This window comes from Pogona vitticeps, chromosome 7 (assembly GCF_051106095.1).
Source record: "Pogona vitticeps strain Pit_001003342236 chromosome 7, PviZW2.1, whole genome shotgun sequence".
Lineage (NCBI taxonomy): Eukaryota > Metazoa > Chordata > Lepidosauria > Squamata > Agamidae > Pogona > Pogona vitticeps.
The window spans coordinates 10,199,809-10,271,897 of NC_135789.1; the positions used below are offsets into that span (position 1 = coordinate 10,199,809).

At 44.5% G+C, this 72,089-nt stretch overlaps 3 long non-coding RNA genes across 3 annotated transcripts in view; all 3 read left to right on the forward strand.

Moving 5' to 3' along the window:
• The window catches only part of LOC144584029 (uncharacterized), a 2,818-nt gene extending 2,510 nt beyond the window's left edge, over positions 1-308 (forward strand). Inside the window, exon 2 of the long non-coding RNA XR_013538024.1 lies at positions 1-308. This exon is cut by the window's left edge and continues 1,346 nt beyond it. This is a non-coding gene — a long non-coding RNA (uncharacterized LOC144584029).
• A 12,791-nt stretch (positions 309-13,099) lies between these two features.
• LOC144584030 (uncharacterized) lies at positions 13,100-52,021 on the forward strand. The gene is made up of 3 exons (XR_013538025.1): positions 13,100-13,203; positions 30,364-30,454; positions 50,805-52,021. It is a non-coding gene; the product is annotated as an uncharacterized LOC144584030 (long non-coding RNA).
• A 5,904-nt stretch (positions 52,022-57,925) lies between these two features.
• On the forward strand, positions 57,926-62,785 carry LOC140701631 (uncharacterized). Its single transcript, XR_012080539.2, has 2 exons — positions 57,926-57,999; positions 62,520-62,785. It is a non-coding gene; the product is annotated as an uncharacterized LOC140701631 (long non-coding RNA).
• Positions 62,786-72,089: the final 9,304 nt, after the last annotated feature.

A 72,089-nucleotide genomic window follows, 5' to 3' on the forward strand; every position in this document is an offset into this window, starting at 1 on the left:
TGGAGCACTCCACATGGGGGTGCTGTGGTTCTGGATTTCCTAAAGGGATGGCATCTGAGGTCTCCTGCTACTCTGATGGTGTGCTCTTCCTGTAGACCTCTTCAAAGGATGACAAGGATCAAGGACGGACAGCGTTATTATTTTACATCTTGGGCATGACCAACAATCCATACATTCTAAAAAGTGTACAAAGTGTATGAACTAGGGATGCAAAGAGCTCTCATCAAATTCCTCATGGTTGTCCATTTTGGTCATCCCAAAAGCATAAGACACTTTGATGAGTAACTTTAATAAAATAGTTCTTTCCCCTACAACAAGGTTTCTGTAAATGTCTGTAGTATCTATTTTGTCCTTTGAGAACCGGCGTGTGTGCTCAGACAGATACACACAAACAGCGAGCAAGCATCCACGGGAAGGGCCGACAGATGGTTAAGAACGATGGGGGCGTCTCCCATGTAGTGCTTTCGAATTCTTAAATAAAGCAGCCTTTGGAGCAATTCTCACAAGGTATGCAGTTCGAGAATTGCTCAGCCTGTGCAAACACAGACATTTGCTTTTGCAAAACATCATTTTCATCCATGTGTAAAAAAGGTCCCTGGTAATCTCTAGCCACTCACGCTGGTCAAAATCAGAACACCGCTCTACTTCACTTCCTGCAAGGATGAGACAAACCAGGGTTTCCATCCTTCATATAAAGACACTGTTGTTGTAATGGGCCATCAAGTCGCCTCCAAAATGTCCCACCCAAAACTGCCCTGCTCAGCTCTTCAGACTCTAGCCTGTGGCTTCCTTTTAGGGAGTCCATCCATCTCGTATTTGGCCTTCCTCTTTTCCTGCTGCCTCCCACCTTTCTCAGTGTGATGGTCTTTTCCTAATAATCCTGCCTTCTCAGGAGGTGCCCAAAGTGGAACAGCTATGCTTCCAACATTTTGATCCCCGGAGACTGTTCAGCCTTGGTTTGAGGTAGGACCCACTTGCTCATCTTTCTTATTTATTTTTATTTATTTATTATTGGATTTTTAACCCGTCCTTCTAGATAGAAGTCTACTCAGGGTGGCTCACAATATATTGTGCACAAGAACAGATTTAAAACAACAATTAAAATCTACAATAATAATATAATATAATCAAGATGGGAAGGTAACAACATAAAACCAAGAAAAATAAAAATCAAGTATTCTGGCCATTCAACGCATCTGTAAAGCTCTCCTCCAGCACCACCTTTCCAATGAATTAATTTTTGTCTTGACATTGTGTAGTCAACACAAAAATTGTACAGAAATGCCTAAAGCATGCATACATTGGTCAAAAATCCTGGTAAATCATAGGAGAGTAGGGCCACTGAATCAATAGGGGTTTAGTGAGTCAATTCCTCAGAAGTTTCATTGTTTCAAATGGGCCTTCTCTAACCATAGCTTACTATGCAAAACTAAGCCACAGTGCATTAGGAGCAATGGAACGTACAGAGGAATTGAATTATTAAATCCCTATTGACCCAATGGACCTACTAGAGTGTGATTTACTGTGCTAAACAACAAGGTTTTGGTCACTAACATTTATGAGGGATGTTTCAACCGTGGATTACCTGAATCAGTAAAAGGATGATCTAGATGGCCTTAGGTATGCCTTCAAACTTGGCAATTCTATGAGTCCATTTTTCCTGCACTAGTAACATCCAAGGTGTTCAATTTTGGTTGGGCAGGAAAGATAAGCTATGTTTACTTTGCCGCCCTTATATACTTTAGAATGTCCTTTACAAAGTAGTCCCTAAGCTTGGGGGTCCAGATGTTCTTGGACTTCGAGTCCCAGAAATCCTGGCCAGCAGAGGTGGTGGGGAAGGCTTCCGGGAGATGTAGTCCAAGAACAGCTGGAGGCCCAAGGTTGGGGACCACTGATCTATAGGGTCCCTTCCAGCTTTGCCATTCTAAGATGATGAAGTAGAACATGGAAGTAACTCAGGGAAGGCGATTATCTCCCAGCTAAAATAGTTTCAAAGCCAGAAGCATGAAAAAGCCGACACACACACACACAAACACGTATCTTGAGTGTGAAGCCATACAATCCTTTCCTATCCGTCTTGGTGACTTTCCTTGATTTCATGGAGAATCCAGGTCCTCCCGTCTGAGATGATGAGAACTGTACACACGATGCCATTAAAATAAAACTGAGGCTCCCAATCCAAGAGAGCAGCCTTCCCACTGCCTCTTCTAATTCTCCTCCCAAGGCCGTTCTTTGCCCCGGCTTTCAGAGGGACACCATCAAGCCCGGGCGCTCGATGGAGAGAAATCGCTGACTCTATTACGGCGGTCAAAGCAAACTGTCGGTCTTCATTGCCTCCCTTATTAATCAAGGAGGTGCTGGCAAGGCTTTGGCGTGTCTCACACCCGCTGCCCGGGCTGATAAACTGATTAAACAGAGACGCTTCGGGGCCAGGGGCTGGCGTGCCCTTCAGAACACTCATCTCATTCAGAAATGAGACGGGGACGATGTGTGTGTGTGGGGGGGAGGGAGGATAAAGGATGGGTTCCATTTAAATTGGCCACCATTAGCTGCTGTGTTTCTCACCTGGGGCCATCCTATTCTGGGCATTCTCTGTCCTTGAGTAGTTACTTCCCGGCGTTCAAAGTCAGCCGCAGCAAACCCTTTGGGCTGTCTAATTTTAGTAAGTGTTAACATTTTAATCACAGCAGAAGGAATGCGAGCACTTACTTAATTACGACAGGTTAATGATGCCTCCTTGCGTCAGGATAACACCAGTCGGAACCCAATGGGTCCCACGCTCTGCCCTTTTGCTGGCATCTGTTTTCTCTCTGTAATGCGCGGGACCTTCAAACGAAAAGGAAATGCAAGCACTGCCTTCCCAGTGGGTCGAGCTGTGACGTGTAGGGACAGAGATAGAAAAATTAACCACAGACAGACAGATATAGATATAGCTGTAGTAAATGCATGCAGTTCAGGATTGTGAGAATTTTTTTTTAATGTGTGTATCTTTCAGATCCTCAGTTGTGAGCCAGATTCTTCCCTCACCGTCATTCCACATCCTTCATGGTATATGGAAGTAAAGGCACATAACTAAAATATGTGCATTAAAAATAGTTTGGTCAATAGGGCAAGTATTGCCCAGAATCCTTCCAACGTTCTACTTCAGAGTGGGCCAAATCCTGTTGTTTCATGGCACTAGAGCAGGTCCATTAAATCAATGGGGATTTGGTGAATTAACTCCGCCACAAGTTCCATAGATTCAGATATGCCTGCTCTAACTGCAACTTACTCGCTGAAGTAAGTCATAAGTAAGTTGTAAGTAAAGTAAGCAAGTAAACCCATTTGAATCAACAAGACTTATGAATTGACTCATCAAATCCCCTTTGATTCAATAGGCATACTCTAGTGTGATTTACTACACCACTGTGACATAAGTGATTTTACTTCTTGTGGAGAAAAAATGCCTAATAGGAAAAATGTGAACACAGTTTTCTGGGCAATCAACCAGCACTGATAAAAGATACTCTTGGCCCCAGCAGATATTTGTGCCTCCATAGGGAGGGCTGGGTCCAAGAGTACATACAGACTGCGAATCCAGTCCTTCAAGGGAAGGGTAACCCCATCAAGACCAAGTAAATGCCCTTCTAACAGTTCAGGTGAACCTCTCAACAGTAGGTTCTCCATCTTATCTGGATTCACTTTCAGTTTGTTGGCCCTCATCCAGTCTGGACCAAAAGGAAGAAGATGTTTCCTGAAATGCAGTGCCCACTTTTTACTAGACAAAGATATTTTCTGGAGGATCTCAACCACAGGGCAAGCAGTTCCTTCAGAACACATGTCGTGGATGTATGTGGTCTATAGTGTGATGATGAGATGAGGATATGAACTGTTCACAGTGCTGCGCAGCAGTCTACTCTTAGAAATGATTAACTCTCACGGTGTACAGAAACCAGGTCTGAAATTCGCACCTCATTTAGCATGTTCTAGAAACGAGGTTGTTCACATGCTTCTAGCTGAGAACTTAATCGGGCTTCTCTCCCACTTCTCTGCTGAGATGGTGGTGGGGAAAGTGAATTATTACTCCCTTTTGCGAATATGTTTCTTCTTTTCTGGCTGGCTCCAGAAGGGTTGGGGAAGGACACAGCTGTGCAGCTCGGTAGCCCTGCCAAGCATTTCACCTTTGGGTCCAGAAAGTGTGGCTGTTTAAAGAACATGCTCCTTCCAGGGTGTACATCACAGCTTGGAAACCCCCTGAGACAGAGAAACGTCAGTGTAAAGTGTTTTTTGTTTTGTTTTTGGCATTATTTATTATTCCCCGCAAAGACCTAAGTCAGAACAGACATTCCTCATTTGAGGAATTTGAAGGACCCAAACACAGGGAGAACCTTCAAGGCACTGGATCTAACTTCTTAGCAATTTGTCTCTCTCTCTCTCTCTCTCTCTCTCTCTCTCTCTCTCTCTCTCTCTCTCTCTCTCTCTCTCTCTCTCTGTGTGTATGTGTGTGTGTGTGTGTGTATGTGTGTGTGTTCCTTGGAGGGAGTGAAGAAGAGAGGGAACTTTTTATATTTTACAAGTTGACTCTGATCCTGTGAGGTTTGCTCACCCCAACTTAAATTCTACTGTCATGTCTTTTTCTGCTTTCAAAAACTAGGAGTGGTACCAATACTACACCAACATCTACAATTATCAACATCCACAGTCATCAGAGCAGTAGATTCTAGGCAGGTCGTCTGTTGAGGGAATCTGGCAAATGTCAACAAATCTACAGCCCTACACCATGATCTAGGCTGGATAAACAGACAATCGAACCAGTGCTGAAAAGTCCCTCCCAGTCAAACTAGCTACAGGCGGCATGCGAGGTTGTAAAAACTCCTACAAAAAAGCTCCCTGCCTGGAGACTGTCTGCTGATCAGAGTTGACCACCATAGCCCTTTATGGCTGATCTCGTCCAAGGTGGTTTCCAAAGTGCCAAGAGTGATCTGATCTCTACTTTTTTTCATCTTCAGCCATTCTGCTCTAGATCATGTACCGCTCTTCCCGCTTATAACTGTTCTCGTATAAACCCTTATCCTCTTAACGCAGTGGGTGGCTTCTTCTATATGCATGGCAGATTTCCAGAGATTTCCTCTGCTTCACTATCTCATAGAGTTTAGTCTATAATAATAACAATTATATATATATATAAAATTTTTGGTAAAAGCTGAAGAAGCAGAGGCAGCTTATTGGCTGTTCTTATCCAAGGTGTTCTGCACAGAAATGCTTTAATGGAGTTTTGGGAAGCCAGCCATGAGATTCGGGAGACTGAGATAATGGGTCTTTATCTCTGAGAGAGAGAGAATCGGACCTCTTAAAGCACTCCTGGCCGACCCTGAAGAGTTTTTGATTCATTAATACACCAGAGATACCTCAAGGATACCAGTCAAGGAGAATGGGTTTCTTCACCTTGCAGTTCTATCCAGAAGACTCTGTCTCCATCTTTCAACACCCACAGCTATTTGGGACTGTGCCCATTCAAATCTTCTCCAACTCTTCCCATTTATCAGAGGACCTTTCCCGTTTCATCTGTACCTGTGAAATGCCATCCGTATTTTGTTCCAGATGATAGTATATCCAGCATACCAATACTGCTGTCATAACAGGGGAAGGAACAAAAAAAATAATAAGGACCTCAGGTGTCTGCTTCATCCTATAGAATTGATATCCGGGTAGTTCTTATTCAGGATCGATCTGGGTTGTCAAAAGTCCTTCTAGAAAATGCATGTCCGTGTGATGTACGTCTTTGACCACTTTGTCCTTATTAAATGTTTGTGTGCCGTCAACTTAATTCTGATTTATGGTGACCTTTTTAAGGGTTTTCCAGGTAGAGAATACTGGGGGCATTTCTGGGACTCTGTAGCTTGCCCAAGGCCACCCAGGCTGGCTCTGCTCGCAAAAGGCACAGTGGGGAATTGAACTTGCAGTCTCTGGCTCCACAGCCAGATATGTAACTCACTGAGCTATCCATTGTCCTTATTGGGAACTGAATCAATGGGAACCACGTCCCCATAAATGTGTTTCTTCCCTGGGTCTCTTTATTTTAAAACACGTTTTCATGCCTATTTCTTCATACTTCATGTCTGCCAGATTCCATTTAACCAGATGGTGATGCCAACCCCATCTTGGGACTCCCCTCTCTGGGTTATTTCTAACCTTCTTGTCTTCGGCTCCATGCATTTCCATTGACCCGAGCCACATGTGAGAAGATCTGCTCCTCTCTAACCAGCATAACCATGGCTAAGGATGATGGGACTCAAGGTTGGGTTTTGAAATGCACTCCATAGGTACAGCCCTCTCCATCCATCATGATTGGCCTGGGATGATGTGACTCAGAGGCCAGGATGTTTGGGTGGTATCACATGGGAGGAAGACAGGGCAAACGAATCAACCCAAGTAGGTCAAGTTGATGTATCCATTTCCATGGGGCGCCCAAGGGGCATCTTGATTTTGGTGGCATCTTGTGTCATATGGCTTATGGAAGAGGCAACAGCCCCCTAGCTGAAACATCAATGTCTTTAACCAGTTGCTTGTACTACCAGATCAGTGTTCTGCAAGTTTCTGGGTTTTTTCTCCCTCCAGAACAAAAGCTATGGGCCTCCATTTCCATTTGGCTCACTGATCCAAGCAACCCCTGCTACTAAAGATGAGCACAGCATCTTTGCTGTTATAACAGGACAGTGAACAGAAAGATAAAGGGAACATCAAGTGTCTACATGCCCCCTACATACCTGATATGGCAGTTCTCATTCCGGAGCAATCTGTGTTCCCAAAGGTCCTTTCAGAAAACCTCTGCAGAACCTCAGGTCGGGAGTTCGATTCCCCCATTGTGCCTCCTGCAAGAGGAGCCAGCCTGTGTAGCCCTGGGCAAGCTGCACCATCCCACATTGCCCCTAGAATAGTGGTCCCCAACCTTGGGCCTCCAGATGTTCTTGGACTTCAACTCCCAGAAATCCTGGCCAGCAGAAGTGATGGTGAAGGCTTCTGGGAGTTGTAGTTCAAGAACATCTGGAGGCCCAAGGTTGGAGACCACTGCCCTAGAAGAAGGGAATGGGGAACCCCTTCATTTTGGTTTCATGTTGTTTCAAGGGTATTCTGTATACTTAGAAGAGGTAGCCATGTAAGTCTGTGCAAACATATCAGGCAAAATCCAAAGATACAGGACAAGGTGAGACAAAATATGTTATACCTTAAAGTCTATCATATTTTAATGTGAGCTTTCATGGATCATGTCTACTTTTTCAGACACTTGGGGGAAAATGAAATGCAGAATGAAATATGGAAATCATTTATTCATTTCTTCGGTGCTCCGCTTTCATATACTGTGAAAGGGGTGGCTAGTTCATGCCCTTCTCCATTCAAATAAATCTTCAGCATTCCTAGTGTTTCTCTCTTTCGGAATGTGATAGAAGAAGCCCCAAAAATGACTGTTTCCGTATTGTTCTCCATTTATCTTAAACTGGAAGCCCCATGTCTACTTCCCACCATAATCTACGGCAATGAATGATGGGGGTTGTAGGCCAGGAACAACTGGAGGGCTGCAGTGGCTGACCCCCTACCCCAGGAAGAGTGGCTACTATCCTGTTCAATATTGATTCCTAGGGAACTCTAATTTCGGAGGTTGCTATAGGGCTCAAATGAGGTACTAAGCTAGTGCCGACTAGCATACAACCCATACATTGTCAATTGGACATGACAGCACCTGCAGCTGAAGCCCTATATGCATGTAATATCTTAAACATCTTATAAGAGGGATGCATTTTAAGCCATGGTACATGGAGGAAGCGCATTTTCCCTAGCAACGAAATCCTATTGCATCAATAGGAACCACATTGACTTCCCTCTCTCCGTTTCCTTCATCGCTCCCCTGCTATGAGTTTTCTTCCCAGTTGGTGCAGCCGCCATTGTTCAACCTCGGCGCTGTCACACATCAGCCACCTTAGAAGCGCAGCTTGATTTATCTCGGGCTTAATGGGAATATGCTTTTAATAAGGACACATGGCTCTCAAGGCAGATTTCCAAGACAACAGGCCAAATTGAATGGAGCCAGCCGCTTCTCTCTCGCTTAACCTGATTTCCTTTTGCTTTTTTGTAATGGCATAATTCATTTTCAGATTCATCTGCTTTATTATTATTATTGGGGGGGGGGAAACACACACAATTGTATTATGCAATCCTTCCTTCAATGAGCCAACATGCCTTGGATCCCTGGATCGCTTACTCTTCAAAGTCCTTGGAGATGCTTTGAATCTTTTTGGTGAGTCTTTAGATTCTAGTAGATTTCTGCTTGCAGGCTTCACTCATCGAGTTCTGTCACCCTCAGCCACTTGTCCCCTTCAATAACGCCACCCTCTATTTCTTCCTCCTCTTCCTTCTGCTTGAAAGATCAGACTTCCAGAACATTTTGCTCTTCCTTCCACATTTTTCCTCATCTGTTATGTCCTAACAACAACCCAGCAAGCAAAGATGAACAAATCTGTCTTGTTTTGACTTCTGTGCAACATTCATATTGCATCAAGCATACATTCTTGCTGTCCTGCTTCCATGTGCGTTTGCAAAAGATTTTAAAAAAAAACCCAAAACTTTGCATGCTTTTTCTGTCCCCATTTCCATAAGTACACAAACCAAAATTGTGTGTGTCATTTCTCCCAAGCTATACAATACGTATTGTGCAAACATATCCTCCGATAACTGGGCTTTTTGTGCACCATTTATTGTAATGTGGGTCCTTGTGCAAAGACAAATATTCTGTGATATGCATGTTTTTTGGCAACATGGTCCAAAATGTTTTCATCAGAAAGTTACGCAGCATGGTTTAAAGAAGAAGAAAAATCAAAAGATAATTAGGCTCCTTCCTGAACCAAATTAATTGCTCCTCTGCACTTAAGGCAGATTAAGCTGAAATAGTGACTGATAAAATGTCGTGACAAAGCAAGAATTCAAATCCAGATCACCCAGGTCTAGTTTCCACCCATGGATCTCAACTGGTAAAAGCATGGCTAGGGGAGACAGGATTTTTTTTTTCATTTCTTGTATTGCAAAGATCCCATTCTGGGAATTCCATACAACAGACCCATACTTACAGACATGTAAATGCGGCTCATCTAGGAGAAAGGCCTAAATTGGCTTAGCTCAGCCTAGCTCCATCTCTCTTCCTGCTCAGAAAGAAATCTCCCAGCTAGCACTGGGGCAGAAACAGGAAGCTTGGGTGGACCTGCTCTTGGCTAAGCTTCAAACCCTTCCAGCCAAGGCTGAGATGAGCTACATTTAGCTGTCAACAGTAACTACAACAGCAGCAACAACAAAACACACCAGATGTAGCGGTAATAGAAGGAAGACATGTCTGGATCACGGACATCGCAATTCCAGGGGATGCCAGAGTTGAAAATAAAGAATGGGAAAAAACTAAGAAAATACAGTGATCTGGCAGTCGAAACATCATGCTTGTGGATGAAACACACTTCAGTCGTCCCCATAGTCATTGGGGCTTTGGGAACAATATCAAGCCATTCCACACAGTGTTATAAGCAGTTGCAGATCTCAGAAATAAGACTATTGTTATCCATGGAATTAATGTTCTTAGTATCCTGGGGAGGGGGAGCAGGAGAGGAGGGAGACCCCAGACCATACACCAGATTTTTGGATTAAACACTATTCATGTAACATTTATTGCTTTCATTCATGTAAGACAAAAGTATCAAGAGGTCTCTTCCATACTTCACAGGCATAGATACTCACACATACAGAACTTTCCCCTGAGGGTTGATCAGTCCCTCAGTAAGAGGAATGGCAGCAATGTTGCAGCGCTGTTCGAAGCCCACCATCCCTTCCTGGGCCATCCTCCCTGTCGGCCTCTTCCTGGTGGGCTGTGCCTACGGGCTGAACCTGGGTGGGCAGAGGCAAGCTGGGGGCAGATCCTGATTTCCTGGGCGGGTACAGCCTCTTGCCATGCAGGAATGCCTCTTCCACGTGGACAGTTTGCAAACTGTCCACATCTGGACAACTGTCTGGATTTCTTGTCTGGACCAATGGTGAGAGCCAGCCTTCCTCCTTTCCCCCCCGATCTGCATGAACAAATCCACATTTAGAATGTTCTTTCTACGCCTGCAGTTTCTTGCTGAGATTGAAACTTTAACTCTTGCGCCTCCTCGCAGATCTGTATAAGGCTCACCATCCCATCTTCTTTTCAGGCCTGGGGGTGCTGGTATTTTTGGAACCCACACATTCTGTAACTCATAACACCATCAGAGCTTCCAAAAAATGACAATATTAGGAACAGCATACATACTGCGTCGATATTTAACAGATACGTAGGTTTTTGGTTAAAACTTGCATCTGTTATATAATTCTAGCCACTGTTTCTATGATTTTGATTGACTGTGCCCAGTATTTTGTTTTTATAATAATAATAATTGTGATCATCATTGTCACCTTACAACTGCACAGCTGGAAAAAGACCCTATGGATCACGATCTAGCCGCTATCAAGGAGTCCCAGTGGGGGAATTGAGCCACTGAGCTATCTAGCAGTTCAAAGATAGCACTTTCTCTAGGAGAGGCCTTTGAATGGAGAATTGTGGGATTCTTAGTACAAGAAATCAAAACTTCCATCACTAATGATTGGCATGGCTCTGATGGAAATCATAATCACTCGGAAAGGTGTCCATCAGTAACGTTTCAGTAGGGGAGGGGAGGTATTCAGCCCCAAGATATTACCTTCTGAATAACCATCGTTCTGATCATTCTTGTAGGCTGACTGTGCTGCACTTTGAGTTTGCTACAGAAATAACCACAATTCTTCCTGGTTCTTTGTGGTCGCTCAGCAGAAAGTCTCTTTAAAAGCTTGTAAATGGGAGGCAATTGAATAAAAGCAACTATTTTATGAAATGCCGAAGATTCCCTGTGAACCCTGTACAGAGCGGTCTGCACTGATAGCAACTATTATGTTTATTCAAAACGCCCTTCCCCGTGCGGATAACCATTTCGTCAGCAGAGGTGCGCACCAGTTAAATGCCTGCTGCAAACGGACAAATCTGGTATAATTAACAATGGTATGCCATCAAGTCAATTCAGACTTAAGGTGACCATTCCCAGGGTTTTCCAGGTGGAGAATACACAGAAGTGGCTTACGTTTCCCTTCCTTCGGATGCATCCTGGGAGTGTGCAGCTTGCCCAAGGCCACACAGGCTGGCTCTTCTTCCTGGAGTCACAGCAGGGAATCAAACTCCCAATCTTTGGCTTCACCCAAACCGTTGAGCTATTCATCGAGCTACAAATCTGGAACCAAATACAAATTCCTGGGCTGACCATATATTTCAGTGCATCTAGTATGCTCCACTCTACCTCTTTCTGCTCTTAACTATTTCTCCTGAGATGTCTTAGAGGAGCGCTGCACTTATTACCTTGAGCTCTTGAGCTGATGAAGCAGATAATTGTTATACTTTCAATCTTCATAGAATGTCTCCTGTTTCTGTTTCTCCAGAGCTTTTTAGTCCTAGAAGGATGTAACAAGCCTTTCCCACTAATTAACTGAGAACTTTAGTATCCAAGAAATGTTACATTCCTACACCAGACCTTTACTTGCACTGATTCTGCTGATTGTAACTGTTGAGGAACACAAATACCAAAACTATTCACATTCAATAGGATGCAAAAGGGAAAAAAAAGAGAAGTGTTTTGGGGAAGCAGTGGTAAGCAGAGAAGAAAGATATATAGGAGTAACAGAGGAGATGCAGAGCGCCGGATAGATGGAGGAAGCTGAGGAGAAGGCAGAAGATCAAAGGAAGGGAAGGCCAGGAGAAAAAGAAGACAAAGCCAGCAGTTGGCAGGGAAGGTGAAGGGCAAGGGCTGACAGACCAAATGCATCAAGCTAGCCAGGACACAAAGGGTGGGATGCTAGAATCATAGATTAATTGAGTTGGAAGGAACCTATAAGGCAAGGGAGTCCAACCACCTGCTCAATGCAGGAATCCAAATCAAAGACGATATAAGGGAAGGAGGTCCAAAAGGCGTCTGAGGAAGGACCTGTCAATCACAGGAAGACCTGTGGTGCCTTTAGCAGAGTCAAGGTGAGATATGCTGCAAAGGAATGTGAAAAGGGGTGTTTACCACATGTGGTTGACCAGTGTCCACCGTCCACACCTGACTCTTCTTCCAAATGAACCCAACTGTTGGGACCACCCAGAAACAACCCCCTAGCTGTTCCTTGGGGGCTCTGCAGCCACCTCTTTGGGGTGAGGACTCCCGAGTGCCCCCATTGTGAATTCTTAGCAGGAGCTAAGAATTCACAAACAGGTATCCACCTCTGGAGTCTGTTATGTTCTTAAATTCAGCTTGGAGGATGAATCACGTTCAACCGAGAAGAGCCACCATGACCTATCCTTTCTTGTCTTTGACCCATTTGAAATCTCATCCAGTTACAGGCCCATCTTCCCCCCCCCCTTGCAATCGGGGAAGTGGGCCAGGTAATGCTTCTCTCAGGCGGGATCAGGGAGGGAATGGCAAGCTCAGCCACTGTAGCGCTGATGCTGAGATCAATCTTTTGCTCCGACTCCTGTTTGACAAAGCCCACCACCTTTGCTTGATGGGGGTGGGGGAAAAAGAGACAACCCCTGCCTAAACAAGTCTTCCAGCTACCATCGCAACTTCGCTTTCATGGACAATTGCATTCCCAACCTGCTAAATCAGGGGAACAAGCCAAGGTTTCGCCAGTTGTGAAAAAGGCAAGAGAATGTCCTTGGGTGAGCTTGTAATCTTTACTCAAGGTTCATTTTATTTCCTCCCCATTGCTCTCCCTCCCAGAAGATCTGCAACATCAAGGGCAGGTGGGAGGGATGGGTGTGTGTGTATGTGTGTGTGTGTGTTTTAGAAAAATCTCTTCAAAAAGTTCTTAGCACATTCAAGGTGAAAGTTAACATTAAAGAACTGGAGGCTTGCAATTTTCTGCTTTCAGCCAGGCCACAAAGAGCCAAAGGCAGAGATTTGGGAGGAAGTGCGAGGGTGTACGCCGCACGTGTGCACGAGGATCCATGCACATCAGACAAGGACGGAAAGAGGGATGACCCATGGCATTGGAATCGTAACTCTTTTTTTTTTATCTCAGCAGGGGAAAGCCACATCCCTCTCCCACTCCTGGGAATGGTGAGGAAGAGGAGATGATCTGATAGTGCTCTACTTGCAGCCAAGAATGGTAAGAAATGTTGTACCACTCTTGACAGAATTCTCACATTATAAAGAATGGACATTTTGCCCCCAAATTAGCTTTTGGGACACAAATTTCCCTCTCGTTTTTGGGCACAACAATCACATCTATAGTGTGATCACATAAACTGCTCCCAAACAAGGATGACTGCAGCTTTGTTTCGGAATCTAAAGCACAGGATGGGTTCTTTGCATCTTTTGTCCTTCAGGGCTTGTTGTTTGCATGCTTTGCTTGTCTAGCAGAAGATACTTGAATGAGTTTGCATGAATCTAAGGTGTCCTGGAGGGAGGGAGAGCCTTTTATTGGACTCTCAGCTAAAGGCAAGGGAAGACACCAGATTCTACAATTCCTTTGTCTCATCTTGCCATGGCAGCCAAAATGGAGGAGAAAAAGGAAGTTAGTGGACCCTCTCTCTTTTTTTTCCATCATTGGGATCCTGTGACCATCCTTTGTGCCCCCTTCACAGTTGGACCCAAGCAACAGAGGAGTAACATTGATGATTCTCGATGTTATTACTTGGGAAAGTGTTGGGACAGTGTTCTGCATGGTGTGGTTTCCAAGACACCTTGCGCAAGGATCAAAGGATTTTGACCGTCTTCGTACTGGATTTCAACATTATCTCCATTCACTTGTAACAGGAAGAGAAAGGCTGTATCCTCACTGGTAGTAAGCGTCCTTAAAGATTCTCTGGGCCCAAGAGGTCTTCTCCGGCCCTGGGCAATAATGGGAGTTGAACCCGAGGCTGCCCATTGCCTTCCCCCCATGAATGACGTGGATTGGCAATTGCTTTTGAATCACAGAAATAATCCCTGAATCTGTAGCTGGGGCCACGAATTAGCATATGCATTTTGATGCCAGCTAGGGTCAGTGTTCATCCTCTTTGTTGTTGATGGCAAGTAAAGATGGGCTCAAACCGAACCACGAATCAGAACAAAAAAACAAATGGGGCGGGTTCAGTTTTTGCAACCCACTTTGGGGATCCAGGTTTGCACAAAACAAAATGAAGCACAAAACGAAGTGCTTCATTTTGCTTTTGGCAAAATGGATGCTTGCCAGTCCCCCTTCCCACCGATGATAGCACAGGCACACACCCAAAGGCAACGGGCCTGGCTCCTGGAAGGTCTCCGATCATGGCAGCCATGGTGGAAGTAGTGGCAAGACCATGTCGGGATGTGATGGAGGCAGTGGGAAGGGTAGGGGCAGGTGAGCTGTGTCCCCCCCCAATCACGAACCCAAAAAATGGACTATGAACTGGTTCACTTTGAGGGGAGTTTGTGATGGTTCATGGGTTGCCGCGAACCAGAAACGATCATGAACCACTGGTTTTCCAGATCCTGCCCATCTGTAATGGTAGGTGACCATTCCATCATGAACCCTTTTAAAAAAGAGAGGACTGCCTTGACACAGCCTGGTGGAGCAGGAGGCAAGTTATGCACAAAGTGGGTTGACGGGCACATAGGTTAAAATGATGGCGTTTTGTGCCCATTTCCGTTCTGTAGATATGTGCGTTTTCTGGATCTAGTATCCAGGCAGGGAAGAGAGCTAAGAACCCAGGCTCTTCCCGAGCTTTCCCCTCTGAGAGTTGGTTCTACTCAAAAGTTGGATGGATGGGCAGACAATCCGGTCTGTTTCAAGGCAACCCGGCAGAGGTGAAAACAAATGAAAACACTTTTTGTGTGTGTTGAAAATTCTGTTTCAGGATGAGTTGACAAGCCCTGTTGCTGTTCTCAGCTCGGCAAGCTGAGAAATTGGAGAAGTATAAAACAGCCAATTGGGTCTGTGTTACTCAGTCATTCTTTATCTTTCGAATACATTATTCAGAGCTGTAGTGGCAGAATAAATCCATGGCACCATTAACAGACACTTTTTGAGCGGGTGAAGAAATATGCCGTGTAGCTGGCGGGCGGGCGGTGGGGGAGGCGGTAGTGGCAAGGATGTGACAGAAAATTGGATTACAAAGGCTGTGCAGAGAAAGTGAGAAGGAAGACATGTATGGGACCTAGAAGGATCTCCAGCCAATGTCTCATTGACTGAAGCAGTTGAGGTTGGAGACTAGAGAACTGGGAAAACAGTGGTTTGTGATGGTTTGTCGCTATTCATGAACTACCAGCTTTCTGATGAAATGCATAGTTTTGTGGGTTTTTTGTGATTTGGGACTTCTGGAAGTGGTAGACTTGCTGTTCCATGAGTTAGAGCTGCTAAACTCACAGCAAGTCTTCTACTGACTCTCCTCCCGACCCTGCCCAGGTTTGGAAACGTTTGGATTCGGGACGTCTAAGTTATAGCACCTGCAAAGCAGATTTGCCATGGAAAGTGCTCTTTAGCAGCTGGCTTGGGAAAAAATTGAACAACTGATTCATGCCATGGGAATTGAGACATCGTGTCAGCTGCTACAAAAAAAATGAAAACACCAGCTGAGCTGCCCAGGGTGTGGCTCCTATAACCAGCTTCTCCCAGAGAGTGGACTAGGTTGGTTGCATGACCAGACATCAGTCTTACACGACGTTTTCTCTACACCCACCTCAGCATTGCCCAGGGAACTGAGTGAGTGGCACCAGGCTGTCTGACTAGGACCGACATGCCCCCAAATGAATTGTACAAATCGCCAATAGACTGAATATCAGAGGAAAAACATCCTCACTGTTAGAGCAGTACAACAATGGAACCGATGATGTTGGGAAGTGCTCCAACACTGGAGGCATTCAAGAGAAATTTAGACAACCCTCCTGTCAGATCTACTTTGATTTGGATTCCTACTTTGAGCAAGGGGTTGGACTTGATAGCCATTGAGGCCCCTTCCAATGCCATTGCTATAGGATCCTATGAATAGTAGTTCGGCATTTGATTTCATTCCGGGCAGGCATGTTTCCCTGAAATGCCCTAAATGAACCAAGAAATGACCCAGTTCCTGGTCTGTATTTATTTATTTTTCCATCATTCATTTCATGACCATCATTCTTGGTGAGTGCTATTGTATATGTAGCAAGTCCACTCCAGGTTTTCCTGTGTACTTTATAGAAGCTCCCTTCAAGGTGTTGAACAAACACATTCAGCACCTTGGAGAGCTCCTGAAACTTTCATTGGGCTGATGGCAAATTGCTGTTTTCAAAAGGGGCTGAACAGTTATCTCCAAAGTCACCAAGGAAGGAGAGATGAATGTCAGTTTGTAAAAAATTCTAAGGGTCACTGCTAAGCATTGTCTTACATCCCAAGAAGGAGGTTGCAGTCTATGGATAATAATAATCATTATGTGCCATCAAGTCCATTCTGACTTATGACGACTCTTTCCAGGATTTTCCAGGAGGAGAGTATTCAGAAGCCGTTCCCCATTCCATTCATTTTGGTACTGTGCAGCTTGCCCAAGGCCGCACAGCCTGACTTATGTCCCAGGTAGCACCAAGAGGAATCAAATTCCCAACCTCTGGGTCCACAGCCAGACACCTAAATCACTGAGCTAAGGCGCTGTCCAAAATAAAACTCTCAGCCTTCAATCACAAGGTTCTTCGTTGCTTTTCATTTCGGAAATATTTCTGTTGCCGTACCTTCTGAGTTATGAATGCTACAGCTATCGCATGAGAGAGATTTCCAAACCGGCTTTCTCCCAATAAAAGAACAAAACCAGGTAGTAGAAGGTGCTCTCTTCCTTACATTGCATCTCTCCCCCTTTTATAGATCTAACATATTTCCTATAAGAAGGCATACCCCCAAAGGCAGGTCGCCAGATGAGAATCTGGGTGGAGGGGGTATAGAGGCTCAACCCTAGTTATAAACTCATATTTTAATTCGCATAAGGAAATTACACATTTCCTGGGATGGTGAATTAGAACGTCTTTGTTCTTTCATTTTTATGAATCATTCATGCTTCCTTATCAGCCCGAAAAGCTGTTGCACAAATGTCAACATTAGGATTCTTTTTTTAAAAAAATGCATCTTCTCTCTCTCTCTCTCTCTCTCTCTCTCTCTCTCTCTCTCGTTCTCCCCATCTCTTTCCCGCCACTCTGCCCCCTCCATCAGCACCATGTAACGCTCCGAGGAGAAGGTAAATATATGTTTAACTTTATCCAGTTTAATTTGTGCTGTATAAATGCTAATTTGGAGGGAACAACATTGCAGGAGAATTCTCACTTCATTTGTAGAAGCTGCTATAATTTGAGGACATGACTCGACTGGGGATGAGATTCAGCAGCTGAGTTGCAAGTTCCCAAAAGCCTGAGAGCCCGTTAGAAGCAGATGGTTCCGCAGGCAGCATTGGAGTTTGGGGCCAAGTCATGGAATCAAAAAATCTTAGAATAAATGAACTGGAAGGTGCCCATAGAGTCCAACCACCTACTCAGTGCAGGAATCCAAGTCAAAGCAGAGCTGGCAGAGAGTTGTCCCATTTTCTCTTGAATGCCTCCAGTGTCAGAGCGCTCACCATCTCTTTAATTCATTAGTTCCATTGTCATACTGCTTTAACAGTTAGGATGTTTTTCCTGATATTCAGCCGAAATCTGGCTTCCTGTAACTTGAACCCCATTGTTGTGTGTCCTGTGCTCAGGGATGATTGAGAACAAATCCTGCCCCTCCTCTGTAGGTCTACCTTTCAATTCTTTGAAAAGGGCTCTCCTCTCTCCCCTCGGTCTTCTTTCCTCAAGGCTAAACAAGCCCAGTTCTTTCAGTCTTTCCTCCTAGGGCTTGGTTCCATGCGGCTCCAGATTTGGCTAGATCCCAATGTAGATAGAAGTTCTGCTTCCTCAATAAACCAATTGGGAGTTTATTGTAATGTCAAGAATAGAGTATAGAACCTTTTTAAAAAACAAAAAACAAAAAAGGAGTCGGTAATCATCTTTTCCCCCTGAAGCTGTCAAAATTTCAAGGTAGATCTGCTTTACCCAAGGGTGTTGACCTGGAATGAGGGGAACCCCATGGCCTGAGGGCATAGGTGAGCATCTATAGTGCCCCAAATTAGATCTGTACACTGGATTCATTCAAATCACCCATTACAAGCCAAATCAGTCTGATTTGGGTTGAGTTTAGATGAACAAAATGGGCAGATTAAATTCTGGGGCAGTTGTTCCCCGCCTTGCATCACCTGGGTGTTCTTCAGCTGTAACTCCCATAACTCCTGACCAGCACAGCTAGTGGTGGAGGCTTCTGGAAGTTGTAGTCCAAGGTTAACCGGGAGGTTCCCAAGATTAGGAACCACTATTCTAAGGTACAGGAAAGGGCCTTTGCAACCCATTCTGTGTCCAGAGCTGGCCTTTCTATTTTGTTTATATATATATATTAAATAGTAGATGTTTGCAACTCTCTGAAACAAGCTCTCGGAAGCTTGGCAGGACGACTCTTCTCTTTAAATCCCTCGCGTCTTTACATTTCAAACACACAAGCCCATGCTTGCTGAAAGGGAAGCTGAAGAATGGACTCGAAACTGGTGCGCACATTTAATCAGGCAAGGCGCAAACTGCTTTATATGGGAAAGGGTTCCATGCTGCAGCCTTAGATCGGTTGGCAAAAATGAATGGAAGGATGTGTGCTCCAGATCTTGCTGGACTAAAACCTTTTTCAGCTGTAGATATTTAAGGCTAGACCTTCCCATATGAGCCTTTGCTGGCTACTCACATCTTCCATGGAGGCCCATCTCTTAGCCTCATTGTCATCATCACGAGCGTGTTTGGTTGGTACGCAAGTCTGAGCCTCTCTTCTGCTTTTAGATACTGTATTTAGATTTTAATTGCTATTATAGGTTTAATTCCTTTTGAAATGTGTGATGTATTGAGCATTTAGTTCAGCTTGTTTTAATTAATTTGTCAGTTACCTTTGAGTCCCTTCTCTGGGAGAAAGGCAGAATAGAAATACTGTACACTATGGCACCCCATACTACACAACACTACCCTAAAATAAATATACAGAAGCTGAAATTTCTCACTTTAATGGTGACATTTGAGAGATGGAGACTTAGCAGGCATTCAGACTGAAGAGTAATGAAAAAAGGAAGAAGCGGGGGGGGGGGCTTTATTTCCCCCCAGGCACATAGTTATTTCAAAGCCTGGTTCCAGCTGGAAATGAAGCTTATGCTTTCCCGTTGATGGCTAATCACAAGACAAGAAATAAGTTAAGGTGAAAAGCTGGGGAAGGAGGTGAACTCCTGCTAGGACAATCCGATGTCTTTTAGCGCTCCAGGAAGCTCTCTGCTTCTAACGATGTGCTCACCATATTATCTAGGTTGGAGCAAAGGCTAGAAGAGTAAGGGGTAGTTGCAGGTTTAAGGGAGCACATACACCAAGGCTGAACCTATACACCTGCTCCTCAGTGAGGATGGAGGGGGGGGGTATAACCATCTCCTTTTTGATGTTAGAAAAAAAACCCTCTACATTTCAGCGGGTTTTTTCCTCTTCCAGTCCAAAGCGGTTGAGTTTGTACATGTGCGAATCACCAGAAAAACAAGTCCAACTTAGACAAATGGGGGTTTCTAGAATATTGATGGTTTTGTGGCTCTCTTGGGAAGGCATAGCACATGGTCTACTGTTTTCATGCTCCATTATGGGGGGAAAGTCCGCTATGGGTGTCTGTTGGAGTCAGGGGAAGGCCCCTCTCTCTTATGCTCTGACGGCTTTGCTTTGTGCCACCACCCGCTGCGCATGGTGCAAAAAGACACTCTGTGAGCCCGCCACTCCATTGGTCCCCGCTTCCAAGAGCTTGAATATTGTAGTTTCCTACATGTCTGGCTTGCCACGGGAAAACTCCAGGGAGGCATTCACACGGATGGATGAAAAGATCTCCATGACAACCAGGGCATCTGGGAATTCCCATAAACTTGGAAGTGGAAGGAAGACTTCCGCTGAAACCTTCATAGTGTCAAGAGAAAGCTGTGGAGGGAAGGCAACATAGACCCGACTCATACACATGTCTTCATTAGCGGGAGAATGCCTTTCAGCCATAACACCTAATAACGTTTGATTAATATTGAGCAATCTGTCACTGCTGAGGTGCGCTTTCATACCTGTCAGTTCCCCTGTTAGTAATTAGTTGGTTTGTACATCTCGTGGCTGCTTTAACAAATCCTGACAAATGTGGAAGCTTTAATGAAGATGCTAACAAAGCAACACAGACAAATCAGGGACAGAAAAATGAACTGGATTCTCTAATAGTAATCCTGGGTGGAACACTAAGTGGGGTGTATCTTTATTATCGCTGGGATCCTTTGTAAGTTGCAATACATTTCTAAGACAATACACAAAGATGGTTAGCACCTTCCTATAGGATGACCAGCTGGCTGGCTAGCTCAGTGAGTTAGCCGCCCAGAGTGGTAAAATATACCAGATGGGCGGGATATAGATAGATAGATAGATAGATAGATAGATAGATAGATAGATAGATAGATAGATAGATAGATAGATAGATAGATAGATAGATAGATAGATAGATAGATAGATAGATAGATAGATAGATAGATAGATAGATAGATAGATAGATAGATAGATAAAGATCTGGCTGTAGAGACAGAGATTAGGAGTTTGTTTCCCTAATGGGCCTCCCAAGGAGAAGAGCCAGCCTGGGTAGCCTTGGGCAAGCTGCACGGACCCAGGGCACCCCAGGAGGAGGCAAGAGGAAATCACTTCTGAGTCTTCTCTACCTGGAAAACCCCAGAAAAGATCATCATAACTCAGAACTGACCTAACAGCACATGATTGTCGTTATTATTATAGGATGATCACATCACAAGTAGAAGCAAGTTCTCTTCCTAACTCAAAGCAGCCAAAAGCATCTGTAACCATCTATTTGCGTGAGGACATGATTCTCCTTCCAAAAAACAAGTAAATTGCCCCAGTGCTTCTTGGGGATTCTTGGGAGTTGTTTATCTTCCTTTTAGGCTCTATAGGGCACCTCCCAATGAACTATCTCACCCAGAAAACAGCTTCCCTTTTTGCTTTCGTGACGCTAGGTCCTTCTCCAGGTGAGTGAAAGGTAGGTGTCTTAGGTATCTCTAGGTGTAGATCTGTGCAGGGAACCTTCCCAAAGCTGGAGTCCAAAAAAAGCAAATTACACATCCCCACTATTTGGAAGGGAGATAGTGGAAAGAGTGACAGACTAGGACTCTGGAGACCAGGGTTCAAATCCCCGCTCAGCCATGGAAACTCACCGGGGGATTAAAACTGGTAAAACCGCCCCTTAAATATCTCACTTGTCTTGAAAGCTCTGTTAGGGTCACTCTAAGTCCAACTTGATGGCATAGAAAAAAAAAAGGAAATATTTGGAGTGTAAATCTCTGTTTTTTTTAAATGTATGATTTCTGTTCTGATGTTGGTTTCATAGAATCACTGAATTGTAAGGGGTCTGTTAGGCCATCCTGTCCAACTTCCTGCTCAAAGCAGGAATCCAAGTCAAAGCAGATCTGACAGACAGCTGTCCCATTGTCTCTTGAAGGCCTCCAGCATTGGAGGGCTCGCCACCTCCCCTTGAGGTCATGAGTTCCAACTCTTCTAACAGTTAAGACATTTTTTTCCTGATTTTCAGCCGAAATCTAGCTTCCTGTAGCTTGAGCCCATTCTTAGGTATCCTGTACCGTGGGATTGCCTCTCCTTTGTTCGACTGCCTTTCAAGCCCTTGAAAAGTGCTATCCATTTCCTCTCAGTCTTCTTTTCCTGAGGCTAAACAGGCTGAGTCATTTCAATCTTTCCTGACCGGGCTTGGTTTCTAGTATGTATGACGGTATTGAACTGAACTGCTACCAACTCAGTTGTTCAATCTCTTAGATCGCTTTATTGCTTCTTATAGAGTGTTAATAAACTTATTTGTTTAAAGGACTGAACAACCCTTTTTTTTCTGCAAAGGATTACGTGGCTTCATCAGGGACTGCACACCACGTCTGAAGCCGGGTGGATAAGGCCAAAGCCAGAATCATTGATGCCAAGCAAAACTCACTTCTCTTCCTTTCTTCTCTCCCTCCCATCCTATATTTGTGACTCCTGTCACAAATATGGGCACAAACTGGTTCATCCCAGTCCATCCCAGTTCATAAAGGCGGCAGCACCAGTGGTGCTGTTCCCCTCCCTCACCCCCTCTGGCTCGACCCACCACTCCCCAGGCCTGGCTTGCTAGCTTCCTGCATCTCCTCAACTGATCTTCCGGTGCTGGGCAATAGCTTAGGTTTCTCTGCCCCGCCCTCTTGGCTGATCTCCCAATCAGAGATAAGGGCTGGGCAGAGAAGCCGGTGCTCTTGCTCCTGACTGGGAGATTAGCCGAGGAGGTGGGAAAAGCAAGCAAGCTGGGCCTGCTGAGTGGCTGGATCAGCTGAGGAGGCAAGTGAGGGGAAGAGCCCACCTGTGCTGTTGTCTGGACAAACTGAGACGAACCGGTTCGTGCCCATCTCGACCCCTGCCACTTTCCCCCTCTTCATCTATGTCTGACCAACTACTTGGGGAAAGTTCAGATTGCTTTTTCAGAGAAGGCTCATTCACAGAGGACTTTTGAAACTAGATGAAGGGCAGCATGGAGTCGGGTGAAGTGCTGGCTGAAAGCTTCACTCCTACAGGCTGTTCACCCTTCTCTAAAGCCGTGCTCAAACAGAATGGAAAGTTGCTTTCAAGGCAGTTGTGTGGAACTCTTTCAGTCAGTTCAATTTAGCCGAGATGTATTACATAGGCTTAACTCTCCCATTCAATAGTCTCCAACATTTCTCTTCATCAAAGGACGAGTGCAAGTTGGCCCGTCATAATGTCGGAGCATCAAACACCTCTTTGTTTTTCTCTCCATAGCAAAGCTAACAATCTCCTCAGTGAGAACTTAATGCATTTTTCCCACTTGCTAGCTATGTACTTTCTTTGCCGTTTGCTGAGTGGGTGTTTAATTTTGCAAGGAAGAGCACATTTACTGCCTGACGATAACCTAAGTGAAGTTTTAGGGGCCTTCCATTATTCCTTACAGCTCTGACAGGCACCAGTTTCTGAAAACCTAGGGAAACCAACCTTTTGATTGGGAGAAGCGCTTAATAATAATAATTATAATTGTGTGCCATAAAGTTAGTTCTGATTTATGGTGTCCCTTTTTAGGGATTTCCAGACAGGGAATACTCAGAAGTGGTCTCCCCTTCCCTTCTTCTGGGGGTGCTCTTGGGACTCTGTAGCTGGCCCAAGGTTACCCAGGCTGGCTCTTTCTCTGGGAAGCCCAAGGTGGGAATCGAACTCCCAACCTCTGGCTCCCAACCCACTGAGCTATCAGCCAGCTGGAATAGAAAGACGGTCTTGATTCTGCAAACAGAAAAGTGAGGATGAATTTAAGCCTAGAAATATTTGTGAAAGAGCCCCAAACCTCCTTAGAACTGAATGGTACCTTTTTAAAGAGAAAATACAGGGTTGGCTCTAGATGTTGAGTGCAATGATATGTAAGTTTACTCTGAAGGAAGTGATACAGGGTTCAATGGGACTTACTCCCAAGTCAGATTTCATTTACCAGCAAACTGTAGATAACTGACCCTGGCAGAAAGGTCTTTGTGATGGTTGAACCCACTCGTTTGGGTTGATTTCAGAGATCAGCTGGCACTGAGATCTTCTAACAGAACCATTCTGCTGGCTAAGATCTGCCAGTTGAAGAACCAAGGAAGGGATGGAGTAAAGAAGGAGCCAAGATATGGCAGATCGAACCCTCCTCCAGCACTGTGTCAGTCCAGAGTCAGCTAAGGCAAGGACCGTCCCAGTGGGGCTCGAACTACACAAGGTCTGGATTCAGCCCTGCATCACCTGGTCTAGTGTCCACTCAGTCAGGCTCTCAATCATTTTGTCGAGCTCAGTCGGTGCTCTGAATGAGTAGAACTTAATTCTTGCCATAAAAAGACATGTTGGTCAGCAATCCTTAGGAACAAGAATGGGTCTTTTTGTGTACAGAGGTGCCTCGCTTGACGACGATAATGCGTTCCGTTAAAATCGCTGTTAAGCGAAATTGTCGTCAAGCGAAATTTAAAAACTCATTGAAATGCAATGAAAACCGTTCAATGCATTCCAATGGGCGAAATACCTCATTGTGCAGTGAAGATCCTCCATAGGGCAGCCATTTTCTGGTGCCTGCATAGCTAGGAATCCGTCCTTAACAAAGTGGGGAGCCATTTTGCACAGCGGGTGGCCATTTTGAAACCCAACAATCAGCTGTTTGGTTCCCGAAGCAGGGAACCAATGGTCGTGAAGCGAATTTTCCCCATAGGAACATTGTTTTGCAATCGCAACTATGACTCCCCCAGTTCCTTCGAGACTGTCTCAGGCAGGATTCTGACAGTTTCAATCCAAAACCACAAATCTGCATATCACAGGATTTTGCCCTCACCATAGCTCACTGGCTTAGGTGTCCACCTGCAGAGCCAGAAGTTGGGAGTTTGATCCCCTACTATGGCTCCTTGACTGGGGCTGGACTTGGTGATCCCTTCCACCTCTTCAGTTCTAAGAGAATGAATTCCTGCAATGAGCCAGGGATTGGACTCGATGGCCTTATAGGCTCCTTCCAACTCAGTGATTCAATGATGCTGTGATAATGATGATGTGTTATTCGGATTTTTAGACTCCAACTTCCAGCGTTCCCTTAAAAAAATTCCAGGCAGAATTCTGGGATTTGATGCTTGCATTTCCACATCTACAGGCACTTACAGACCCATCTACATTTCACTCCCTTAGAGGACAGCCTCATTTGAAGGTTCCATGGCATTGTTCCTGTTAAAAAGGGAAGCTGCCGTGCTGCTACCTAGCATTCATTCATTCATTCATTCATTCATTCATTCATTCATTCATTCATTCATTCATTCATTCATTCATTCATTCATTCATTCATTCATTCATTCATTCATTGCATTTTTATGCCTTCTTTCTCCTGGTGAGGGAATTCAATGCATCTTAAACCCCTGGAAATTGTAGTTCTTTGGGAGACACCCTCTATAGCACCTAATGGGAAGCAAGACTGCATCTCCCAGGACTCTTAGCAAAAATATGCTTCCAGAAATGCTGAAAGTGAGAAGGTTCACTCCCCTCTCCAAACAAGCCCACACCATTCAGATTGCCGCCACTGGCCCTCTCCTTTGTCACTGCTTCTTGATAATTGTTTTTGCTCCCTTGTCCCCCAGGATTAGTCTCATGGGTGCTACTCAAGTCATCAGTGATCACAAAGTAATGAAGCTGGAGTCAGCTCAGTAAGACTCTAACAAATACTCATTCAACACATCAAAACACCTTATAGGAAAAATAGTCAACCATTGTGAATTTTTCTGCCCCTGAATGAGAGCAAACCCTACCCCCAACATGTTTTCAGTAGCAGCATGAGCAAAAAGTATGATCCCCCCCCCAAAAATTGTACTTTTCTTTTTGCCAAAATGCTTTTTTTGTGTTCAAAACAAAGCTAGTTTTTTCGGGTTTTGCCAGAACAAAAATAAACTACCCTATTTAAAATCGTGCCCACAGAAATAAAGCATCTGGAAATTGCAAGAACGAATCAAGCAAAAATCTGCATCACAGACCAAAGCCAATTCAGAAGGAGGGCAGTCTTGCTGGATAAAGCCCATGCAGAACAGAGAGAGACAATAAATGCCGTCACTCAGGTGTGGCTATGAGACAACACTGAGGATGAATAAATTCAGCTAAGCAAGGGGAGGGGAGATCCAGAGAAGCTGATAAGGAAACAGTCTGTAGAAACCTGGCTTCATCTCACAAAAGATGGAGTCTTACTCAGTGTGACCCAAAATGTTTCTGAGAGAAGTACTGAGTTGTTTGTTTTTAACAGTGTCATGTCAGTGAATTTTCCATCCTCCAACATATCCAAACAGCTTGGCAACCAGCTGTAGAAAGATGTTGTATCTTTGTCTTTGTTTAGAGCAAGGGGGGGTGAACCCCATTTTTTTCTCCTTTTTTAAAATTTCATTTTAAAAACGTGAAGTTAATCTTCCGTCCCTCCTCACTCAGCAATGGAAATGGCAAGAGCGCCAGCCCCTTTGATGTCTGCCCATGCCCAATCCATTATTAATCACCGCAAATCTGCTATAATCTCTACAAACATATTTCCCTTCCTTACAAATCTATCGGTGCCAACTTCCCTCTCATGAAATTGTGTGACAGGACAGCCATTGTCTGCTTTCTCTCTCACAACCGCCATTTCCCTGATGAAATATTTGCAAAATATTTAGACAATACGTGGCGTCAGCCGCCTCCGATTGGCTTTTGTTTTTAGAAAGCACAGTAAAAAAAGAAAAAGGAAATGTCCAAAACTGTTCTGGTAGATTTATAGCTTGCTGGGAAAATGGTGCAGGATGTTATCCTCTTTATTCCTCTCTCATCTAGCCATTCCAGTTGCCGTAAAATACAAGAGAGTGATTCCAGAGCTAAGAGTTGAAAGGAAAAAAAAAGATGTTTAATCACCAAACTGTGGAAGTTAATAATGCTTTCGGAAAGGGAGGGCTGGAGGTCAAAACCCCTCTGTTCAAAAATTCCCTTTGGAGCTGGACTTAGGAAAACATACGAAGGGTTCCAGACCAAGCTGGCTTTCTGTTCTGAGCACTGCCAGACTTCACACCTGCAAAGGATGTGAAGCTGACAGTTAATCTCTCCCTGAGACACCCTTTCTCACGGCAGACGAGAAAAACACGTTCTCCTTTTGCCGTCCCTGGGAACGGTCTCTTAAACTCTGCTGCCTGAGCCTCACACTGGCTGATGGTGGGGCTAATCCTGTAGAAGAGTGTCAAACCAGCCTATGTCCCCTCCACAGAGAGGGAATAAAGAAGCTGGTAGAAAGACTGCCTATCTTTCGAAGGAGCGGCAGATCGTTCTGGACACCACACTTGAAGAAGGATGCCAACGAGCTGGAACAAGTTCAGACGAAGGCAACAAAGCGGATCAGGGGTCTGGAAACTGAGCCCTAGGAGGAAAGCCGTCAGAAAAGAAGACTGAGGGGAGACAGGAGAGTACTTTTCAAAGACTTGAAAAGCTGTCATCCAGAGGAGGGGCAGGATCTATTCTCCATTATTCCAGAGTGAAGGACACACAACAATGGGCTCAAGCGACAGGAAGCCAGATTTCGGTTGAATATCAGGAAACACTTCCCAGCTGTTAGAGCAGTACGACGACGGATCTCATGAACTTGGGAGGTGGTGAGCACTGCAACGCTGGAGGCATTCAAGAGAAAATTGGACCACCCTATGTCAAATCTGCTTTGATATGGATTCCTGCCTCGAGCACGGGGTCGGATTCAATGGACTTATGGGCCCCTTCCAAATCATTTATTCCATGACTCTGATTCTAACCCAAGTCTTGTTGCTTACCGAAGAAAGTGGGGGAATGCAAGCTACGATGAAGCCATCTTTCTTTCTCATTCTGAGCCAGCATGTGGCTAGATGCCCATCAGGAGCGACTCCAAAATTTTCTTCCCCCAACGTAAGAGGAGCTCATACAAGGACTGCAGTTATGTTTCACCCTGAAGTGAGCAAGCGGAAGTGTGGAAGGATGCTGTCGTCCCACGGGAGGCTTACGGTGTGCCATACGGACACGTGCCTCTCTCTCTGCTCCCTTGCTCTTTCTCTCTGCCAGCAGGATCCGAGCATTGTGATTTGCTCCCAGCTGGTGTCTGCCCAGATCTTCATTATGATTGAGCAACAAGCGGCTAATAATTTATACAAATTGTATGTATAGCTCAGTGGATTAGCCAGCATGCCATTAGCTAAGGATTATAAATACCCATTTCCACCCTCTGTGGTCTCGGCACATCCTTCGCCTGCTGGCATTTTCTTTTTGTTCTTTTTCCTTCATGGCCTAGGCAAAAAAAAAAGCCAAGTATTTCACGTGCCACCATGTGATCCATTTCCAATTGTACGGATTCCTCTTAATTTTTGGAGACAAAATAATGTGGTCCTTATTTGAGAGATATTTCTTCAAACATATTTGGGTAATGATTATATTCACCGTCTTCTCAGCCCAAGTACTATGTCTTTCTCTGTCAGCAGGTGCTGCCTCTGCGCCATTATCTCCCTCCGCTGTCGTTTCTTCTTCTTCTAGTAATTATTTCGTTCATTTCCCTGGATTAATTTCATGAGTGATTTTGGCCAAGACGGTGGCAATAGTACAACGATGCCATTATCCACCCAATGAGGCCTTAAAACAGAGTAATCAAATCGTAGAATCACAGAGCTGAAAGAGGGAACCCCAAAGGTCATCAGGCCAAGCTCCCTGCTGGAAATCCACCACGAAAGCTACTCTGACATGTCATCGTCTAATCTCCATTTAACAATCTAAAATGGAGGAGAATCCCTCACCTTCAGTGGCATTCTGTTCCACTGTCCAGCAGCCCTAGGTAAAGGTTCCCCTTGACATTTAGTCCAGTTGTGTCTGACTCCAGGGCACGGTGCTCATCCCCATCTCCAAGCCGTAGAGCCAGCGTTTGTCCATAGACAGTTTCCGTGGTCACGTGGCCAGCGCGACTAGACACAATGCCATGACCTTCCCACCAAGGTGGTACCTATTTATTGACTTGCATTTTACGTGCTTTTGAATGGCTAGGAGCTGGAACAAGTCAAGGAGGCCCAGTGGGGGGAATCGAACTCCCAACCTCTGGCTCCACAGCCAGAGACCTCAACCACTGAGCTATCCAGCAATTTGGATCTAGTATTTCAAGAGCTGGACAGAATCAACCTGCTCCATTCCCCCACATGACATCCTTTCCAGTCTTTGAAAACGGTTGGCATGCCACCTCTCTTCTCTAGCTTAAACGTGTCCGCTTGCCTCCGCCATTTTTCAGATTCCTTGGCTTCCTATCCCATTTTTCATTTATTTCATTCCACCCAACTAGCGGCAAAGCCATTACTCTCAGTGGCGAACAAATCACCCTAATGCAGACAACTCCAAGAACACCCATGTAATCAGGAAACATGAAACATAATAACAAAAAATAAAATTACTGGGAGGAAAATAAAAACTATACAATATTTTAAAAAATTAAATACAATAATATTAAGTGGTTGGACAGTGTCATTGAAGCGACCAACATGAATTTGACCCAACTCCAGGAGGCAGTGGAAGACAGGAGGGCCTGACGTGCTCTGGTCCGTGGAGTCACGAAGAGTCGGACACGACTTAACGACTAACAACAAATTAAGTGATTAAAAACTGGGCAGGTTCATAAGCAAAAAAGAAAAGAAAAAGCCCAATCAATCAGCAAGATTACTCTCAGGTAAGGACAGAAATGTGAGAAGAGCCAGGTTTTAATTTTAACCAACCATCCTAGCTGCCTTCCTCTGAGGCACATTTAAGCTTCCCAATATTTTTCTTAAGATGATTTATTTGCATGTTCGGCATGACCTTTAATGCTGGATATTGCACTTGAAGAAGGATGCTGACAAACTGGAGCACGTTCAGAGGAGGGCACCAAGGAGGATCAAGGGACTGGAAGCCCAGCCCTGTGAGCAAAGACTGAAGGAACTGGGTATATTTAGCCTTGAGAGAAGAAAACTGAGGGGAGATAGGATAGTGCTCTTCAAATATCTGAAAGGGAGTGATACAAAGGAGGGACAGGGTCTGTTCTTGGATCATTCCAGAGTGCAGGACATCTCATAATAGGTTCAAGCTACAGGAAGCCAGATATAGGCTGAATGTCAAGAAAAACTTCCTAACTGTTAGAAAAGTACAACAACAGCACCCAGGACCTTAGGGGAGGTGGTGAGCGCTCCAACCCTGGAGGCATTCAAGAGAAAATTGGGCAACTATCTTGTCAGATCTGCTTTGATTTTGATTCCTGCCTTGAGCAGGAAGTTGGACTCGATGGCCTTATATCTAACTGTCTGTCTTGGTGGCCAAAACTGGCCACTAGTACTCTAGATCAGTGGTTCTTAACCTTTGTTACTCAGATGTTTTTGGATTGCAACTCCCAGAAGCCTTCACCATCAGCTCTGCTGGCTGGGATTTCTGGGGGTTGCAGTTCAAAAACACCTGAGTAACAAAGGTGAAGAACCACTGCTCTAGATCACTAGTCCCCCACCTGGACTACAACTCCCAGAAGCCTCCATCACCACCTCTGCTGGCCATGATTTCTGGGAGTTGAAGTCCAAGAACATCTGGAGGCCCAAGGTTGGGGACCACTGCTATAGATGACTCCTAACCCTTGCTGATCCTTTGAGAGCCTTTGAAATTAAGGATTGTTTTTTCCGTAAAACAGGACATACAACCATCATACCAGAATCCAAGAGAACAGGACTCTGCCCTTTCCCCTTCTTCCGGAGAGGACCGTGCCACCATCTGGAGCAAAGGTAAGGAGTTACATGAGTAGATCATTAGACGTGATTATTCCAGGGAGAGTCCATTTGCTTGTTTGAGGCCATGACAGCTTGTAAGCAAAACTTCATCTGAGGGCACCTCTGGCATTTTCAGGTGATCTGGGTTTACTTTTGATTTCTTTGTCCCTTGCCTTTTTCTTTTTTTTCAAATATATTGCCACTTTGGGGAGGGGTGGAAAAGGAAGATCAAGCTACTGCTTCCTCATTTAGCGCTTCTGATGGATTGGTGACTGTTGGGCTTCTATCACAAACATCTAACTGCACGGACCGTTTTATTGCCACTGCGGACACCCGGCTTATTTGTTGAAGCAACCGATAAATAACATCCCATTGATTTTGTGATTTGATGATGGAGCGGGCCCGTTATATAAATAGCCTTGGAAATGTCATAACGTTTGTTCAATTGAAATTAAAGTGAAGCTCCTTTTGGCGTGCACCAAGATTGTGCTTCGACATTATTTTGTTTACAGCAGGGGTCGACGACCAAGGGGGGGCCCTGAAGATGTGCCCGGGCTGCCTCTTCCTGAATGGCTGTAGCCAATTGGCGAGGGATCATGGCAAGGAGCTGCAATCCATGGGACCATGGAATTGGAAGGGGGCCTCTAAGGCAGTGGTCTCCAACCTTGGGCCTCCAGATGTTCTTGGACTTCAACTCCCAGAAATCCTGGCCAGCAGAGGTAGTGGTGAAGGCTTCTGGGAGTTGTAGTCCAAGAACATCTGGAGGCCCAAGGTTGGGGACCACTGCTCTAAGGCCATCGAGTCTGACCCCCTGCTCAAGGCAGGAATCCAAATCAAAGCAGATCTGACAGAGGGTTGTCCTAAGTTTCTCTTGAAAGCCTCCAGTGTTGGAGCGCTCACCACCTCTCAAGGTCATGGGGTCCAGTGTCGTACTACTCTAACAGTTAAGAACTTTTCCCTGATATTCAGCCTAAATCCGGATTCCTGTAACTTGAGCCCATCCAGCAAGATATACAGGGCTGTGCATTGAGGTTTAAAAGCTGTTTATCACATTGGGGAACCTGGCTGTGAATCCAGGGGCCAAGAGTTTGATTCTCTGCTGGTCTTAAATTACTCCTTTTATTGACCTTCAGTCACTACAGTCAGCAAACAACTCGTAAAGAGGGGTCCCTATTAGATTGCAGGACTTTTCCTTCCCACTCAAACATATGTACATAAATGTCAGGGATGTGCAGTGCTCACTCGAGGCCCATTCCACCCTGCGTCATGTTACACAAATGGATCTGAAATAGGCTAGACCAGGAGTTCCCAACCTTGGGTCACCAGATGTTCTTGGACAACAACTTCCAGAAATCCTGGCCAGCCCAACGACTGGGCCAGGTTTATGGGAGTTGTAGTCCAAGAAACTCTGGGGACCCAAGGTTGGGAACCACTGAGCTAGACCCACCTTGTGCTTTTTGGGAGATCCACCAACTCAGGAGGCCCGGGTTCAAATCCCTGCTCAGCCATGGAAGCTCCCTGAGGGTGTGGAACAGGTAAAACCACTCCTTAAATATCTTATTTGTCCTGAAACCCTCTTAGGACCACTATAAATCATTTCTGATTTGATGGCATGTAACAACAACAAACTATTTCCATATTTGCCTCATCAATGGGACTTTAAAGCACGCTTCCCAAACACACCCATTTTTACTGGTAAGTACTTTTTAAAAAAGGGAGGATGAGAAATCTGAAGTTTTTTGCTCCCCGGTTTTTTTTGTCAGAAATTTCTTTTATATTCCCCAAATCTCACCTTTTCTTTCTTATGTATCCCATTTTGTTTGAGATCGCTAAAATCCACGGACCTGCATTGATATGTGTACATATGCCATTTGAGTGTCATGTATTCGACTCTCAGTCTGTAGGACGGGGGGAGGGGGAGTGACGATGGAAAGGTTGGAAGACAATTTGTTAGCTTTGCTCTGAAATTGGATGACAGAAGGACAAATTAAGGCAAGCCCCGGAGGCACCGATTCCCTTTGGCTGGGGGACAGCGCGGTTTTTATTCGTGGCATCAGACAGAACAGCGTGCACAGCTGCCATGTTGGCTCCCTCTCCCACCCTGAGGGAGAGCGAAAAACATCATGGGAGGTGTTTCAGCTCATCTGCAAAGATTCTATCCAGCAGCTTTCCCAGAAAGAGGGAAAGAATTCGCAGCTAAGAACAACAGTATGGCTTGCAAAGCACACATCTCCTCAAATCTTTTTGTACTTCACGAACGTGACCTGGATTGGAGGGAGAGGGCAGTCCAGGAGGGTGGGCTTCCATCCGTCAGCCCCAAATATGCTCCCAGAAGTGGTTGAATCATGAAGGCGAATGGGGCACTGACCCACCCCAACCTCAGGCTACCCATTTGGCCAACTGCCTCATCCCTGTTGGCCTGGGGACCACCGGTATTCCCCTGCTGAAGGTGGCTGCAGTTCAGAAGAAAGCAGTGTCAAAAAAAGGGCCTTCCTACTTTTTTCGGTTCCCTCCAGAGTCAATCTGCTGAATCAACGGGACCTTTCTATGCATATCTAAGTAAGTTTCATGGGTTTCATTGGTCTACGTTTAGCTAGGACTGCTACTTAAGAATAGGCATGAGCAGACCATGGAATATTGCCTCCCCTCTCAAATTAGCCCATCATCAGAGAGTCACATAGGATACAACAAAGGAGAATCAATTTGTAGACTGGCTATCCATCTATCCCTCCCTCCCTCCCTCCCTCCCTCCCTCCCTCCACCCATCCATCCATCCATCCATCCATCCATCCATCCACCCATCCATCCATCCATCCATCCATCCATCCATCCATCCATCCATCCATCCCCCCTTCCTCCCTTCCCAACATTCATATTCTACCCAACTGGCAGTCCACACAGGGGAGTTCAGATGTAAAAGGAGGATAAATAATCAAAAACTCAAGAACTACAGTAAAACAAATTGGAACAGCCCAGGTGGAATCTAAATATGAAGAAACCACAGCAGTGAGATATTAAAATGGTGTTAAAACCCAGCCAGAAAAACGTGAGAATGCTGGATCTGAAAATCAAGAACTGAGTGTCCATCAGAAGAAGGTGGATTATTCTGGCATCTAAATGCTACCCACAAGGGTGTAATGTGGAGCATCTTTACTCATGATTCACAATGAGCAATCCCCACCATTTCAACCTCTCCCTACCATCCTGGAGTTTTGGAGAAGTGTGTTTAAAATACCTTCTTGTGCACAATCCTCATTCAATCCAAGAGAACTTTATAGTACAGTTTTGTTGGTGGGTTCACATGGAACTAGACAAGGCAGGCCTCTTACAACATTGTTAAGGGAAGAATTTTAACAGCATCCCAACATTTCCAGAGGACCAAGAAACATATTTTAAAAAACCTGTGAGAAGAGGGAAGAGAGTCACTCAGAAAAATTCCTCTTGAATGAAAAAGGACACACACACACACACACACACACACAGACAGACAGACAGACAGACAGACAGACAGACAGACAGACAGACAGACAGACAGACAGACACACACACACACACACACACACACACACACACACACACACACACAGACAGAGTTTCATGTCAGGATTAAGAACCTGTGAGATTCATATGGCGAGTCAGCAAATTGGTACCGCTCAGAGTGATAGATTAATTCTCAGGAAGATGGGAAATACAAGATCTCAAACCCAACATATTCTGATAGAGTCAGAAAATGTCCCATAAGAGAAGCATGTGGTGGGTGTTTTGTCCACCTGGACTGCTGGAGCGCTCAATGGCTTAGGTCTCTGGCTGCTTGGGAGTTCGATTCCCCCACTGGGCCACCTTGACCGGTCCCTTCCAGCTCTACCATTCTAAGACGATGATGGTTAACAGAATGACATTGCTAAGTTCCAGCAACACATCCGTTTACCTTACTTTTCTCACAGTTACTTCTAATGTCATTTATGTGTCATGATTTCTTTATATTACACATAAACATTACTAACGCTTATAGAGAGAGGAATTTTTGTCCACAAATAAAAGACATTTGGCTATCATCTTATCACAAGCTTCCAAGAACGAGATCCCAGGGGCCAGTTGCTTATGCCTTAAAACTGCTTGAGATGCTTTACTCTTTTCCCTGTTCTTCTTGATAGGTAAGTAATTCCCTGTGTGTTATGCCTCACCCACATTGATAAATAGGCTATAAAAATTCACAGCGCACTTGAGCTAGATCAATTCATTTCAATACGTTTGACACCGTTGTTGTAAAGGCAGAGAGTTGAATAAGCCACCCTGTAATTCCACACCGAGAGAAGTAGTAGGTATAAATTACCCTTAAATGCCACATAGATAATGAGACTTGCATCTCACATGATTCATCTCCTTTCGTCTTCACCTCCCCTTCCTCACACTCCAAAGCTGGTAACGGGACGCGGCGTTGAGCAGACATAACCTTTATGGTACGAAAAATGTTGTCTCAGAATTTATTGCAATCTGGAGGGCTCTGCACTTGCTGATGCACCTCAGGCGCTCTCCCAGGCTCTGGAGAAAAGGTGAAAGGCAGGGAGAAGTGAGGATGGGTTCCAGGAAATGATGGCCATAAATCAGCAAATCAATAGGTTGAGTCTGTGGACAGAATCGTACCTTCAGCTGGGAAACTCACAATGCCACTGGAAAAGGGTTGGGTCTAAGGCAGTGGTGCAGGAGGAGAGCTTTGTGGGTGCCCTGGATGGGCCAGAAAGATGAATGAGTGGGTCCGAGATCAAATCAAGCCATTAACCATCTCTGTAGCCAAAAAATGTTGTAATGGAGGCTTTGCTGCTTTGGATCCATCATGAGAACGAAAGATTCTCTGTATTTCTGATCAACATGTAGGGGTGTGAAAGCTGGATAGTGAAGAAAGCTGACAGGGAAAACATTGTTCCATTTGAAATGTGGTGCTGGAGGAGAGCTTTCAGGATACCCTGGACCGCCAGAAAGATGAACAAGTGGGTCCTAGATCAAAACAAGCCTGAACTATCGCTGGAGGCAAAAATGTTGAAACGGAGGCGGTCCTACTTTGGGCACTTCATGAGAAGGCAGGGTTCTCTGGAAAAGGTGATTATGATGGGAAAAGTAGAAGGCAGCAGGAAAAGAGGAGGACCAAAAATAAGATTTATTTATTTATTTGATTTATATCCCGCTCCTCTGGTCAAATCGACCACTCTGAGCAGCTTCCATAAAAAGTATACAGTGAAGCATAAATTTTTTTCAGATAAACAACACCATATATAATAAAACAAATAATAAATGGAAAGGGAAAGGAAATTAAGTATTGACAGGAGGGAAGGCCTGAACATATAACCATGTTTTTAGTTGACTCTTAAATATGCCCAGCGTAGGGGCCGCATGAATCGCTGGAGGAAGGTTATTCCAGAGGCGAGGAGCCACCGCCGAGAAGGCCTGATTTCATGTTCTTTCCTTCCGGGCCTCCCTCGGCGTCAGGCTCCTCAGCCTCACCTCCTGGCTCATGCGGGTGATCCAGGTAGATCTAGGTGGGAGCAGGCATTCCGCCAAATATCAAGGTCCTAAACCGTTTAGGGCCTTATATGTAAGCATTAACACTTTGAAGTCGGACTTGACCCCTTAAAGAAAGCCACAGGCTTGAGTCTACAAGAGCAGGACTGATGAGGACAGGACATTTTGGAGAGGGCTCATTCACAGGGTCGCCATTAGTCAGAGGTGAGTAGATGGTTCATAATAATAACAACACAGTGGTTCTACACCTTGGTTAACCTGGATGTTCTTGGACTGCAACTCCCAGAAACCCTGTCCAGCGCAGTGAGTGATGAAAGCTTCTGGGAATTGCAGTCCAAGAATGCTTGGACCACCCAAGATGGGGAACCACTGGCCCTAAGTCAAGAAATATGAGCTCATATTTATTCTTTCTTTTTCTTCCTCTTCCTGTCCTACCAGAAGTTGGAGCTTATCACATCTATCCTGAGTTTGTATACCAGCTGTTCTAAAACCATGATGTAGAGCTGCCCTGAAACCCCTGTTCTTCACCCGGTAAATCAGAACGTTCTGCATTTTATGAACCAGAACCAAGTTCAGAAGTGGGGAGTGTAGCTCTTCCCTCCCTGTAGCAGTCTGAGTCTCGCACATGATTTCTAGCGTGCAGTCTGGATACTGCTGCGTTGGAAACCATGGTGCTTCCAAAGTGTGCAGTAGGATGGGTGAAGACCTCTTTATGGAACGACCAGTGAAAGGACAATTCCTTGGTTCAGGGCCATACAGTAGAACTGTCTGAGGTGTCTTCTCAAAGCTGATTTCAAATTTTTGTTGCATGCGTCTTCATTCACTTGAAGCACGATATTGAAAGAGAGTTATTCACATGCCCTGCAACCACCAGAAAGACAAACGAGGAGAGCAAAAGAAGACGAGCAGATATAGCTTGGATTTATTGACTCTATAAAGGAAGCCACCACTTTGAGGTTGCAAGAGCTGGGCTGGGTTGCTAACGAGAGGGCCTTTGGGAGGTCACAAATACAAAGTCCCCATCAGTCTGCACAGAAGTCTCAACCATTTAATGAATTGACCAATTAATTCAGAAATGTCCATGTTTCCTTTGTCACATGATGCTGTAAATTGCAGCTCTTGCAAACTCATCTGTGGTTCCTTTAAGGAGTCAATCGATCTCTTATTTGTCCTTCCTCTTTTCCTGCTGCTTTCCAAGTTTCTCAACCTTCCCCCCCAAAGAATCCTACTTTCTCATGATATTTCCAAATTAGGACAGCCTCAGCTTCCACATTTTTGCCTCCAGAGAGAGTTCAGACTTAATTTGATATAGGACTCACTTGCTCATCTTTCTGGCAGTCAACGGTATTCACAAAGCTCTCCTCCAGCACTCATTTCAAATGAATCATTTTGTCCACTCAATTTTCTTTTATGCCCTGCTTTCACACCCTTAGATAGTGATTGGAAATACGAGAGTGTGGATAATCTTGGTCTTGATGTCCAGTGACACCTCCTTACACTTGATTTCTTGTTCCTTCATTACTGTCCTTCCAAGTCTCAGTCTTCTTCTAATTTCTTGCTTGCGGTCTCTATTTAGATTGATGTTTGAAACAAGATAAACAAAATAATACATAATACTTTACAGTATTTGTTTGTTTGAAACCAACCAACCAACCAACCAACCAACCAACCAACCAGCCAGCCAACCAGCCAACCAGCCAACCAGCCAACCAGCCAACCAGCCAGCCAACCAACCAACCAACCAACCAACCAACCAACCAACCAACCAACCAACCAACCAACCAACCAACCAACCAACCAACCAACCAACCAACCAACCAACCAACCAACCAACCAACCAACCAACCAACCAACCAACCAACCAACCAACCAACCAACCAACCAACCAACCAACCAACCAACCCGAAAACCATTGTGCTATCTAACTGTTTTTGCCATGCTTTTCTCTTTAGAAAGGACCAAAGGCTGCTTACATAATTAATAGACAATACATAGTATAAAAGTATAAAACAGCAATTATACACATATTAAAAAGAATCAAAGAAATACCGTACTAAAAATGATAACATCGACACCAAAAACAGGGTATGATGAAGCATTAACATTAAACCCCCTAATAAATGCCACCAGCCACAAATGATGAGCCACACCAAAAGATTACATAAATCAAACTTCCATGTGAATAAAAATGTCTTGACCCAGCCTTAGGAAGACTGCCCAGCATCCTCCAAAACTACTGTATTACCTTTTTACTCTTTGAGCTGCTATTTTTAAAATTCTGTGTAGGCTTTCATTAGCTCAAGTCAAAGGAGGGGTGGGTGGGTATTCTTATCTGGAATTAATTCCTGCCACAGCTCTGTACCTGCTCTAAGAGCCACTATACATTTTTTAAACATGGATTTTAGCATAAGATACATGACATGGATTCCTGCACCCTTTTTGGAGGTATTAAATCACCGGAGAGTTCATGATGTGCCATCAGCCCACAGAGGGGTGATCTTTGACTAGGTGCCACTAACGCATGGGCTGCTATATGCTGAGAAATGACCTTACAAGGTCCTGATTATACATTTATTCCTGATCTTTTGTGAAGGTGCCTTAGACGCAACACACCTATAGCATATCCGCTGACAATGTCCAGGTATTCTGGCAGGTTTGTCCCTGGCTCTGCCGTTCCTTCTGCCCTCTTTCTTCCCCTTCCGTGTCCTCTTGAATCTATTGAGCCATAGCATCATAAATCATCCTTGGCATCTGTTCTAATTGTTGTTTTGCTTTTAATGATATCCTACTAAAACGGAGACACCTTGCTAACATGTTAATTTCCCTCCTCTTAATGTCAGACAGCTTGAGTGTTTGGGCTGTTTACTTTTTAGATTAAGAAGATGGCCAGCAATTTGAATCGAGAAGGAAGAAAATCGAAAGCAGGAGCTGGCTGGATAGCTCAGGGGTTTAGGCATCTGGCGGCTGAGCCCAAAGGTTGGGAGTTTGATTCCCCCTCTGTGTGCCTCCTGGGAGAAGAGCCAGCCTGGGTGGCCTTGGGCCAGCTGTGCCATCCCAAGGCACCCCCAGAAGAAGGGAAGGGTCAACCACTTCTCCATACTCTCTACCTAGAAAACACCGAAAGTGGTCGCCGTAAGTCAGAATTGAATTGACGGCACACAGATGAAGCCAAATGAGGGTCATGTGAAGGTGGAGACAACTCTGAGGTTTGTGTCATGACTGGAGATAATGAAAAGTGGGATATTGAGGGGCAGCTTTAACTACAATGAAGAGCTACCATCTAGTCTGAAGGGAAATCAAATTGTTGTTCCTCATTTTGCTCCTATGTATTAAAAAGGGAGCATTGCACAAATGCATGCTTTAATGTTTTATCCAGACAGGTGTACCAGTTGTGGGATCAGGGAACCATTTATCATAGAATAATTGAATTGGAAGGGACCTAAAAGGCTTTAGCTATGGATTTCTTACTCAGGCTGTGGGTTGGATGAGATGATCCTCGGGTCCCTTCTAAATCTGTCATAGGATCATAGAATAAGTGTGTTGGAAGGCTTCTATAGGGGCATCAAGCCCAACGTCCTGCTCTAGGCAGAAGTCCACATCAAAGGAGATTTCACGCATGGATGTCCATTTTTTTTCCCTGAACGCCTCCAGCATTGCTGAGCTCACCACCTCCGAAGGTCATGGGTTCGATGGTCATACTGCTCTAACAGTTGAGAAGTTTTTCCTGATATTTAGCTCTAACTGTTAATACATTTTTCTTTATATTTGTTGCATGCGCTGCTGCTGAAGTACCTATACATGGTTGTCTAAAGGTGCCCTACATAAATGTTTTGAATCCAGATCCTAAAATTGCCATGCCATGCCACCGTGTGGAAGGAAAGACCAAGGCATTTCTTTACTCAGTGTGTTGTCACCCTGTGGAACCCCTTGCCACAGGATTTGGTGATGGCATCTGGCCTCGTCGTCGTTGTTTAGTCATTTAGTCGTGTCCGACTCTTCTTGACCCCATGGACCAGAGCATGCCAGGCCCTCCTGTCTTCCACTAGATGCCTTTTTAAGAGGAGATCGGGCAGATTCCTGGAGGAAAAGTCCATCACAGGTCACAAGACATGATGGGGATGTATAATCTCCGGGCTTTAAAGGGAGATACCTCCAAATGCAAGATGCAGGGGAGAGGGATCAGGAGACAGGGATCTGGTCGTCTCGTGTGCTCCCAGAGGCATCTGGTGCGCGCCACTGTGAGATACAGGAGGCTCAACTAGATGGGCCCTTGGCCTGATCCCACAGGGCTCTTCTGTTGTTCTTATGTAAGGCTTGAAGCTTGGCTACCTATGGATGAAGTCTTCAGTCTTTCTCCTGACTCTTCTTGGGAATTCCATCACAATTTTGCAAATGGCATCATAGCATTACAGTCTTGGGTCTGAATGAGGTTTAGGGCTTCTCCATCACCTGGCCATCCATACCAACGGCAAAATGAAGCATCCTACTTTTCTGGTCACGCACGAGATCCGCTTGCCAGCCATACCGGCTTCTCCATACCTCAGCATCCCATTAATTGGCACTCAAGGCTTCTAATTATCTATATATACGCTGCTGAACACACACTTCACCCGGAGAATGATGGATAGCCACAAACTGCTTAATTGCTGGAGAGTTGCTATTAAAAAAAACCCAGCTTGCTAATAGTAAAAGCATTTAAAAACTTGAGTGGAATGGGATTAAAGACATCTAATGGCATTCCTCTGCCCCAAGGCAGGATGCAGTGAGATCACAAGAGCTGTCACGCAATCATCGGTAATGTTTTAGAGACTTCCAGCGAGCCAGGAAGGAAAATGGAGCAATAAAAGGTATAAATTCCCAGCTAGCACCGAACCAAAGTGGTAAATTTTTGTGCAACGGCGTAAGGAGAATGCTTTGACAGTTGAAGCCACAAACTCTCTAAAATCTCTGGCACTCAGAAATGGTGGAATAAGAGAGAGATTCATCTCTCATTACTTGTACCCATCCAGACTGATACATATGGTATGGGGAGAAGCTCCAGAGTTTTGCAGCAGGAGATCAGCAGTGGAGCACATGACGGATCACCCCGGTTTGCTCTCTTGTATTTCCAGTGATTAGGGGCTCAGAGACTCATAAGCTTAAGGGTTTCTTCATGAAGTTAATGTGCACATTTAATATCCATTTTCTCCTTCCCTTCGGCTCGTTCCTTTCCAGGTGCTCCTAGAAAGCGTGGAGGTAGAAAGTAGAATTGCTGGCTGATAGTTGGTTATCTAAAGCAGTGGTCCCCAACCTTGGGCCTCCAGATGTTCTTGGACTACAACTCCCAGAAGCCTTCACCACCACCTCTGCTGGCTAAGATTCCTGGGGGTTGAAGTCCAAGAACATCGGAGGCCCAAGGTTGGGGACCACTGATCTAAAGAAGACAGAAGAGATTAAAGTAGAACTTGAAGACTACTGCCTCTTCAGCTATGGACCTAGGGGAAGAGGCTATGTTGGCACCATTGTGGGACATACACAATAATGTCCAGATCAAGGGCAGTAACTGTACAATTCTACTACACTTTGGTCAGCAGAAATTCTGCATCAACGTCTGAGGGCCACATTCCAAGACAGAGATCGAGAAGCTGACACACACAGATGAAGGTGACCAAGATGAGAAAGTCTGGAGGCCGAGCTTTATGAAGAAGGGTGGATAGAACTGGGAATGCATAATCTAGAAAAAAGAAGACTGAGATGGGACATGACAGCTGTCTTCAGATATTTGAAGACTTGCCACATGGGTAATGGAGCTGGCTTGTTTTTTTTCAGCTCCAGGGTGTTGGACTCCAAGCCATAGACTGAAATGCCAAGACAGGCAATTTTGCCTAAACATTAGGAGGAACAATTCGGCCATGGAACCACCAGCCTGGGGAGGTGGTGGATTTTGCTTCTCTAGCGATCTCCCCTCAACAACCCTCGCGGTTGCCTTCTAGCATGACAACTCTACGAGTCTACAAAGCCAGAAGCACGGAAGGGCGGATTATGTGAGAAAAATAGCCCATTGAACTCTTCAGCCAAGCCAGAGTTGTCCTACTTTGGGGCCACACACACAAAGTGTGTGTGTGTGATTTTGAGAAATCATGTATCATATGCAAGAATTCTATCAGAATGCCAGGAATGTCCTCCTTTTTAAAGAAAATCCCTCGGCGTTCTTTCAGGTAAGGAGAGGAGACTACAACACCTCACCAAGGACTAGACAAGTGAAGGTTGATCTACACTCTAAGCACACAGTTCAATTTATCTGCAGCATGTATAGCCTTCCTTTCTTTCGGACCGACTTTTTGACCAGCCTGCATTTAATTCTGGTGTGTTTTTCCTGCAACGACTAAGAAGACCAAGCCCTCTTCAGCATCCAGAAGGTTGTTGTGTTGTGTGCGTAGACACGGATTTCATGTATTTGACAGCCGCTGAACAGGAACCTGGTTTCACTTTTTCAAAATGGAAATCTACGCCTTCCTCATTCCCCCATTCTATCTCTGCTGGCCAGCAGCTCCTGCAAATGAATGAACCAATGGCCAATTCTTCGGAGGAATATGTGTTTGATGACTGGGATGGAAACGGCCAAGGATTGTGTTCTGATAACCAGCAAGCAGAAACCTGCCACTCTGTAATGTAGGCTATGTAAAAATTACGAGGGCTATTAGGTTGTTAGAGACACATAAATCCCATTAGCATCAATCTATGTAGAGGAGCAGCTCTTTCTATGCCCCAGCAGGCATCGGGCTGCAGCAAAGATATAAAATATGTGGTTGTTATTTTAAACATGATTATTAACCAAGACCTCTTTGGGTTGCCAATGGATTAGGAGAATTATGCCATTTCAGGAAGAGCAGGATGGGTTCCTAACAGCCCCAAGCTTCCGATAATGAAGTAATTCCCCTTTTCAGATAGGGGCCAAGAGTGGCGTGAAATGGACCGTAGCTTTGCTAGTCCATGAGAAAGCGTGTTGGCCATAGAGAAATCTAAATAGCTAAGGATGCTCACCTCCTCTGCGGCATCGGCTGGATGAGGCTCTTTGAATCCCCCTCCAGTTTAAATCAAGGTGTTGGCTTGGCATGCCTCCCCTGAGACCAGAAGGTGGTGCTAGGAGGAGTCTAAGCCCTCCATGCTGAAGTGCAATGATACCTTGCAAGATGAATGCCTTGCACCACGAAAAACTCACAAGACGAAAGTGTCTTGTGATTTTTCTGTGACTCATAAGACAGCTTTTCCTATGGCCGTGCTCCGCGAGACAATTTTTTTTTTTGTCTTGCAGCCATTTTCACAAGACGAAAAAAATGGCAATCGTCTTGCAGGGCATCTCCTAGGAATGCATTGAAGGCAATTTCAATGCATTCCTCTAGGAAACCACACTTCGCAAGACTATCGTTTTCGTGGTATGAAAGGACTCGTGGAATGAATTGTTTTCATCTTGCAAGGCACCACTCTGGGCCTATTTTCTGCATGGGTCACCCTGCTCACTCCTCCTTGGTTATCAATGCAAGTGAGAGTCATTGTTTTCAGACTAGATGGTGGTTTTTGGACTCCTATCCTCTGGCGGCCATGTTGAAGAAAACTTGGTTGGGCCTTTTAAATTACAAACAAACCGATCTGGCATGGATCGCCTACGGGTTCTCTCTGTGGGCAGATGGGAACGTAGGCAGGTAGCAGAGACTCTGGACTGTATAGGATAGGGATGGTGAGTTCCCACATGAAGGGGTTCTTCAGATGGACAGCTTAGATCATGAGTTGAGGACAAACATTTCCTTCTTGTGACTCCCTTGACCCATTCTGGAACCTCCCTGATGCAGAGGAGGTGGGACAAGGGAGCCAGGGTGCTGCCTCGGAATGGGTGCCCACCAGAGGAGGCATGGCTGAGAATCACCAAACACCCATTAGGCTGAGAAATTAACCTGCACGAACAAACGAACCGGCGGTTTGTGCCCATCTCTACTTCCAACATAAAGGGAGCCTATGAATTAATGAGCTCCAAATGATCCCCTTTAAACAGCTGTCCCTTGTCCTTGCAAATTTAAACTGTGGCTTCTTACATCTGACCTTCTTTTCCCACTGACCTGCAATGTTTCAGTATCTGTAAGGTATCTGCAAAGTAGGCAGAACCCCCGGAGTGGAGAATTATGGTGTTTGTTATCCAGAAAATCTGGAAAGCCAATCCCTAATGCTTCCACATTAGTAGTCGTCTAGACATAGTGTTTGGCACTAACTGGGATCTTGAAGGAAATTTGAAATGCAGCCTCACAGATAGTGTGCCTCTAAATTTCAGCGATTAGTAGTCTGCCTGTCTCTGCACAAAACTGGAATCTTTTCCTTCATAAAGCAAGACACAGCAAACCCAGAACAACTGTTTGCTTGTTTTAAAAGATGCAAAACAACAACAACAACAACCAAACCATCCAAGTATGTGTTTTGAAGGTTTCTAAACATTTTTAGATAATTGCTTTTATACTCTTCTATGTTTAGTTGCTCTTTAATTAAATAGTTTATTGCACTTTGAACGTAAGGTGTATATATATAATTGTGAGTTGCATTATGGGAGAAATAGGGATGCAGTGGCACTGCGGGTTAAACCGCTGAAGCCTCTGTGCCACAAGATCAGAAGACCTGCAGTCATAAGATTGAATCCACGTGACCGAGTGAGCCCCCATCGCTTGTCCCAGCTCCCGCCAACCTAGCGGTTCGAAAGCATGCAAAATGCAAAACTGTGAGTAGATAAATAGGTACCACCTCAGTGGGAAGGTAAACGGCATTCCGTGTCTAGTCACGCTGGCCATGTGACCATGGAGGATTGTCTGCAGACAAAACGCTAGCTCTATGGGTTGTTAACGAGGATGAGCACTGCTGCCTAGAGTTGGACACGACTGGACAAATTGTCAAGGGGAACCTTTACCTTTTACCTTATGGGAGAAAGGCAGCATAGAAATTAAATCAACCAATCCACCAATCAATCCAAGATAGATCATCAGCAGTCCTCAAGCCTTGGCTGATGAATGTCATTTCACACCACAGAAGCCACTTGGGCCTCTTGTGACAGACGAGGACTAAATTATGTCCTTACTCTTCATGGAGATCTGTGCTGTGGTAGACAGTGGTGACTCCAATTTTTGCAGAGGGAGTAGATCCACTCAGGAGTTTTTGGTCTAAATGTTATGGAAGCTATTCTAGATATTCCCTTTTCAGCACCTTGGATGGTACACTTAAAGTTCAGACTAAAACCTAGAGTACAACCATACACACACCCTATGAAACAAGAGCCACCAGCCTCTTGTCATCACACAGGCGAAGTGCCTATTTTCTACTCTTAGCAATCAACATTGACCTTCAACTTTCCCCTAATTTGTCCACCACCTGACTAATTCACAGAAGAAGAGCTGAAAACTGTTCAGAGTTGAATGACATTTTCTCGCCAATCCCCTCCCTGCTTGCACGCACATGGTTCTACCTTGATTTTCCTCTGTTCTAAAAACTGCTGACTCTTTAGCAGCTGACTCAGACAATAGTTCTTCCTTTCAGGATGTTACGCCAACCTTCCCTCGCCCAACGCCACCCCCCCCCCAGGAAAGCTTAGAGCTGCAATCTTAGAAAAACCAAGATCAACATAAATTATGCTCCACAAGGGAAACAGCTGTATGCTGACAAGTCAGAGAGGCAGCCGAAAAACTGGATGAATCAACAGTGAAAGAGAGCCTTTGGTCTCTAATGACACCATGTAGGGAGGAAGAATGGCACCAGCCAACTCTGTAATTAGCCAGTGAGGGACACAGCTCTCCTTCCTGTTACAGACAAAACAAAAAAAACAAGAGTCCTGAAACATCACTCTGAAGAATAGAATGTCAAACGAGATAGCCTTTTCTTTTCAAATCAGGCCAGTCCCAAACCTGGATAAGAAATGCAAACAGAGCCAAGGAAACAATTTCCACGATCTAGAAATGACCTTGGTCCTCAAACATGTGAGATAGGGCATAGCACCTTGCTCGGAATGATCTCCAGTTAAGATAGAAAATCAGTTTCTGGGAAGCATGAGCAGGAAGCAATAGAAGCTGGTGGATCTCATTTCAGTGGGAAATAAATGAACACCAGGTTGCAGCCTCAGCATTAAAGGTGGTGTCCAAAGAACCAACATTAGCTTGGAGGTAGAATTCAGGACCTTGGACATCTCCTGTAAAGTTCAGATGAAATTCCACTGTGGAGGTCAATAGTCTGAAGAAGGCATGAGCCAATGCTGGACTTTTACAACTTCAGTTTGATCTGGTGTGGTCATTCTGATCTTCTTTTCCTCTGTTAGCTATTCCCCATTAGCCCACCCGCCTCAGACTCTGTTTCCTTGGTTATTTAAACTTCTGGGAATGCCTCAATTTTTCCTCTTCAAAGCCCTTCTCTCAAATGCAAATTAATTGCTATTAGAAGCACAGGAAAACATCTCAAGGATCTAATGCTCACTGAACACAGGCTTTCAGGCGTAAAACTGAGAAGCCGAATAGTTTTCAGAAAACCAAGTTGCAGCCTCTTTGGTTTGCTTTCACTGCAGCTTGGAAGGAAAGAAAAAATTGAAGTTGAATTTTCCTTGTTTTCCTATCTCCCTATTCAGTCCATGTCCAGTCTGTCATTCTTCCCCCTAATGGGATCTACGCTCATTTTTTTATTTCTTTTCCAGTTGTTTCAACTTTTTAAAAACAATGTACATTGCTTGAATTCATTCCATGTATTAAGTTTATTCAGTGTTTTCTTTCTATGCATATGCTGAATAAATATATTTTGTGCATGCACTTTGCACCGATTAACAATTCTGGGGGACTTGCCTTGGATCAGTTATTTACATTTTTTGGAGCAGCCTGTCAGTCATTCTGTGCTTCCTCAGCATGAGTGCCTTGAGTCTAAAAGGGGATTCAAATCCTGAGCAGCTTGCTACCGAAACATTCTGCACATCTCTCCAAAACTTTGCTGGCAAGGAAAAGTGCTCCTTGTCTTACTCTCACACTGCAGGGGTCCCGAACAGTCAATGCTGAGTTGTCTCATCAGGCAGCCAGAACTGATCCGAAGGAGGAACTTTGCAAGTATCTTTCATGTCCCGAGCAAGCACAAGAGCTTGGGGTTTGAGCAGGGTTGTGTAGTCACAAATCTGCTCTAAGTTGGCGGCTCCAACTTTACGGAACCAGCTTCTGGAGGAGCTGGTTCCACCCAGCCCCCTCCCAGTGCACTTTTAGGAAGCAATTAATGACATAGCTTTTCAGGGAGGATTTGCACACCAACCCCAACTAGCCACTGTCCCCCACTTTTTCTTTTCCCTCCTCTTCTTCTTTCCCCTCTTTTCTCCCATCCGCTCTGCAATTAGTCACTGCTATCTGGCTGTTTTAGGGTAATTGCCGTTTGTTTTAATATGTCTTTTTTTAATTTTTGTTTTCTATTTTACAAGTTGTAACCTGCCCAGAGTCGTGCTATGACAGTAATGGGAGTGAAGTACAAATGGAATAAATAAATAATATCAGGAATAGCTAGTACCTTGGAACACAGGAACAACATTCAAAAAGCTCTTGATGGGCATGAGCTGAAAACAACAGGTTGACATTTACAACAGATGAGTGCAAAGTTCTACACCAAGGGAAAAACCCAACTACACCATTACAATATGTGGGATACACAACTCAGAAATACTTTGAGTGAGAAGGATCTGGGAATTGTAGATCAAAATCTGAATATGAGCCAAGAATGTGATAGGGTTGCAAAAAAGGCTAAGGTGATTTTAGGATGCATTAATGGAATTATCGTATCCAAATCCCACGAGGTACTCGTCCCCCTCTTTTCAGCACTGGTTAGGCGTCACCTAGAGTCCTGGGTCCAGTTCTGGACACCACACCTGAAGAAGGATGCCAACAGATGCTGACAAACTGGAGCAAGTTCAGATGAGGGCAACAATGATGATCAGGGGACTGGAAACCAAGCCCTAGGAGGAAAGACTGAAAGATCTGGGCATGAGCATAGAAGACTAAGGGGAGATAGGATAGCACATCAGGAAAAAAAACTTATTAACTGTTAGAGCAGTAAGAGAAGGAACCAATTACTTTGGGGGATGATGAGCTCTTCAAAGATGGAGGCATTCAAAAGGAAATTGGACAACACTCTGTCAGATTTGGTTTGATTTGGATTCCTGCATTGAGTAAGGGGTTCGACCCAAAGGCCTTATAGCCCTCTTTCAACTCTGACGTATCCTGGTAATTATTATGTTCACATTACACACATAAAGAGGGAGAGAGAGAGAGAGAGACCTTTGTTGTGTGGGAAAACCTCTGGCCTGGAACTGCAGTTAGATATACCTGCCGGTGTAACTCCATCAGTGTGAATTTTGCTGTCAAGTTGCGATGAGTTAGGACATCAGCTTGGGCTTTTGCTACCATAGGACGTAGTGTATGACAGTCAATGTCTGCCCTGATATAATAACCTGTAGCAATTTGATGTTGGAATTTACACCAAAGACATTACTCCCACTTAAACGTGTAATAGGATTTCAGCCGTGGTTGTCCAGTGAATTTCAAACGTTAGCACTAAATTCAATGTTTTTTTAAAAAGCACACACAAAAACACCCTCTTCAAATGAAAACGGTCTTGCAAAGTCTTGGGCTAGATTATAATAGTGTTTGATGTCAAAATGTCCTTCCAGGCATAAAGGACCTCAGCTGGGTAATCTTTCACCAGAGGTAATTGGAAAATGAGATTTCGGCAACCAAGAAGCACGCTGATAGAAATGTACATTGTTCTTTCATATTAGGAAATCAAATTAGGTCCGGTTATTGGTAGTTAATGAGGATTTTCCAAAATGTCTACATGCAGTTAATGCTTGAAGGCTACCAGCAACATGAGAAGCAGGACTTGGAGAGGCGGTAAATTGTGAATGCCATTGAGCCCGGGATTATCTCCAATGTTTCATTTGAAGGCATCTCTCTGTGTAATCAGCTGGAATACCGTACGACCCAGCAGGCTATGGGTAGTGTTGCTACACAAAAGCCATAGAAGAATCAAGGGCATGCCTAACCAAATTGCACATGCTGGTCTGAAAGCAGTTCTCCAAGTCTGCTGTTAGTACCTGGCTTGGCCCATCTTACATCGGAATCAATGAATCGTTGAGCTGGAAAGGGTCTACAAGGGCATTGAGTTCAACCCCCTACTCAGTGCAGGAATCCCAATCAAAGCAGATCTGGCAGAGGGTTGTGCAGTTTTTTCTTGAACGTCTCCGGCATTGGAGTGCTCACCACGTCTCTTGGGTTCCCTTGTCGTACTGCTCTAACAATTAGGATGTTTTTCCTGATACTCAGCCAAAATCTGGCTTCCTGTAGCTTAAAGCCATTGTTGCGTGTCCTGCACTCTGGGAGGATTGAGAACAGATCCTGCCCCTCCTCTGTAGGACTACTTTTCTAGTAGTTGTACTTTTTGAATCTTTGTGCTCTGCTCTCTCCCCTCAGTCTTCTTTTCTCAAGGCTAATCAGGTCCAGATCTTCCAGTCTTTCCTCCTGGGGCTTGGTTTCCACTCCCCTGACTTTCTCTGTATGTGCTCCAGTTTGTTGGCATCCTTCTTAAAGTGCAGTGTCTAGAACTCGACCCAGGACTCTAGGTGAGGCCTAACCAGTGCTGAATAGAGGGGGGATAGTACCTTTTGGCATCTGGAGATGATACTTTTCCTTCCCCTGAATTCTTCTATGCTCAGTGGGCAACTTCTAGCCCTCAGGATGGATGTTGGCTAGGAACGGCCATCAGCCCTTGCTGGTAGAGGGGAACACTGATGTCAGCGGAGGAACTACTCCCGCTTTTAGCCTGATCTTTCCAAGAGTCATCCAATGTTCTTGAAACTAGCCCCCAATTTTGCTTTAGGACTTGGGCAGCTCCAGACTAAACCCTAGAGTGGATCTAGTGTCCCACAGGCATCAGTCCATTTCATATACTCTGTGGCATTACATGCTGGTTTAAAAAGCATGCTGCTTATATACCACCCCATAGTACTTAAAGCACTTTCTGGGCAGTTTACAATTACCATATTTTTCCACGTATAAGACGCCCCCAATTTTCTAATCCAAAATTAAGAAATCTAAGCGGGTCTTATTTTATTTATTTATTTATTTATTGGACTTATATATCGCCCCGTAGTGCTACAAGCACTCTCCGGGCGATTTACAATTTCATTATACAGGCTACACATTGCCCCCCCCCCCAGCAAGCTGGGTACTCATTTTACCGACCTCGGAAGGATGGAAGGCTGAGTCACCCTTGAGCCGGCTACCTGGGATTTGAACCCCAGGTCGTGAGCACAGTTTTTGCTTTCCCCTCCACTTGTTTTTATTCTCTCCTCAGCTTACTTCTGTGTATAAGATGACCCTCAATTTTTAGTCTAAAGATTTTAGACAAAAGTATAGTCTTATACACAGAAAAATACGGTAAAATTATGCATTGTTCCCCTAGTGAGCTAGGTACTAAATATACTGACTTTGGAAGGATGGAAGGCTGAGTCAACTTTGAGATGACTAGCTGAGCCCGTCGAAATCAAATCCAGGTCTTGAGCAGAGTCTGAACTTTAGTCCTGCAGTTTAACCACGGTACCATGACGCTCCTTTCCCAATTAACCTAGAGCTGTGACATAGACCATGTTAATCCTTTTGCATTGAGTTTGTTCAAGACAACACCTGAGATCCAACACTCTACAAGACAAGTAGTCTCCAAGGACATAAAATCCATACTGAATAATTAGTTCCCTCATAAACACTGGATTCTGGTTCCCCCAGCTCCTTAAATGATTTCTTTCTCTTTTTTTATGGACTACTGGGAACAGAAGAGAATGAAGATCTCACAGAAAATTATTGCTACAGGTGACACTGGATAAAAAAAGGAGGTGATCAGAGATCTTTGTTATCTTTCCTGGTCTCACAAGGGAATTTATGGAGATCTGAGGAAGTAAAGCCTGGGAAGCAACTTAGGTACTTAGGAATGATGACAAATTGGCCTCCCGCATGAAAAAAAAAACCTGGAAAATGTTTGTTAAAAAAGGCTGCGGGATGCATGTAGAAAGACAGTTTTAAAAATAGAAAACACTAGTCACGGAACCAATAACCAGCTGCCTGTGTGAGCTTTTAGTTTGATTGTTATGCATTATTTCATTGCCTGGGTTTTTAGTACTACTTATACTTTCTATTTTTGTGTTTTCCATTTCTCAGACTGGCATTTGTTGTTGTTTTTAAAATATTTGAATCCTTATTGTTTTAGCTTTAATATTGTCTTCTAAGGGTGTCGTCTACCTCTTTAACTTAAAGACGGATGTTCACCACCACTGTATGCTAATTGTTTTCAACTTTCAATATTGTCTTTCAGTGTTGTAAGCTGCCTTGGGCCCTTTTCGAGGAGAAAGTCGGGGTAGAAACATAAATGAATGAATGAATGAATGAATGAATGAATGAATGAATGAATGAATGAATGAATGAATGAATTTGATCCTATTATTTGTTTTCCATTTCAAATGCCAACTCCACGAAGCAGGTAGTTATAGGTAGTTACTTCCCTTATTATTCTAAGAAGTAACCAGTTACAGCAGAAAGCATTACTACGAACTCATTAATTCTGAACTGTGAAGAGGGGGGAAAGAGCACAGAGTATGGGCCCTGTAGTCTTCCCATAACTGCAGCACGCGGCAATGAATTTCACAACTGTGCTGGGAGGTAGTTGAGTTTTCCCCCTCATGCTCTCTAAAGGTAATTGAGTTTTCTCAACCTAGTTCTGAAAGCAGATGGAAAGGTTCTCATTACTTCCGTGATTTCCCACATGGTGAGCATCTGCCCTATTTCTGAGGCCCAGTTCCTTTCTTTCAACAGTAACTGTGTTTGTGCAGCAAAGAGAATTGCACACAAAGACCCTGCAAGCATTACAGGCATTACAAAAACCCAATGTCTGGTTCCCTCTTTGGAGACCAGAAAGCCTCCTGCTACATTTCCGAGTCGGCAGAAATCTCATTGTCTTTTGAACAGAGACAAACACAGCCTGTGTATTTTATCTTCCCCTTGAACTCCATTATGATCGTTCCCCCTGAAAATAATTGCTGATCAGGCTGGATGAAGATGTACCTTAAATAATACAGCTGAGGTCAATGAAATGGCGGTCTAATTCCACCCGAAGAACCACAAAAGAGAGGATTGGTAAATGCCCTAATGGAAGATGATGCCATTTTCACTCGGGTCCCATTATATCAGGCACATCAAGCCAGTGGGGAAAGTCTTCGACTAGTAGATTGTGTTCATTTTGGACTCCACTGGATTGCTGAAAAATTTTGTGGTCCTTGATTCCTAGGCATGGGAGTTTGGGATTATTTGGACTACACATTCCATCATTCTCCATTTTGGGAGTTCTGCTTGACAGGCTCACACCTCCAGGCACCTGTATGTGGCTCACCTGGAGGAAAGGTCTGTCTGGAGTCAGCATGAACCTGATTCCACCTTGCTTCCTGTTCAGAAATGAAAGCTGCACCACTGCTAGCTGGGAGCACCCTTTATGAACAGGAAGCTAGGGTAGACTCAAGTCTTTGGAAAGCTACAAAGCCTTCCTAGGTAGGCCTTTTATCCAGGTGAGTCACATTTAGGTGTCTATAGGTGCGGGTCTGTCATGAGAACTCCCAGAATCATCACCACCATCATCTAAGAACTGCAGAGCTAGAAGGGACTCATTGTCATGGCTCCTAACCTCTGCATCCAGAGTCAGATACCTAAACAAATTGAACTATAGGACTTTTATTTGAAAACAATTTAAAAAAATTCCTAACGGCCACAGTGACCCTTTTTATGTCCTGGACCCAAATTCTAGAATCAAAGAAGCCAGACTTTTCCCTTTTATTTCATTTTCCATAAGTTATTCTGGATTTCTGGTGGTGAGCATCACACAGGAGTGTTTCCTTGAGCCACTAGAAAACCCCAGGCTGGTTTTAGGTCTATGAGAAATGGCATTACTTTGACATCAGTCTTCTCAAGCGTAAGGGCTAGATATCTGTGCTTTAAAGTCGGGAGCAGGGAAACTATGGCCATAAAGACGAGGTCCTGTCAAGTCTAAGCACTGAACACGGTGGCTAGGACTGCAACCCAATAACATCTGGAAGTCTTCTCAAACTTGCTTTACATAAAACTGCGATTTCATATCAGGTGGCAACCTGGACACTCTATCTAGTGCATGTTCTATAACCAGCTTCCACAGAACTAAGGTGTATTGAGAGCTTGCTGAGAAGCCGGGATGTGGTCCATGATGGCTCTGGTTGGAGATGACAGGAGATGAATGGGAGAAAGCTTTACTTTCCAGTCACAAACCTTATTCGGGCTTCTTGGTTTCCATCCAGTTTTTAAGCCAAGAACTCAATTCCAAAATCTGAAGAACTACAGATTCTGAAGCAGCCAAAGATCTACAGTTTTGAAGGTAGGATCCCTTCCTTGACTTACCGGGAGAACTCTGGGATTCTTTGGTGGCATGCCACCCACAGATGGACCCTGCTTAGCTTCTGAAACAATCTCTGTGGGTTCAGGTGGCTGCTTTGACCTCCAACATGTCGTAGGTTGTGACTGGAAGCAGTCACCTGATTTTTCCCCACATTATGCAAAAGGCAGTTTAACAGGGCTTTTGACATCCTTCTGTTTATTTGAGGCTGTGTATAATGTGACAGTCTCTGTTGGAAGGTAACACTCCAGTGATTTAGCAAGCATTTCTGTGTTGTTTTCCCAGAAGGAACCCACTGATTATTTCCCTTGCAAATGTTATCTGGCATGACAATCCCTGCTTGACGAGGATACCTCTGTTGTATCTCCCAACTCGTCACACTTGGGAAAGCTGGAGATAATATTGGTATACGGGTGTGGATCCAAAATGAGGATCAGAGGGTAAGGAATAAATTGACAAGTTTCCCATGGCTAGACATGGAGGGACGGATGGACGGACAGTCAGACAGACAGATAGATAAAAAGCCACACATCCATTTCAGACATGGGAGCAAATCAGCTTGCAAGATGGTCAGATAAAACAGTTCACTCCGGCTCACATTTTTAATAGAATTGTTCCAAAGAAACTGGACACAGGACAAAGAAAGCCATACATCAGATTGCATTTCTACCTTGGTCTTCTTGATGCCGAATGATCTTGCAGAGTCCTTGAGAAAGTGGACTGCCTGCAGTCTTTAAATCCCCAAATATGTTATGTTTCTTGCTTGCTTGCTTGCTAAACATAAAGAAAATGTAGAGGAAAGGAAAGATGGCTACGGCAAATTTTTTTTGCCACAACGAATCTTTTTGGGGATTATAGTCTATAGTCTATTTAGTGCCCAATAAATCATGTTCTTCAAGGCAGATGGCTGTTTTGTTGCTTTGTTGTTGTTGTTGTTTGGTAATGTGAAACACAAGGTGGAAATGATCACCCTCGTAGTTATCTCCACTTTATTAACAGATGTGATCTTAATAGGAAATAATCGGACGGACACGTGTGAATAAGCGTTGAGAGGAATTGTGTCAGTATAAATGTCCTGCCTGTGCTCTTGAGCTGGGAGGTTTCTCCTTGAGACGGGCTCTCCTCTCATAGTCTGAGGGCCTTTAGGAGTAGTGTGAGCCTGTGAAGCACAACATGGCTGCACTTGTACAAAGAGAGTGCCAGATTTAGAGAAGGAAAAGAACTTAAGCTTTGTCAAACCGTCCACTTGTCCTAGCTAACAAATATGGAGTTTTTGGAAGATATTTTAAAGAAAAGTCTAGGAATATTGTCTTCATTTTGTCATCTAAATCAGTAATTCCCAACCTTGGGTCTCCCGAGGTTCCTGGACTACAACTCCCAGAAATCCTGACCAGCACAGCGAGTGTTGAAGGCTCCTGGGAGTTTTAGTCCAAGAACCTTTGGGGATGGGAGCCACTGATCTAAGTCCAGAAATAGCAAAATACGGAGGACATTTTAACAGTTTTGGGAGGCAGAAGGTGAATTAGGGAAAGCGATCCAGGCCTAAAGGGAGACACTTTCAAAAAGAGACTTATTCTCTGGCCATGTCTTTGATGAAAGACTGGTATTCCTAAAAGACGGTACATGATGACCCCCTTCCGTTTCCATAGGGACAAAGTGAAAATTACTTAGGACACAAGATGCTGGCAGGAGTCAAAACTATGTTGCCTGAAGCGTCATTCCGTGGGCCTCCTGGGGACATAACGCTACACCTACCAGGTAGGAAATATTTCCCAGCAGGTAATCTTTACTGGGTCAAATTACATTGTCCCTACCAAATTAACAAGGTAAAGGGAAAGGTTCCCCTTGACAATTTTTGTCCAGTCGTGTTCGACTCTAGGGGGCAATGCTCATCCCCGTTTCCAAGCCATAGAGCCAGCGTTCTGTCCGAAGACAATCTTCCGTGGTCACATGGCCAGTGCGACTTAGACACAGAACGCCGTTCCCTTCCCACCGAGGTGATCCCTATTTATCTACTTGCATTTGCATGCTTTCGAACCGCTAGGTTGGCGGGAGCTGGGACAAGTGACGGGCGCTCACTCCGTCGCGTGGATTCGATAAATTAACAAGGAGAAGGGATTAAATGGGTAGCCACTACCACATGGCACATACCGCTGAGCTAAGAAGGTGGCATTGGAAATTTGTCACAAAATGGTGGAGTTGCTCTGGGCCAGTGACTCAAACGTGACACAGGCGGCGGATCTCCTTTTCTATCCGAACTTTACCGGCGCTCTCCCATCTCCCAAAGAGATTCGGCCCCTTCGATAACCTGTCAAGTCTAAATGAAAAGCAAGGGCAGCTTCGCCGTTGCCATCTGCTTCCACGGTTCTCCTTCAGAACTATTTAGTACACCATCAAACGCTGTGCAGAAAGGAGGCGCTGAGTAACCCAGGTTCAAAGGCTTAACTTTATCTGCTTCGAGGTAGCAAGAGTTGGGGTTGAAATGCTATTTTAACAATTATTTTTAAAGGGTTTGCTGACCTCAAAATGGACTGTGGAATTCAGGTCAGAGAAGCTGACATGTATGTCTCCTGGGCCTGCAGGAGATAAGTTTGTTTATCCACAGACATGACCAAATCTGGCTGAAGACAGGCAGCTTAAAGTATCCCTCCGAGCAGTTTATCTTCATGCTGAGCTTGCTGTAAAGAGATTATCAAAACTAGGTATTTAATCAATGGCAGCCAGTGGGAAGAGCTGCCGGACTTTGCTTTCCAGGGTGGCAGAGTTTGCTCCACCAGCTGCGTCCAGGAAATTAGCCCCAAATTTCCTGCTGAGCAGGAAAGACAATGGACGAATGAAAAACCACATGGAATGAAAATATGAGAAAGTCATCCTGAGGTCCTGCAATCTGGAGAAGGTCGCCATGATGGGCACAGGAAAACTAGCAATTTTTCCCAAAGGGTGGCCATCTTACTTCGTAGTCTGTGGCACCAAAAACCAGTATCGTGGAGCCTTAAGGACTAATGAGTTGTATTTAGCATTGACTTTCATGGACTCCTTATGCCTTCCATGGTTCGGAGGAGGTAGAAAAATTCTCCTGCCTCAGCCCAGTTCTGAGGAAAATATGAGAGACCGCAGTAGACTTTCATGGAGAAAAAATAACATAAAGTGTAGCCCTAGGCAATTCTATCATCCTGGGTCTCATATCTTTATTTCTAATGTAAGCTTCTTTCAAAAATGAGAAAAGCAATAATGGAGGTTTCCCAGTAGATCCTTCTAAAAAGGAGACCAGCTCACTGGTACGCTTAAATCCAGAGAGGACAGCTTGGGAATTCTGGTCCAGTCTCTATACCAGTGGTTCCCAGCCTTAGGTCTCCAGATGTTCTTGGACTACAACTCCCAGAAATCCTGACCAGCACAGCTAGTGGCAAAGGCTTCTGGGAGTTTTAGTCTAAGAACATCTGGGGACTCAAGGTTGGGATCCACTGGTTTAAATACCATGATTTCCAACCTTCCCGGACGGACAAGAGATGGTGGCCAATTTAGCTGTGAGGAAAATGCGTGAGGAAAGGAGTTATGCTAGTCTTTTGCCCTGAATCTCTTGTTTCCTTGGAGTGAGATTTCTGAAAGCAAGGGTTACTTCTAACAGTGGAGCTTGTCCGTGAAATTTTGAACACTATAAAAGCAAATGGAGAAAAAAAATACCTTAAATTATAATCTTATCTACATAAAGCATATAACTTTCCTGCAAATGCATCATGGTGGTTCCCTCCCCCGTAAAATAAATATTTTTAAAATGCACTTTCTCTTAAAGTACACAGGCTTGGATTTTATGCTGGGTGAATGCAAATGGTATAAAGTTTGGCAGCGATTTGCATCCAGTTGAGAAATCCTTACAGACATTGACCTCTTAGGAACCCAGTTGTACAAAATATATTGTCTACCATGATTTCTTAATCATGTTTCTTATCATGCTTCTGGCTCCTTGGTTTGTACAACAGGATGGGAGGTAGTGGTTGGAAGGTTTGGGTCAGGACTGGGGAAATCCCATAATACTAACTGGGGGGACGCTTGTGCACTCATGCTCTTGCAGTCTAATTTACCTCAAAAAAAGTAGGGAAGAGATGAGCCATATATACCTACTTGAGTTTATTGGCGGAAGAAACAGGATATAAATGCAAGCATGTGTTAAAAAACAGGCAATATCCCATTTTGTTGGGATGTGTACATGAGTGGAAAATTGTCTTCTGGTGGTTCTCCATCTGGTTTGTGTTACTCATTGACAGTGTCCCACAATCCACACTGACCCCATTTCTGCCCTCACCTCTCCGAGGCCACAGGAGAGAATCAGCTCAGTACAGAGACACCGGCTCCCCTTTCGGCTGCCAAACCGCTTTGTGCAAATTATTTGAATATAGAATCGACAAGTTGTAGTGGCTTAGAGAGTGCTTAAGGCAGAACAAGAGGAAACAGTGCGGTTCTATTTACATAAGCTTTTGTCTTGTTATTAGACAGACACATGAGTGTTCAGAAGATGTACTCCAGGGCCGGCGCTGTGAAGGAGCTGGGATTTCATTCCTGAGGTAAAAGTTTCCTGGTTTGACCCTGAGAAGGATCCATATTCCAAACCAAGAGAGAGGCAAGGAAGAAAGACAATGAGCCTCAAGGGATTTTCCAGATGGGGAATCCAATAGTCTTCAAAGGTTTTGTCAGTATGGGTGTGATACGTAACTTTACCTCAGGAATCTGGGGTTGACAAGAACTGAACTTGTGCATTTCCCACAGAAAGACTACTGATATTTTCCATGTCCAAATCTCTCCTCAAACTTGTGAGCCCATGAACTCATAGAACTGTAGAACTGGTGAGACCTCAAGGATCATGTACTTCAATTCCCTGCCAGTTGGAGGAAAGCCATAGCTAGGGCATCCTCAATGGACTTTGTCCAACCTGTATTTGAAAACTCTCCACTGAAAAATGGTCATTACACTGTTGAGCAGTTACTCCCAGGAAATTATTCTAAATGACTTCTGTGCTCATAACTTGAGCAAACTGCCAAAATGATAGCTCGTCTCGGTTTGTGGTTTTACCAACGAACCACAAATCAGTTTGTCGGTGCTTGTTTTGTTTTTAGACACAGCTCCTTCAGTCATTCCACCAGAGCTCAGAGGAGGCAGGGCAGGGAATCCAGGCTGCTGCTCCAAGTGTGGGCGCCTATCAGAGGAGGCAGGGCTTTGAAATGCTAACAACCTCTTTGGCTGATAAGCGAACCGGCGTGAACTAACAAACTGGTTGGTTTCATGCCCATCTCCAGGCCAGACAAAAGCCTAGAGTGGATTCACTGCCCAACTGGGATTGACACCACCAGCCTCTACTAAGTACAGGTTGAATGGCTATCTCTCAGTAGCTGGGTCTTGCACTGAATAACCTCTAGTGGCAGAATGTTGGCCAATCCCTTCCAATACTATGATTCCTGGTGTATTCCAGAAGAGACATTTAGAAACAGCTCGCATGCATGTGTAGCAGAACAGATGGACTAGAATCTCTTCCCCCCTCCCCAACTGAGACAGCTTTGGAGATCTGGCAGGGGTGCCAACAAAAGCCGAGTCACTCAGCAATGGAGAACCAATCAAGCCGATGCATGTGTCCACCATTTGAAGACATAGCATTTCGGTCTCTGAACCACAAAGGGCTTGTTGTCTACCAAAGGGTGTCCAAAAATACTCCAAGTTATCCTCTTGACCTGGAGGCAGTGGAAGACAGGAGTGCCTGGCGTGCTCTGGTCCATGGGGTCACAAAGAATCGGACACAACTAAACGACTAAACAACAACAATCCTCTTGAGTTGCAGGCAACCTCTTCATCTTTTTCCTACTTATATATCAAGCATCTCCCTCTGAGACGCCCATTGTGGTCCAAATTAATTTTCAACAGAAAAACTTGGAAACACTTCAGAATGCTAACGTTAGGAAGTTTCAAGCTGCCCTTTAGAAAACTACTTTGAAACATACTTTTGAATTTTTTTAATAAAACCTCTCTATTAATATAAGACAATGGTGGACATCCAGTAGTAAGTCACAACTAGAGGATCCATAGTACAGAAGAGTTGACTCGTCTACTGATTTTCAGTCAGCAATTCCATATGGCCACATTAAGGTTTTTCTAAATTTTTCCCTGCAAGGCCCTTTTTATTCCAATAACTTTCATAAATAAAAATGCAAAGAAGGAATTAAGTTAGGAAAAGTTTCTGCAGCCAAACGACAAAACCTGTCTATTCAAACCATGTGTCATTGAGTCGGTTCCAGTTATGGTGACCATTTTCAGGGGTTTCTAGGTAGAGAAGACTCAGAAGTGGCTTCCCATTCCCTTTTTCTAGGGAGGGATCCCTGGGACTGTGCAGCTGGCCCAAGGCTACCCAGGCTGGTTCTTCTCACAGGAGGCCCAGTGTGGGAATTGAACTCCCAACCTCTGGTTCTGTAGCTAGATCCCCAAACCCTATTTCACCTTAAATGTTAGGGTTACACCCACAGTCTTTCAGACTTAGAGAGTTTGGCACTAAAGGCAATGTGATTCTGGGCCAAAATCCACTTCCTAGCTCCAGCTGAACTAAACTCTTTAATTAGACAGAATTTACTCATGTGTTGGTTTAATGGAGTGGTTTCCAACCTTGGCTCTCTAGCTGTTCTCGGACTAAAACTCCCATCGGTCTTCACCATTAGCTTTTGTTGGCCAGCATTTCTGGCAGTTGTAGTCCAAGAACATTTGGAGACCCAAAGTTGGGAATAGAGGTAGGGAAGAACTGCCAAAATAGCGCCACGTCTTGGTTTGCGGTTCATCATCCTTGATGAACCATGGACCACAACTTTACTAATGTTTTACTGACAAACCATGAATAAGTTTGTTGGTGCTTGGTGTGTTTTTTTTTCCAGACAGCCCATGGCCTTTGAAATTGACAAATATGAACGGACAAATATTGGACGAATCAACAATTTCTTACAAATATTGTGATTCGTTTTTTCATTCTTCCCTATCTAGTTGGGAACCATTTATCTAAAGAGTCATGCTGTCATTAGCAGATGCAGTCAGGCCCTATTGTCCAATACACAGAATTAGCAAGGCATGCTTTGGGGTGTTATTTTGTGCTCTAAAGGCAAATCCTGGAAATATCACAGTTTGGGGGGTGATAGCTTTCAGATTTCCAAGCCAACATGCTGTGGGATTTAGAAACCTGCAATTTAAAAAAAATATATAACTTCCCAGTTAGCATAATAAGCCACATTAGCAAGGCTATTTGTCCAATTCATGTACATGATCTGATCCATGCAATTAGAGAAGAAGATGATGATGATGATGAAAAATCATTCTCAAATCTTGCTGAGAGTACAAGAAAACATCTCAGCTGGCTAGCAGGTGAATTTTGTAAAACAATTTCTCATCGGAGAGAATGAAAGAAAGATGCGCATTCTCAAAATGATCCTCCATCTCTTGAAGATTCGATTAGATTCTTAAGCCAAGGGAACTGCACGCACATGGGAGGGAGACTGGCTGGTCCATGGTTGTTTGGTAAACTGCCCGTAACTGGATTTTTCAGACAGACAGCATGGAGAAGAGGATGTGTTTGCTCATGAACCGCTCTGTTGCCCATCTGCTTGCTGTGCCGTTCACCGCTGGAGCATTTCCGACGCCCTTGTTAGCATGCGCTCGGCTGCACTGGGCCGTGACTGGCCGCTTTAGCAGGAAATGACTTCAAAACTCAGTGGCTAGAAAAATTAAGAGCTGCTGGGAGAGATGACGGAAACGATGGACTCCATGTGGAGGAGAGAGATGGGGCCCACTGCCGCTGCTGGATCCTGAGAAAATGGAGCAATTCTTGAGCATAAATTCTGCATGGCCCTTTCCCCCACCCCAGCTGAGAGCATCGCCCCCGCCATCCTCCTGTTGAGCTCAGCCCTGGAACATGGCAGCCAGAAATCCAGCTCTCCTACTCCGCTTCTTCACTATCGTGGTTTCTTTTGTTCTCCCAGAGTGTGATTCCATTCAAGCACGTTGGGACCGAAGGACATGTTTTTTTTTCCTTTTTTGAAAAGTAACTAAAACAGTTACGTGGACAAATCAGAATGTCACAATCCACTGTCTCCTGTCCATCTCGTTGTCATCTCAGCACCCACAGCGCAGCGTGAAGCGGCCCTCGAAGCAGGGGAAATTCTTTTTCTCCTAGCTAATGAGGATAAAACCCTGCAATTACTAAAGTCAATCGAATGTAACCTTGCACTGTAAAAGGATTGAGAGCATCCGTTAATTAAGCTGGTGGAAGGTGGCCGGTGCTCCCTGCTGGAGGCTTTCCAGAGAAAATGGGAGAGCCCTCAGTCAGATCTGTTTTGATTTGGATTCCTGCCTGCAGCAGGGGTTGGACTGGATGGCCTTCGAGACCCCTTCCAACTCCATGATTCTACGATTCTATTAATCTACAAGGTTCAAGCTAAATTCTAGAGTGGATTCCTTGCCTCCAGGAAACCGGAATCACTAGCCTTTATAGAGCAGACCGATGTTAAAGTTTCAAATAAACACAACACCTTAAATACAGCGCATAAAATAATAAAGTGCCTGTCATCAGAATATAATGTTATCCTGAGCTCTCGGCTGTGGGGAATATGAGCAAGGAACAGCGCGGTTTAGAAAACCAGGTTCTATTTATTTTAAAACATTTTTGAGTCAGGGATATTTTGCTAACAACCTGAACAAAGTAGAAAGAGAAGGAAAGTAGAGGGGAGAGGGGAAATCTGTTTTTGCCTGTTGGCCGGGATGCACACCCATGTTCCTCCTCATGGACAGGACAAGGAATTTAAATTTTTCTCCTCATCCAGAGAGAGGATGTTCTGTCCTATTGATTCAACTGTTTTATACAAACTATGTTAATTTCTGCACGTCGCATAACCAGTGAGCATTGAATAACTTATACTTGTTGCAGAAATCTATAACAGCTGCTCCATTGTTTCATGAAGCCTTGGATGGGTTTTTTGCATCTTTTAAAAAAAAACAATCAGCTAAACTTTTTCTGATTCTTTTCTGTCTCTCTTTCAACCTCTCTGTGTTTTTCTTCTTCAAGGGAAAGGATGCGAGTTTTATGTGGACCATTTTCCTTTAACTGCAGAAACTTTGATGTAGAACACCTTGATGTGGTACCTTTTGTTCTTTTTTGTCCTGGAAGTGAGGAACTTCATGGAGCTTAATGATTCTTCACTGAGGTGTATGGCCAATACAACCGAAATGGAGGAAAATGAAGAATTTAATAAGCATTCTTTCCATCTGTTGTGTTCATTAGTAAAGTTTTGGATCTTGCACAATTAATTCATAAAGGAAGGGATGCATTTTGCTTCTTTCTGCTGAGTATAGTGAGGAAATGTCTACTCCAGTCAATCATTGAAGTTCTCACACTGACAAGGAGTTGAGAAAATTCCTTTTATTTTTCTGCAACATTGTGCCATTCACTCATGTGCTGGGTTATAGCACGAGGGCGACTTGTGCTCCACATAAGAATCTGAAGCACTGAATGGGTTGCTCACATCATACTTAACAACCGACCTTTCTTCTGAAGCTATGACAGAGGTTTGAAGCCCCAGCTGTTCTGGGACCAATAGCCAAAACTTCTGGGGAGCTATAGACCAAGGAGAGCTGGGCTCCATATTTGGGGATGTCCAGCATGTGTGTGTGAGTGAGTGATGTACACATGGGGATACATCCACCCAAATGCTTTGCTTCTCAGTTTACAAATTACCAATATATTTGGATGGAGAGAATTCTTTGTCCTGCTCTTAGTGGGAGGTGACGTGTCTTTTAGATCTCCTTCTTGAATTTTCCCATCATGTCAAGACAGGCTAAGTGGACGAACATGTGAAAGTTAGCAAGGATTTTTTCAATTCTAATTTGAGATGACTGGATTTTTTTAAAAAAAAAACACACCAGTCACCGTTACTTTGGGTGGTTCTGGCTGCTTCTGAATGCAATTTTCCCCTTCTTTCCTAATAGTCTCTTTCATCCTACCAGATAGCGATGCATGGATGAGTAACATCCCCGCCCAAGAAGCAAATTGAAATCCCAAACGAACTAGAGAAGGCTGTGTGTGCCGATTGATAAAGTTAACCAATTACAGCCCTCTCCTTTGTGAATATCGTCTAGGAATCCTTCATCCCCCTCTGCACGCAGACATTTCCCGCCACCAAAAGATGTAATTAAAAGCCCTCACTTCATGATATGACTTGATTCCACTTCACCAATGCTGGAGGCCAGGCAGTTGTTGGGGGAAATAATTTAATTGTTTCCGCCTAAGCAGCGGTTCTGCTGAAGAGGGGTCTCTCTCTAAACAAGGATGATGTGTAGTGGTGATTACCAGGTGGGGAGGAGTCCAGGGAATCAAAAAGGCTTCACCGTGGAGAGACAGTCATTGAGTTACTGAAGAAGAGAGCTGCAGGATGCTGCTTCCCTATTAAGGGAGGTCCCCATAAATCATTCACCATGGCATGGGACTTTGCCGCTTGTCTTGAGAGTGCACATTAAGCTCTGTGAGAACCCCTTGCCCATCGTCCTCGTTGCCTGGAGGGCGATCAGAGAAGGAACGGAGGGAAGCCAGCTTCTTTGCCTTCAAAGGACAGGACCCGAAGCAATGGGCCCATGAAAGAGATTCCACCTACTGTATTTTTTTCTGTGTATAAGACTATACTTTTGTCTAAAATCTTTAGACTAAAAATTGACGGTCATCTTATACATGGAATTAAGCTGAGGAGAGAACAAAAAAAGTGGAGGGGAAAGCAGGGATCAAAGTGATCCTGCAGCGCTTTTATCCCTTTTCCTCGACACTTGCTAAGCCCCACTTAGATTTCTTAATTTGGGTTTAGAAAAGTGTGGGGGGTGTCTTATACATGGGGGCATCTTATACACAGAAAAATATGGTAAATGTTGGACCGGTTGCTCTTAAGAGTGGGGTGTAAAAGAGTCCAAACCATGCTGTGAGAATGCTTGAGATCTCAACCTCAAGAAAACTAGATTCCCCTCTGAAGACACATAACATCAGGTTTTAGACATGCATGGAATTGAGGAACTGGAGTGTTCTCCATGGAAGCTTGCAATTCGTTTGATTGTATAGCCTTCCAATAAAGGGGATCACCCACTCTTGCATTTGTGTGACCTTGGGGACCACACAGCCTTCTCCTTGTTCCGTCTTAAGGATTTGAGTTCTTTCGGCACTGCCCAAGGAGGTGGTGGCTCTTCATGGCGATATATTTCGGCCAACGGCCATCTGTTATGGTAGCTTTAGTTGAGGTTCCCTGCCTTGTTGGAAGGGGTGGGCCAGACGTCCCTTTCATTTCTGACTTTACAACCCTTCGACATTCTATGCCCAAAACAGGGCTTCCCAAATCATTGTCTTACTGGCCAGAGAACATTGAAGGTCACCTAAAGGGATTGAACCCAACATTTGTCCTATGTAGGAGTAAGAGAAGAATACTGGCAAGGAAGATGTAAGTAAATGTTGTAGCTTCTCACTCTGGATGAGCAATTGGGGGTGGGGGAATCATTCTTTGCTCTCTGCAGTACAATCTCTCTGTACAAGACTCCACCATATCACCACCCATAAATAAAAGAAACACCAAGCTTCAAAGGATTACAAGAACTCCTGAACAGGATGGCATTGTTTCCTGTGCAGGATCATCAAACAGTACAGGAGCATTAGAATTCCCCTCCAGAATGGCATCGTTCCTGTGTAGGATTCCCATAGAAGTAGCATTGTGCTGTCAGACTGTTTGTGGAGATGGCGATAGCAATTTTTTTTTTTTTTTGAGATGTCCAACTCCTGGTTTACCAAAGGGACTCTTTCCAGTGCAATCAAGTATGCAGAAAGTCCTGTTTGTGGGATTCAATTGAGGATCGAAAGACAGGGCAATAGCGCTCCCCACAACGCATGTGAACTCCCCACGCTCTGGAGCACAGCTGAAGCGGGCTCCAGAGGTACGTACGGAGTAAGCACTGTCAATATTAAAGAATCCCTTGTCCTTTTAATCAAGCTTTGGGGGACGGGGGAAGAGGAAAGGGGAAGAAACATCTCTGGCGCCGCCCTTTACTGAACAGATGTTGTTTTCTGCATCCAGAAATGCGTCTTTGAAAATGCCACTCCAACCCCAAATGGCTGAACCACTTCTGCGCCCAAGTGTTACTGTGGCCACAAGAGCGGTGAAGCTTCAATCCCGCTCAGTCATACACTGTGTTGTTTTGCCAGAATACAAATCACTGTGCCTGATGGACGACTGGGAGGTCTCCTGAGTTACTATTTGCCATTCAGTGGCAGGAAAGGAGTGTTTTTTTGCCAAGATTCAAGGGCAATTTCCTCCCTCTCGGAGGGCAACACTGTAAATTATACTGAGCTGCCAAGACTGGAAACACACACACAAGCACAAGAGCAAGCAAACAAACAAACAAAAAGTAATTGTTCCCTTTTGCTCTTCCTGTAGCATAGGGGGCACTGGTGAAAACCCATAAAGGCTATGTCTGAAGACACTGGGTCTGGATTCATACAGAACAGTGATTAGACACTAAAGAGATCGTGATCTAATGTGACCCTCTGTGTGTTTTATTTTAACTTGATGGCTTGTTTGTTTTTATCTTACTGCAAACCACCCGGAATAGTGTGTTGCACCAAAGGGGCAGGATGTAAATTTAAGAAAGAAGGAAGAAGCAAAAGAGGATGATTCCAGTGTGGGTGGCTGCAGCACCTGGAAGAGGACACTGATTTACAAAAACAAAAACAGAACCAGCCATCTGAACAGAATAACTCTCTCTCTCTCTCTCTCTCTCTCTCTCTCTCTCTCTCTCTCTCTCTCTCTCTCTCTCTCAATCTCTCTCTCTCAATCTCTCTGGAATGCAGAAGTTCAGAATTAGGGAGCTCAATGGTTCCCAAACATTTTGGACAGGATCTTGACCACCACCACCCTCCATAGCCTTCCCATCTCTTTCCACCACCACCCGAATGCCCCTGATCTGGGTCCTGATGGGAAAAACTCAGCAGGTCACCTAGCAAGGGTCTCCACCGACAACCCTAGAGATGGGACAAGGAGAGGCAAACACACAGCCTTCACTTCCGGTTCCTGTTTGACAAAGAGCTATGAACGCCTCCTCTATAACTCTCATACCTCTATGTTTTGTCTCTCTTCCCATGGTGTCCCCGGCTGGGTCCCAGAGGAACTACGGCACACAGTTTGGGAGCCTGTTACTCCCTGGGAAGGGTGGGTGAAAGGTCCCTCATCAAGGAGATGAAGGACCATTCACTCATCATCTTCCCTATGGCTCTTGATGTTTAATCTATTTTGGTCTGCACTCCTCTTCAAATTCAACCACCCCTTGATGCCCACAGGAGGTGCCCCCCCGCCAAAAAGAGGGCATGGCTTGCCAAAGGACAAGGCAACAGAGTTTGGTGGCCCCATTCTGGATCTTCGAAGGATCTCTCCAAGGTCCTGAAGCTATTTTGGGTTGGAGTTCAGGACCAGAGACAGCTCCTCAGATTCACCACTTCCAATCTTGGATTGCTCCTGGAAAGGTTGGACTAGAAGGCCCAGTCCAAGAAAAAGGCTGGCTATATTTTTAAAAGAATATTGATAGGATTCCGGCTTATTTAAGATAACAGAGAAATGCTAACCAAAGTAGGACTATCATCTTGCAAGAAGGTCCCAGATCCCGGCTCTTCTGCCTTCACAAAAACTCAGAGATAGATAGCATAAAGTTTTCACTAGACACAGAAATCAGAAGGTTTTCACTAGACATTCTACCTTCTGTTTGACTTTTGTCTCAATGAATTCATTGTCCTCGCTCCCCCTGGGGTTCTTGGAGTGGTCGGTTGTAAAGCTGCTTGAACAATCTTGGGGAAAGTTGTATTTTTGGCCAATTGTTCTCAGCATCCTTCAGCTAACACTGGCCTTCCTGACTGAAGCATTTGGGGAAGGGGGTATAATCCAATTTTTATCTCAGACGGTGGCTTTAGAGATAGGAGGCATGTCATCTAAGTGTGGATCAGCCCCCCACTGCATAAAAGGCTGCCACTGTCATACGGTTTGCTGAGAGCCATGAGCTTTCCATTTAGCCAACACCAGAAGTCCACCTCCAAAGTAATCGTGTCCAGTTTGGGTGATAGGGTGGTCTGAACAGAGAACCAACCAGTATATTTTGGTAGTTTTGGTTTCACTGGGGTGGTGAATCTGATCTGGGGTTTCTTTCAAGGAGCTATCCAAGGTGCTGATATTGGAAGGTTTTTTGGCACTATGGAAAGCTCCTGTCAAAAACCACTTGATTTCCTTTTCTCCTTAGTTTTTCCTCCATCTTGATCTTCTAATTTGCTGATTTAAGTGTACGATTGTTTTATAGATATTTTGATGATTGTATTTGATTGTATTTTATAATGTTTTATACTTGTTTGTAAGCCGCCCTGAGGAGACTCTGTCTAGAGGGGCAGGGTAGAAATCAAATAATAAATAAAATAAAATAAAATAATAAAAATAGTACCTGGGATAAAATAAAGATAAGGGATAGATGGTGTGTGTGTTGGGGGAATGGAAAGAGAAGCTTTCTTTGTAACAGTAATCCATAGCTTTCAGGGGGGAAATAGAAGTATGGAACCTAACACTACCCTATTCTTATATGCAACTGGACATCCAGCTCTCACATTTGTCACTTCTTGTTGAATGCTCATGCTCCAATTAGAGAATCATAAAATAATGGAGTTGGAAGGACCCCATAAGTCCATCGAGTTCAATCTCCTGCTTAAGCCAAATCAGAGTAGATCTGACAGACAGTTATCCAATTTCCTCTTGAATGCCTCCAAGAGGCCTAAATCATGATGCTTAAGTTACATCTGAGGAAGGCTAATGACATCACAGGCAGTGGGGGAATTTGGGACATTAAAGACTTCCATCTTCTGTCCCAGGGCTTTTCTGACTCGTGTGTAATCCCCCTTCATGGCATGGAAGCCAAGAGAGCTGCCGGACTGAAGCAGGAAGTCTTTAATTACTGAAACTCCCAACCCGTCAACAATGCAAACAACGTTTTGTACAGTCACAACTTTAGCATAATGTTTATATGTCTTAAATACCTTGTTTTCAATAGTTCTTGTTGTATCCCACATTGAGAACTTGGGCTGGATATAAATAGTGCAAATAAATAAATAAATAAATAAATAAATAAATAAATAAATAAATAAATAAATAAATAAATAAATAAATAAATAAATAAATAAGGACATAAAGCAGATTGGAACATCTGTGAGCTATCTCTTGCTCTCAAGGTGGAGACACATATAACCTTGGTTTTTCCAGTGAGGCCACACAGTTGTACCCTCACATCTTTACATTTTATCAGTAAACAGCAGTTGTCTTGTGTAAATACAGCTTATGTCCCCTTCCTGCTAAATTGCAGCTTATGAGAGGATTTATGTGTCTCTTCAGGAAAGGACATGGCAGAAAGAAATGGTGACTGAAAAAACGGAGGCAAAACAAAAGAAAGACAAACAACGCTCTTTTTTGTGGGTAGCGAAACTCTTTCCCTATATATACATGCTTCACACTCCCCAAACCACAAAGAAGAGGCTGTCATATATTTATTTATTTCAAATGCATATATATATTTCATATATATATATATATATTTCAAAAGCTAATTTGTTTGTTTATGCACCTCTCTCTCTCTCTCTCTCTCTCTCTCTCTCTCTCTCTCTCTCTCTCTCTCTCTGTGTGTGTGTGTGTGTTTACACGCGCACGCATAAACAAACAAATTAGCTTTTGAAAGTTATTTCATTTCTCAGGAGCTTGCATAGGAAATTGGGTCTTAAGAGCCTGGAAATTGAAGGTCTGCAGGTTAACAGGAAAAAATTACTGGGAGTTGAAATGACAGATCTATTAGAGGGAAATCAAACGTTTCCTCTCGCCTCAGACAGAAGCCATTGTGGAGCAGGAAAGAAGGACAAGGCGTTCGGGGGAGGGGGGGGACAAAAGTGTCCTGAGGCCATCTCTCCCACCTTCTGGCCCTGCCTTTTCTCAGGGATGAGAGAAACCAAACCATGCTGAGAGGTGAACAACGAGAGGAAAACGAGAGCCTTTTTGAGGCAGCTTGGAAAAGAGCGAAGGCTGGTCTCGACAACCGTCTTGAGAGCATAACTATGCCATGCTCTCGCACGGCCCGTGTTTGGCACCCAGGGAACGAAGGTTCACGCTGTTTTTCTTAACTCGTTGTAAAAGGCGATAACCATGTTAGAATCACAGAGCTGGAAGGGGCCCCATGAGGCCATCGAGCCCTACCCTCTGCTCAAGGCAGGAATCCAAAGCAAAGCAGATCTGATCGATGGCTGTCCAATTTTCTCTCGAAGGCCTCCAGCGTTGGGAGTGCGCACCACCAAGTTATACTGTCCCCACTAGAAAGCTTCTGCCATCCGAGTCACCGGCGTTTAGGTTTCTCCTCCCCCCTCTGGGTGTTTTGTGCCGCCAAAGCTGGGACCAACTTATAGTGGCCCTGACAGCATTTTTTATTTAAGGAAGATATTTGGATCGCTCCGCCATCTGGCTGTGGAGCCAGAGGTTGGGAGTTCGAATTCCCCCACTGGGTCTCCTAGGAGTAGAGCCAGCCTGTGTAGCCCTGGGCAAGCTTACACAGTCCCCGGGCAACCTCAGAAGAAGGGAAGGGTAAAGCACTTCTGAGTATTCTTCTGAAAAGGGTTACCAGAAGTCACAACTGGCTTGATGGCACATTATAATTTATTATTTTTACCAGTGACCCACCACCAGTGAATATACTTAGCTGAGTGAGGATTCAGCCCCAGGCTTCCTGAGTCCTTGTTCAACACTCTACTATGATGGATGCACCCTCCATGAGCCAGCCAGACAATCTTGGGCAATTGTGTCAGTCCAAGGGTGAGTACCATGAAGTCCATGAATCACAGCTCTTGAGCCCCCAGAAGCTCCCACTCAAAATGTCCCACCTCCTTTTCCTGTTACACAGTCCACCTCCCACTTCCTTCCTTCCTTCCTTCCTTCCTTCCTTCCTTCCTTCCTTCCTTCCTTCCTTCCTTCCTTCCTTCAATCATCAACTCCTTCCTTCCTTCCTTCCTTCCTTCCTTCCTTCCTTCCTTCCTTCCTTCCTTCCTTCAATCATCAACTCCTTCCTTCCTTCCTTCCTTCCTTCCTTCCTTCCTTCCTTCCTTCCTTCCTTCCTTCCTTCCTTCAGTCATCAACTCCTTCCTTCCTTCCCTCCCTCCAACATGTTTCACTTTTTTTGGTGGTGGCCCATCGCTGATAGCTATTTTTTTTAAGCTGTATTTATTTCCCTTTATTGGCTTAATTGATCCAGGCAGTCTTCAATTGAGCTAAGTACTTCCTGGACCTCTTGCCTGAAGTCTTCACCTGGAAGGAATCCAGAAAGTCTTTAGCCAAGACCACACAAAGACTTCTTTAATCTATTAAGCCAGTAAAGATACAATTTAAACAAAACTGAACAGTGTGGAATAAACACAAAGAAAGCCGTGGATGAGCTGGCAGAACACCAAGGAACTGTCTTGCCGAGGTTTTGGTGGAAGCTTTGTTGTTGTTGTTGTTGTTGTTGGCTTTTCTTTTTTGGTGGTTTTTAAAATCTTCAGCCTGGAGGCCCATCTGGCATAAGCTTCCAGCTTAGACGGCCCTGTCAGGCTATAGGCACAGGGGCAAGAAACCATGTCATTGTGGCCCTCGCTAATTCTATAGCAGTGGCTTCCAGCTGTGGAGCCCCAGATGTTCTTGAACCCACAGTTGACAACCTGCCAACCCAACGAGAATACAAAGCTGGCTTACATCACTAAAAGACCATATTAAAGCTAACCACTCTGCATGCCTAAATACTAAAAAGGAGCCAACAAATATCACACTAAAAAACACTAAACAAAAGCAACAATCCAATGGATTGTATTGTCTTGTTGCTTTGAACGTGTTTTTGGTGTCACCTTATGTATAGATAATAACCCTCCCAGATAGCCAGTCACAAAGGGAAAGCTTGCCTGAAGAGAAAGGTCTTGGCCTGCTTGCAGAAGGATAGCAAAGATGGAGCCAGCCTGGCTTCCATTGGCAGGGAGTTCCAGAGTCTGGGAGCAGCCACCGAGAAGGCCCTCTTCAGGGTCCCCATGAGATGCACCACCTGTGAAGGTAGTGGAACTGAGAGGAAGGCCTCTCCTGATGATCTTAACACCCAAGCCAGCTCATAAAGGGAGATGAGGTCCTTGTGATAGCTCAGGACCAAGCTGATTCAGGATTTGTAAGTTAGAAGCAGAAGTTTGAATCCTGCCCTTTCTCCTCCCCAGAAACCTCTGAGTCACCAAGTGCCTCATCTCAGTGCTAAGGCCTCCCGTTGTTCTCCAACAACCTATTTCCTCCCATTAAGTCATCAGGGAGGGGATGTTTTTCAAGGGCTTATGCCCACTTATTTCCATGCTTGGACCAATCACATAGGAGCCTCATGGCGCAGTGGTTAAAACGCTGTACTGCAGCTAAAACTGTGCTCACGACCTGAGGTTCAAATCCCAGGTAGCTGGCTCAAGGTTGACTCAGCCTTCCATCCTTCCGAGGTCGGTAAAATGAGTACCCAGCTTGCTGGGGGGGGGGGGCAATGTGTAGCCTGTATAATG